Source organism: Nymphaea colorata, chromosome 1 (assembly GCF_008831285.2).
Source record: "Nymphaea colorata isolate Beijing-Zhang1983 chromosome 1, ASM883128v2, whole genome shotgun sequence".
NCBI lineage: Eukaryota > Viridiplantae > Streptophyta > Magnoliopsida > Nymphaeales > Nymphaeaceae > Nymphaea > Nymphaea colorata.
Window position 1 is genome coordinate 7,538,227 of NC_045138.2, and position 72,089 is coordinate 7,610,315.

At 36.9% G+C, this 72,089-nt stretch overlaps 3 protein-coding genes, 1 long non-coding RNA gene and 1 pseudogene across 5 annotated transcripts; 1 reads left to right on the top strand and 4 right to left on the bottom strand.

Annotated features, from left to right (window-relative positions):
- Positions 1–2,055: 2,055 nt before the first annotated feature.
- Positions 2,056–15,438, bottom strand: LOC116254609 (dirigent protein 7-like; annotated as a pseudogene).
- Positions 15,439–18,309: 2,871 nt separating this feature from the next.
- LOC116254680 (protein-tyrosine-phosphatase PTP1-like) lies at positions 18,310–22,741 on the bottom strand. Its single transcript, XM_050077771.1, has 8 exons — positions 22,452–22,741; positions 21,088–21,146; positions 20,450–20,532; positions 20,235–20,315; positions 19,735–19,869; positions 18,906–19,036; positions 18,591–18,795; positions 18,310–18,336 (listed from the first exon to the last, which is right to left on the bottom strand). Exons 1-8 carry the CDS (start codon positions 22,739–22,741, stop codon positions 18,310–18,312), a joined length of 1,011 nt encoding a protein of 336 aa, XP_049933728.1.
- A 7,207-nt stretch (positions 22,742–29,948) lies between these two features.
- On the bottom strand, positions 29,949–40,438 carry LOC116256861 (protein-tyrosine-phosphatase PTP1-like). 2 transcript variants are annotated; one of them, XM_031633399.2, is made up of 9 exons: positions 40,118–40,438; positions 35,445–35,541; positions 35,221–35,303; positions 34,943–35,083; positions 34,503–34,637; positions 33,605–33,753; positions 33,355–33,496; positions 30,443–30,517; positions 29,949–30,289 (listed from the first exon to the last, which is right to left on the bottom strand). In XM_031633399.2, exons 1-8 carry the CDS (start codon positions 40,310–40,312, stop codon positions 30,446–30,448), a joined length of 1,014 nt encoding a protein of 337 aa, XP_031489259.1. In that variant the 5' UTR covers positions 40,313–40,438; the 3' UTR covers positions 29,949–30,289; positions 30,443–30,445. The 2 variants fall into 2 exon arrangements, with proteins under 2 accessions (XP_031489259.1, XP_031489252.1); XM_031633392.2 differs by having other exon boundaries at positions 29,949–30,331.
- A 1,797-nt stretch (positions 40,439–42,235) lies between these two features.
- Positions 42,236–44,361, bottom strand: LOC116267871 (uncharacterized). The gene is made up of 3 exons (XR_004175686.2): positions 43,548–44,361; positions 43,317–43,414; positions 42,236–42,705 (listed from the first exon to the last, which is right to left on the bottom strand). It is a non-coding gene; the product is annotated as an uncharacterized LOC116267871 (long non-coding RNA).
- Positions 44,362–58,572: 14,211 nt separating this feature from the next.
- Positions 58,573–59,284, top strand: LOC116245828 (dirigent protein 19-like). Its single transcript, XM_031617398.2, has one exon. The coding sequence runs from the start codon at positions 58,594–58,596 to the stop codon at positions 59,158–59,160; it is 567 nt and encodes a 188-aa protein (XP_031473258.1). The 5' UTR covers positions 58,573–58,593; the 3' UTR covers positions 59,161–59,284.
- The last annotated feature ends 12,805 nt before the right edge of the window (positions 59,285–72,089 follow it).

The following is a 72,089-nucleotide window of genomic DNA, read 5'->3' on the forward strand; positions in this document are numbered from 1 at the left end:
AACCTGGGCCTAGAACTCAGGGTCACTATCCAACACTCTGAGCTAGATATAACTAGTACAATGCTAGCCAAAAAGAAAAGGAATATATAAACATATACCCTGATGAAGCTTGCATTGATATATCCATTTCCCATCAACTTGTTATCCTTTCTTGAGTCAAGAACAACTCTTGAATCATCAACTGGAACAAGCAAATACCAGTCAATCACATCCACAGAAGGATCATCAAAAGACATAGAAAGAAAAAATCTAATGATACCCACCAAGGAAATTTACTTTCTTGCTGGTTGCAAAAATGCTATAAGCCTATAATCTTCTGACATGGTAAAACATCTGTATAACGGGTTTTTTCTGAATTGGCAATTTCAAGAGCAACCCTGCATCTCACTCTTTCTCAAACTGCTAGCCTCTCAAAGGACATCATCAGAAGAAAGTAGGTAAATTATTCACTATTGAAACCTTTACGAAAGAAATATAGGATCTCCTTCCACCATTTATCCAATCATCAAACACTTTTCCTATAGAATGTCAGTCCAAGACAGAAAAACACGCATGATCTGTATGAAAAGATAAACACATGTGGGAAGCAAAGAACTAAGATACCAATGATTGTCACAATTTTAGAACCTAAATCACATGGATGGGAGTACAAGTGCGGATTCAGGTACAGCAGTATGGTTTCAGACATTGCAAATTTGAAAATATAGATGCAGAGTATAGTTTGAGGCTAAGTCACATGGGGTACCTGGGAAATAGTGGAGTACCAGTATGGCAATGTAACCATACTTGTGTATGGGTATGGAGGCACACCTGGGTATGATTTATTCATTAACTATTTACATTTTTATCTTTTGTGCAAATTCTGCTATGATTACTTGTGATATTGTTTATGTCGTGACTTGTAAAAGATATTAAGCCACATAAATCTTCTAATAGTAGATTCATCAGCAGCTTCATTTTGCAGCATGACTATATTGCTGGACAAGTGGCATTATATATTGTTTAGCAACTTATGGTCTATCTGACACGGTTACCTCTATTTGGGTGAGATACCAGTGCCGACACAGGTACGGGTATCTGTACACTCCTAGAAATCGTTAGACTTATGTTGGGTTTGGTCAACGCACCTATGGCCATATTTGTCTTTTTTTGGACTTGGTCAAAGCTGACCAACCCCATTTTTGTCCACTAATTAATTTTTCTCATCAAATCATTGTGTAGATAAGATGAAAATGAAGAGTATACCACAGAAACTGAAGGGCCTCTTCTTGTTCTCTACACTCAAGACTTTCGGGCAAGATTCTCTGATGACTTAGTTTAATAAACATTTTATATTGTTTTGTTTGTGTTCAAAATCCTATATATATATATATATATATATGTGTGTGTCTGTGTGTGTGAGAGAGGAGGGGGGTGTACAGGGATACATCAGGACATATATATCATATTCACAAATATCATTTTCGAGTTTTAAACGGTAAGATTTTTTTCGAGTACAGTACGGTAACCTTAAAAAAAAGGAGAAAAATACAGTAAATTTTACAAAAATTTAAAAAACTAAAAATAATGAAAAAATAAAATAAGTGAGAAACTAATAGCACAAACATCAAAAGATAAGTAGATTTACAACAAATAATCCATATTAGATGAAATGATACATACCTAGACTTGTTAGATCACAAATTGAGTCTATCTATACAAACAACACATATATAAGCCTACCATATACATTTCTTGTGTTTTCATAAAAACAGGTATTGCTATGACCATCGATTATCCTGTGCTTCCTTGACCGAAGGAGAGAGAGAGAGAGAAAGAGAAGAATTAGTTTTAATTGTTTTTATTAAAATATTAATTAATACATAGTTGTATCGGTCTATATAAACCGATTCAACCTCCTGTAAGCACAATTAATTTCTACTCGACCGTATGCCGATACAATTATAAATCGGCTAAAACGAGCCATTACACGTTGAAATTACGAGCATTGGTGGGAGCACCAAGGCTCTACCAGCCATGGCTCCGGAAGACCAACAGCCCTGCCGGCCGGCTTACTCACCGGTGCACTACGACCACATCGTACTGCACGGTGGCATCGCGGGTTTTACTGTCGATCCAAAGCGTCCTGATTATGGCATAGCCGCGGGCCATCCGGAAGGCGCCGGTGCCGCCGACAACCGGTATCTCCCTCACCTTGCCAAGCACCGAGTTCCGGCCCATGATGCTGAGGGTGCTGCCATTATACCTCCCATCCGTGAACACCACGTTCATGGCCATCAACAGCGCCAGACTCTGCTGCCCCTCCGACGCGTAGATCCCCTGGCACCTTCCCACCTGCTTTGACGTCATCTGCGGCCTCTCTGTCAAAAGGTTGTCCATCATCTGGACTTGGCCGAAGCCGGTGGAAGAATTAGGGGCTCTGCACAATGGTGACGCTGGTGGGGTGTTTGCCGCTCAGCACGTCGTGCCAGTAGAAGCGGAGGCGGGTTACCTTGTCTTTGCTCGGCAGCCTTGGCCTTGGTGATGGGCGACCGGGATACGTAGCAGCGGCAACGCTGGTGGTGGTGGTGATGAAGAGAAAGAGCGTGAAGAAGAGAAAGGACTTAGCAGGGAGGCTGCTGTCCATGGTGATGCTTGAGGGAGGAGGGGAGAGGCGAGGGGTTCCAGCAGACTTGAGAGAGGGCGTCTTTGTTGTCTCCCATGGTTTTTTATAGAAGTATTTAAGAGAGAGAGAGAGAGAGAAACAGAGAGCCACATATATATATATATATATATATATAACATTCTGCTGGAGCATGTTCACCTAATAACTGACATGACATACCATCCACAAATATAATTGAAGCTTCCTTCCTCCACATTTAAAAAAATGTGTTCGACCAACTAGATCATTCTTTATTGATGATGATTATTTGTTTTGTTTCGGGTGATGAGCAAGAACAATTTTTGTTTGATTGTTTATTAAAATAATCTTGTATTCCTGACATGAAAGTTAATGGATGATTAAGAGATGTAGCCATGAAGGAACCTCAGATATTGCTGATAAGAAAAAAATATGGTGAAGAATATACAGTAAAAAAAAAAAACAAATTAAAGCATGCTAAACCAACTGTTATAGCTGAAATTTTAAATGCTAGTAGATTGGGATGGGATGTAGACTATAAGATGGTCTTGACTCACAAGCATGTGTGGGATGATCATGTAAAAAGACATCCAAATAAAAAAAAAATACATAAAGCCATCTACTTGAAAATTTTATGAGCATGCAATAGAAATATGAGATAAATCTACTGCGATGGATAACCATAGAAATGTATATTCAAAAATACCAATATCATCAGCAGAAGTTTCACTCATTACTCTATTAGATGAGAAAGTATTTCAAGCAAATAATTTTGATGACCCCATGAGTAACTCATTAGGCGACCAACCTTCATCATCAAGGGGAACATGTAAGAAAAGAAAGTCATTGAGGATGCTTCTATTTGTGATGTGATAAGTAGTCTAACTGAAGAAGTATAGCTTTTAATGATGCTACTCCATATCATTTAACAAAACAAGCCAGTGACATTGTATTAGAGTTATTCAAAAATAGTGAAATTGATTCATCTACTTGTTTGAAAGTGATCAAATTTGTGTCAAATTCACATGTGACTACATTCCTTTGTATTCTACCATAGTTGAGGACTGAGTGGTTGCGTGACAAAATTAAATGTTTGTGTATAATTTTGATTAAGCATCTATAGTGTGTAATTGAGTTAATATATTTATGTTAGTTCATTTTTTAGTATACTCTTTACGTTGGTTGAGTTAATATTTTCCTTTTCATTTTATGTGTATTAATTTATGTTACCATCAGCATGTTTTTATGTAAGTTGACTTTATGGGAATTTTTTGGTATATTCATTAAGTTTATGAATCATTTGTTATTGATTTCTTATGTGTAATACCAAAAATGGGAACTCGTGTGCAAGAAATGATTATTTTTCAAGTGGCAATAGTTATTGTACTTATTTGCACGAGACAACCGTGACATATGGTCATGCTCCATCGTAGGAGAAATGTTGGTCAATGATTTGTCTATGATTGTATATATGATCACCTACAGTACTCTTATGATCTTCTGTGAATGGAACAAGAAACTTATATATGATTCTGTGAGATATTTCGAGTTAGAAGATTACTAAATGATTCATGTCATATATCAATTGAAGAACAAATTGCAACGTTTTTGCGGACTATGTGGCATGATTCAGGAAACCAAAGAATTCAGTATGATTTTCAACATTTAGAAGAAACAGCCAACATATATTTTAATTTGGTTTTACAAGAATTACTTTTCATTGCTCATGAATATATGGGGCAATGTGATGAAGACACGCTTTTACTCATACTTTAAGGTATTTAAACATGCAAAGTTTAATTTGTTAACTAATGTTTTTTTACAATTAATATTTTCTAATGATAGGATGGTTTGGACGCAATTGATGGAACAAACATTCCTATATACTTGTGAAGAGAGAATCAATGTCGTTGGATAAACAGAAAAGGTTTTCTATTGTATAATGTCCTTGCTATTGTAGGCTTCGATATGCACTTCCATTATGTCCTTGGTGGTTGGGAAGGAACACAACATATGCTAAAGTGTTATATATTGCATTTGATGATGAACATAATTCTTTACAAGTACCTCAAGGTGAGGTTTGAATCTTAAATAAGTTATATGATTTATAATTTCTTATATGATAGTAATTTTGAAGTTTTAAAATTATTTTTGAAAGTTGACAACGTGTATAGTGATTGTGGTTTTGTTTATAAATTGTTATTGACATTTTTATAAATATATTATAGTGAAATGGCAATTTATTCCGATGTTTGTTTATTATCAATGTCAAGCTTATTTTTATATTTTTTTCTGTATTATCAATAATATTCACATAAAGTGTTGTTGAAATGCAAGGACCAAGGTGAACAGGCAATGGACTAGCATTGTTTTATGATTGTTGGTGGTTGTTTTGATTACATGTGAATCATCATCATTTTCAAGTGATGAACTTCATTGAAGAATATGACAGTTTTCTCTTTAGTCATATAACTATAGTGATATACATTTGGTTGTTTCTAGAAACTTGTATCCAAACATTTTTGTATGGTTTGTATCTAACAAATTGAAAGTTTACTCTTCAGTTATATATTTTTGTTATTTTTAATTAGATGATGTTTTCTTTTATAATATATAGATTTTATGTCATTTACATGTGGAGAGAGAGAGAGAAAGAAAGAGAGAGAAAAGACAAAAAAAAAATATTTTGTTGGTTAGTATATTTTAGGTTGTTTGTATTTGTAGAGACAGAAAGAGAGAGAGAGTACTTTTTGTTAGCTTTGATGTTTTTTTTACATATTTTATTAGTTTTTTATTATATATTGATTTTAAGTCTCTCATGTGTATAGAGAGAAAAAGCAAGAGAGAGTTTGTCTTTTTAATACGTTTTCCAAAATATTTTCCTTTGTCATATGTGATTTTTTTATTGAGAAAAAAATACTTTTATGAGTCCATATATTTTTCATTTGTTTTATCATGTATATATATATATATATAGAAAAATGCAAATCATGTGTGGAACTTGTCCGTCTAATTATTTAAACAAACAGTGGGCAAGACAAGTTGAAAAAGTTTTGTCATTATAAACAAACATGGAACCGAATTACAGCTTATCAATATGGACAATGAGTCTTCGTTCTTAGGACACTTGTTCTAAGGGCAAGTGTCTTAAGAATAGTTGTTTTTTCAATGAAACGGTCTTTAAGGGAACATGCGTGGAACCATAAATTATATTTATATTTTTAAAATTTTTTAATTTGTTCTTTGAAAAATATTATTTTATAAATCTTGAAGATACTATGTGGCCTTTTAAAAAAAAGAATTTCTAGCTCTATCCTTAGAAGCAAAAAGAACTATGAAGGTGCCGATTATTTGTCATGGTTCGGCTCAATAGTAATGATATTGTTTTCCGAGACGTGCAGCTGGATATTAGGAAAATGAAGTTGGATAATTTATTTGATGTATCTTTATTGATGATCCATGGAAGGTCTCGCCCATACCAAGGTTGAGTGTATGCTGGTTGTTGCCATGATGTATATTTTTGGCTTCCCATTTAGTGTTTTGCTTCCCAGTTGTAACCCCTAACAACCTGTAAGGACATTTGAAATACCTCTCTTTCTTGGGGGATGTGATAACCAAGCTCTTAATTCAAATATTGGGGGATGCTATATCAATGATGTTGAGAAATGTTGAGCTTGGGATTAGAGGTACCATTATGGACCCCACATTTTCTCTCTCTCTCTTGCTCACATGTTTACAATAATATAATATGCTCTCTCTCTTGGTACATCAATCGGCAATAACATAATAAGCATATTTCTCTCATTCTTACAAAAGCAAATCTTTCTTGGGGTCTACTTTTTACCTATTAAAAAAAATAATAAAGGCTATAATTTAAATTTAACAACTAAATAAAGTAACATTAAGACAGGTTTCTGTTGTCTAACCGAACCGATTGGGACTTGTCCCAAGGGCATAGTTCAAAAGAACGGGTGGGTGGCTCATGTGTGGTGCATAAGGAGTTTGATCCACTAAGGGCCATCTTGTGAGGATTTTGGCCGAATTCACCCGTCTCTTCTATGGAAAAAAAGAGATTGATTGATTCCTTTTATATTTATCGTAACTAATCCAAGTGGCATCCATCTTACATATTTAGGTAAATTGTGGCCTATAAATACATGTGTGAAGATGTACAAAGATGATGTTAAGGGCATAATTGGCATGATGGTTGAACTGTTCAAATGTTTTCAAGAACCTGCCTCAATCTTTAAGCAGATTTATGAAATACACATAAAGTGATCCAGCTATCCAACGACTCCTAAGTGACTATCTACTAATGGAATGAAAAAGGTAGCCTACTTTTTCAAAACCAATATAGAAGAATTGTATGATAACTTGGATATAGGGATGACAACGGATCATATTTGAATCGGATACACTTTCTCATATCCACTTTTCCAGTTATCTATACATTCATATTTGAATTCATATTTCAATTCTGTTGCATAAAATTTTTTATCATATCTGACTCAGATATGTAAATTCATTATCTGAAACTGAATCTGATTTTTAGATTAAAATCTGAAAATCTGAATTCCATTGACATTTGAGTATATGATATTTATTTAAAACTATATCTGACTCTGAATCTACTTAAATCCTAGTATGATTGAATGACATTTCTTATATTCAAATATGATCTGAATTTTTAATTGGATGTCCATTTTTTCTCATTTTTATTTTTCACGTTGTTCTAATCGAAGGTCGTCCTTTTTCATATCTTTTTTTTGTATACGGTTTGTTCAGATGTCGAATCTAAATATGATTGATTGATAGCTTATATGAGTTAAAAGTGTAAGGATCATTTGGTGGGCCGGCATATGTCTATGAGGAATTTCAGACATTCTGGCTGTCTTAATGTAAATATCCGCTTAAGTGATTGCATTTTGGGATATTACGTGATTTTATATGGTATGAGGTAATTTTGTAATGTATATATACCTGTACGCAATTACGGACTCTTTGATGGGTTGAATCCGTAATTGCCCATAATATAAAATTGTAGTGGTCCTTGGGGTCGTGCGAATGGTTGTCAGAAATGTTGGTTTCTAGGGTGGTCTCTTCCCCATCTAAGAGTCACCGCACGTGCATCGCAAAGACCCTGGAAGATCCTACCGCGATCTACCGTCCAGTTCTTCAGATGGATTCAGGTACGCTTCCGATACAGTTAAAGTTTTATTTCAATGATTTAGCATGGACATGATATTGTTTAGGGCATATTCGTTTTTGTTTATGCATGAGGGAAATCTCCCAACAATTGGTATCAGAGCCCTATGTTCATTGTTGAATCATTGAACTTTTTGGATGAATTTGTGCGTTTGCCCTTTGGTCGGGTCGGCCATGGCTGCCGTTGGCCAAAATCTCTCTGTCGACTTCTCCCCTGCCCCTTTTCCTTGCCCCTCTACCTCCGGTGATGATTGAGGCAGAGTCACCTACGACCTTGGCGACGACTTAAGGGAGAGTGGCACCGTCGACCTCTCTCGTTGGGCGATGGAAGTCGTTGGGCTTTCGTTGCAGCCGCGCAGAGGGAAGAGGAACAGGAAAGGGCGGCGGCCGACGGGTTTGAAAGGCAACGGCTGACTGGTTTGAGGGGTGACGGTTTCTGGCCGTCTTGGCAGGCGTCGGCCGGCCGTTAGGCGATGGCCGAATCCCGACAGTCCTGGTGTGACCCGCCGGCGGCCACCCACGTTGTTGGGTGGCCTGCCGGTGGCTTCCTCACCGCCGTTGCAGCCGCCCAAAGGAACAAAAGGGGGCAGATTTGGGGACGGGAAGGATATGGCCGATTCCAGCCATTTTTGGGCTGGCGACGGCCGACCGTCAAGACGGGCGACGGCCGGCCGTCCTGGCGCGACCCGCCGGCGGCCACCCACGCTGTTGGGTGGCCTATCGGTGGCGTTCCACCATTCGCCTGCCGTTTCGGCAGGCCAATGGTGGAGCAGTGGCGTGCGAACCGTCGAGTGCGGCAAGAGGGTCGGACTCGGGTCAGGTCATGGCAGACCCGACCTGGATCCATAAGGATTTAAAAAATATATATATATCTTTTGCAGCCCGCTTGCGTTTCAGATTTTCCAGATCTGGGTCGGGTCATTTCGGACTCGACCCGTACCCATACGGTTTAAGATTTTTTGCGGTAAGGACATCGGATCCGAGTCGGGTCCTATCGGACCAGACCCGTATCCATCCGGTTTAAACTTTCGCAGTAAATACTTTGGATCTGGATCGGGTCATGTGGGATCCGAACCGTATCCATTCGGTTTACATTTTGGATTTTGGATCCCGGTCGGGTCAAGTTGGATCCGACCCGTATCCATACGGTACCGGTTCGACTCCATTCATAACCGGTTCTCACCTTTCTGAACTAATTCAGACCATTTTCAGACCGGTTCATTTTGTTTTGTAACTGATTCAGACCCTTTTCAGACCTGTTCATTCAGTTTTAGAGCCGATTCGGACCCTTTTCAGACCGGTTCAGTTGTTTTTTGTCCGGTTCAATTGATTTTCAGACCGGTTCAATTGATTTTCAGACAGGTTCAATGGTTTTTGAACCGGTTCAATGGTTTTTTAGACTGATTCAAAGCTTTTCAGACCGGTTCATTCAGTTTTGGAACTGATTTTAGCCATTTTTCTATCGGTTCATCTAATTTTGGAACCGTTTTTAGTCATTTTTCAACTAGTTCAGTGGGTTTCAGAACCGAGAAAGTCTTTTTTTAACCGGTTCGTCCAATTTTTTTTACTGGTTCAGCCCTATTTAGGGCCTTGTGGGTGTTTTAGTCGCGGTTTAAGACCGATACAGGTCATTTTAAGTCTGATTCAGTGGTTCTTGACTTGCTTAAGCACAATTATAGTACCGGTTTATAAAATTTTGGACTCTTTGGGTCTATTTCATTGAATCATTTGGTTTTGGATTCTATGTATGGCAATTTTTTATGTAATTTGGTTTATGCATCATGTTTTTGCGTGTTGTTAATTTGTGGGTGTACTTTAGACGAATGTTTAGACTATGAATTTGATCTTTGGCCATGTCTATTGTTTTAAGTGAGTAGATTTCTACTTTATGTCGTCAAAGTGACCTCTGTTGTACGAATTTGCCTGTTTTAAACATTAAATGATAGTATGCTTAATCCATGCGGGCAATGATCAACCCAAAAGAGGATTGTTGTTTGGTCAGGTTTAAGTATACAGGGCAATGAATATGTGATAATTTTTTATGTTTCCATGTGAATAGTTAGTCAATCCAAAGATGAGCTCGTTATTTGACATGCATAATTATTTATATTCATTGTTGACCAAGAATACAACTTGCAATTAATATTTCAATCCAAAGAATGGATATTAATGTTGCATTGATACCTTGTGATGGGTTTTGGGCCATTGTGTTTAAATTCATTTATATTTGTTATTTCATCTTTCTACATGTATTTATTGTGAGCATGCTTTGGTTTGTTCTTTATACAGTGAGTTCTGCTTCTATGATATTTGTAAATTTGAGTATTATTCCTGAGTTAAATGATTCGATTTTCATAAGTAAGAAAAAAAAGACTGTTAAGAAAGTTGCAGTTGACCAGTCATCCATTAAGATACAGAAGAAGCATAAGGAATGTCAATCAGGCTGCTCTTGGTTTACAATCCTTCATGTCATATCGCTGAAGCACCTTATTAATGTAAGTCTTTTGTGATAATCCAAAAATACCTCGAGAACGATCTCGAAATATTTGGATCCCCAATACAAAAGATGCACAACCAAGATCCTTCGTGTCAAACTTTGTTGACAAAATTCTTAGTTTTATGCAATATGCTCACATCATTACTTGTCAGCAATATATCATTGACATATAAAACCAAAAAAATAATTTTGCCCTCACTGAACTTTTGGTATACACATTCATCAACCATATTAGTCTTGAAACCAAATGACACTATAACTTGATGAAATTTGTAATACCATTGACTGGAAAGCTTACTTTAGTTCATATATGGATTTCCTTAGTGACACATTTACTTGATTTTCTTGAGGTTGTTGAGTTTGTTATTTAGTAGGGAGATCGACATCATTTGCCTTTTTCTGAATATGTTGATGGAACAATGTCAGGAATGAATACTTGACTATTGCTTACAACATCCTCCGCATGAGTGGACTCAAATCCCTCTTCAAATGCAATGTTTATAACCTGATTACCTTCCCAAACTCAATATCCTCAAAGAAATGGGCATTTCCCGTTTCAAAGAAAGACTTACCGATTGGATCATAATCAATGACATAGATCTGATATGGATGTATAGCATGAGAATTACATGTAATGTGATTACAACATGTCTATTCTCAACTGGTCCAACTTTAAAACCTTATGGAGATCAAAACACAAACACATAAATATAGAATAGAACTAAAGAACTTTAAACTTTATTCTGCAGAAAACTGAATACGTGTCCATACATTAGAGCAAACAAAATACAAACTCCCACTAAACCAGCACATCATCCAAGGATAACACCCACATACGAACAACATGTTCGTGAAAGACCTTATGTGTTAAACCATTGGCAAGCGGATCCGCAAATCATAGAGTTTGTCCCAATATGCTCTAAAGACACCTGACCATTCTGTATCCCCTCTTTAACAGCCCAAAAACTTAATGTCGATGTGCTTCGACTTTGACAAACTGTGACTGTTGTAAGAGTACATGACTGCTGAATTATTGTCACACAACAACCTTAGTGGTCTTTCTATACCATACATAATGCGCAGCCTCGTGACAAAATTCTGCAATCACAAAACCTGATTGGATGCCATTATCTTAGCACCCAGCAAAGTCAGAATCTGAATACCCAATGATCTCCCACTGGTCTGACTTCTTGTATGTGAACATAAAACCCTTTTGTTCTTTGTAAGTACTTCAAAAACTCTTTTGGCTGCTATCCAATTATCCATACCAGGATCACTTAAGTATCTGCCTAACATTTCAACGATAAATGCAATATCCGGACGAGTACAAACCTGAGCATACATAAGGCTTCCCACAACAGACGAATAGGAAATCCTTTCTATTTCCTTATATTCGATTTCACTGTTAGGGCACTGTTTGAGACTAAACTTGTCTCCTTTAGCAACTGGAGTATCTCCTGGTTTACAATCCTTCATGCCATATCGCTGAAGCACCTTATTAATGTAGGCCTTTTGTGATAATCCAAAAATACCTCGAGAACGATCTCGAAATATTTGGATCCCCAATACAAAAGATGCACAACCAAGATCCTTCGTGTCAAACTTTGTTGACAAAATTCTTAGTTTCATGCAATATGCCCACATCATTACTTGTCAGCAATATATCATTGACATATAAAACCAGAAAAATAATTTTGCCCTCACTGAACTTTTGGTATACACATTCATCAACCATATTAGTCTTGAACTCAAATGACACTATAACTTGATGAAATTTGTAATACAATTGACTGGAAAGCTTACTTTAGTCCATATATGGATTTCCTTAGTGACACCTCTACTTGATTTTCTTGAGGTTGTTGAGTTTGTTATTCAGTAGGGAGATCGACATCATTTGCCTTCTTCTGAATATGTTGATGGAACAATGTCAGGAATGAATACTTGACTATTGCTTACAACATCTGTATGAGTGGACTCGAATCCCTCTTCAAAGGCAATTTTTATAACCTGATCACCTGCCCAAACTCAATATCATCAAAGAAATGTGCATTTCCCGTTTCAAAGAAAGACTTGCCGATTAATGTAGAAACAGCTTCAATTTATTTCCTTCAAATGAACAATAATAACCAAATTTGTCCAGTAAAGAAATAAAAATCAAATTCCGTCTAAAAGACGGTACTACATAAGTTTCTGTCAAATTCAAAAAACAACCAGTCTTTAACAATAACCCAAAAAATCTGCTATGGCTTCAATCTTCGCCTTCATGTCATCGCCCTCATAGATGAATCTTTCAGCATCAATTGGCGTCTGACAATTTAGGCAGCCCTGCATAGAAATACTTATGTGAGTAGTAGCAACCGAATCTACACACAAGTGCCTTTGTACTGAAATTAAATTAACCTCAGAACAAACCCAAAGTAAGAATCGTACCTTTCTTTTCACGCTATGCGTGATACTTAGTACAATCTTTTTTCATATGACCTTCATCCTTGCAAAAAAAGCAGCTTGATTTGCCTTCCTTATGCTTCTTTTGTTTCTTGATGGATGTGTGATCAACTGCAACTTCCTTAATAGCCTTTCTTTTCTTACTTTTGCGTAGTAGCCAAGTGAGCACTTTTTATCCTATCATGCTTCAATCTCTCATCTTCTTCCACACAGTGCGAAATGAGTTCATTAAGAGTCCATTTCTCCTTCTGACAGTTATAACTAACTTTAAACTGTCCAAACTATGGTGAAAGAGAAAGAAGAACCATATGTACTATAAAGTCTTCAGGTAACCTCAGACCTAGTGCCTGTAATTTTGAAGCAAGTTGAGACATTTCCATAATGTGCTCCTGTATGTTCCCCTTACCTTTATACTTCAGCGTCACAAGTTTACTCAAAAGAGTGCTTGTTTTAGCCTTTTCATTTTTAGCAAAACGTTTTTCAATCTCTTCAAGGAACGCCTTGGCACTAGCCTTTTCAGTAATAGAGCCCCGAAAATTTTCTGGGATTGATCTCTTCATGATCATTAGACACATGCGATTTGAACGTTCCCACCATTCAAAGTACCGCTTATCCTCATGGGAACTTTGATCTGTTGGATGAAGTGGGCACGACTCCCTAAATGCAAGGTCAAGATCCATACAACCCAGAACAATCATGACAGTTTCTTTTCAGTCCTTAAAATTCGAACCATTTAACTCAGGAACAGTACTCAAATTTGCAGATATCATATAAGCAGGACTCACTGTACAAAAAACAACAAAAAATATCAAACATGCTCACAATCAATACATGTACAAAGACGAAATAACAAATATAAATGAATTTAAATATAATGGCCTAAGTCCCATCACAAGGTACCGGTGCAACATTAATATCCAATATTTGGATTGAAATACTAACTGCAAGTGCTATTCTTGGTCAACAATGAATATAGATAATTAACCCAGACAAACAACGAGCCTATCTTTGGATTGACTCGCTATTCACATGGAAACATGAACAATTATCACATATTCATTGCTCTGTATACTTAAACTTGACCAAGCAACAATCCTCCTTTGGGTTGATCATTGCCCGCATGGATCAAGTATACTATCATCTAATGTTCAAAACAAGCAAATTCGTACAACAGAGGTCACTTTGGTGACATAAAGTACAAACATACTCATCTCGAACAACAGACATGGCCAAGGTTAAAAATTCACATTCCAAACATTCATCTAAAATACACACACAAATTAACAACATGCAAAACATAATGCTTAAACCAAATTATCATATAAGTATGTCCTACATTAAATCCAAAACCAAAATGATTCAATGAAATTGGCTCAAAAGAGTCCAAAATTTATAAATCGGTACCATAATCGTGCTTAAGAGGGTCAAGAACTACTAAATCGGCCTTAAAATGGCCCGTATCGTTCTTAAACCACAATTAGAACACCCATATGCCCCTACATAGGGCTGAACCAGTCTAAAAATTGGATGTACCGGTCAAAAAATAGACCGTATCGGTTCTAAAACCCACTGAACCGGTTAAAATTGGCTAAAAATGGTTCCAGAACTCAATGAACCGGTCTGAAAAGCCCTGAATCGGTCTAAATATCAAGTGAACCGGTCTGAAAATGCCCGAATCGGATCGAAAATCAACTTAATCGGTTCTGAAATGCTAGAATCGGTTCCAAAACTGAATGAACCGGTTCTGAAAAGCCTTGAATCGGTCCGAAAATGGTTCGAATCGGTTCTGAAATGAATGAACCGGTCCCAAAATGGTCCGAATCGGATCTGAAAGGTCCGAACCGGTCTGAAAACCAACTGAACGGGTCCAGAAAAGATCTGAATCGGTCCCAACATGTCCGAACCGGTTCTGAATCGAGCTGAATCGGTCTGAAACTGAATGAACCGGTTCGATTCTTTTCAGAACCGGTTTGACAATAATGAACCGTTTCTTTAAAAGTTAAACCCCATGGATACGGGTCGAGTCCAACAGGACCCGACCCAGTCTGAAAAATTAAACGCAACGCGCGTGGGCGGTCGACAAATTTTTTTTTTTTGTTTAAATCACGATGGATCCGGATCGGGTCTGTCAAGACCCGACCCGGTCCAACCCACTGCCTCCCGCTCGACGGCTCGCAGGCAGCGAGACCGCCGCTTGCCCTGCCAAGCACCGAACGGCAGGCGAACGGTGACATCACCTCCGGCGCGCCTCCGGGGGGCTTGGGTGGGCGCCGGCAGATGGTACGGCGCCGTCCGGCGACGATGAACTCTCCGGCGGTGGAGTTGTGGAGGTGGGAGCCGGAATCGGGCAAAGCCCTTCCTCCCCCTCCTCTGCCCTCCTCTGCCTGTACCGTCAAGGATCGACAGCGGACATGCCTCACGGCAGGCGGACGGCCGGTAGTCGACCGAACCGGCGGTCGCCCCTCCCGCCCTTTTGGCCATAACTGTCGGCCCCGGCCGTTGCCCCTCCCTGCGGTCGTTCCTCCTTCTCGTCGCCTTCCCTACTATCCCCCTTTCCTTCTTGTTCTTTTGTTTTCGCTGCAACAGAGACGCGGAGAGCGCCGACAGGCAACCCAACGGCGTGGGTGGCCGCAGGCAGGACACGCCCCAACGGCCAGAGGCCCGCCATCGCCCAACGGCGACTGACGCCCGCCGATCCTTTCGTCCCCTTCTCCGATCCTCCTGATGGCTGCAACAGAAGCCCGACGGCTTCCGTCGCACGCCCTCAACCCAAAATTTTTTTATTTTTTTATTTTTTGAAAAACTTGCAGCCGAAGAACCAAATGGGGAACATCTGAACGGGAAGAACGCACAAAATCACCAAAAATAAACGATTCAACAATGAGCATAAGCTCTGATACCAATTGTTGGGATTTCTCCCCATAACGCATATACAAAATCAAATGTATATACCCTAAAACAGGATCATGTTCATGCTAAATCATTGAAATAAACGAAATCTTAAACTGAAGCGGAAGCGTACCTGAATCCATGTGAAGAACTGAATGGTAGATCGCGGTAGGATCTTCCAGGGTCTTTGCGGCGCGCTTGAGGTCTCTCTCAGATGGAGAAGAGGAAAACCCTAGAAACCAATGTTTCAGGCAACTGTTCGCACGACCCCAGGGACCACTACCATTATATAATGAGGACAATTACGGATTCAACCCATCAAAGAGTCCGTAATTGCGTACTGGTATCTATACATTTCAAAATTACCCCATACCATCTAAAATGACGTAATATCCCAAAATACAATCACTTAAGCAGATATTCACGTTAAGATAGCCATAATGTCTGAAATTCCTCATAGACATATGTCGGCCCACCAAATGATCTTACATTACATCCCTATAAAACCTAGATAGATGATATAGAGAAGAATCTGAGTTAGACATTCAAAACACTATCCACAGAATGAATATGAAAATGGGCGACGTAGATTATGAGCACTGATGCCACGTAACCAAAGATGCTGTAATAACCCCCTCCAAAACAGACCCTGATGCCCTGATATGATGCATCCAAACCTGCCCTACAGCTTTGGTTCTTACCAGAGAAGCTTATGAACCAAGATAACTAGTGGTACAAGGCCAAACTTATGAGAGCTCTCTAAAGTTCTCAATCTCCACAATATAGGACTATTGTTAGTCCTCCCAAATAATGTGTTACAGGTACAGCTGCATCATATTTCAAAAAAACATGTGCCCAGGTGCGGCATTATATATATATGTGTGTATCTGTGTGTGTATGTATGTGTGTATCCAGAGTCTGTTGCCATCACTCATTGAGAGTTAGACCAAAGCACCTTGTTTGCACCCACACCAAGTGCACATCCAACTGGGTTATGGTAGTTTACTTGAAGCACCCATATGACATAGGTGACCACCACTTGTAGTTGTGACCTAGACCTGTCAAAATAAAATCTTGCACATCCAAAAGATTCCTCCATGGTTTTTCTGGCAGAGAACAAAGAAAAGAAGGAAGACTTGCCCTCCATAAATTTTGGAAGCTCGTCAACAGTAAGCTAACGACTTCATCAAAATTTCAAATATTTATGGTCTCTTCAAAAGATATTTACCCTATCATCTGATCCTTCAAGCAGCTATCAATCAATCAGGGGGTTTTTTCATAAAAAATGTTGTAACAAAGAATCAATTCAACCTTCAAAAGCTACAATGGATGCCAATCCTTATTCATCTGCAGTGGACACATCTCGGCATGTCATTCTTCATTTTGGAACCACAAACGTGTTTCAAGCATCACCACAAATATCGTTCTCTGAAAAAGCTCGGCAAGTTTTTTTCTAAGGTATCTATCCACGAAGTTCTTCTTCTTAGAACAATCTTGGCAAAATCTCGGTAATTTTCAAAAAATTTCAAAAGCAATAAAAAATCAAAAATTATTAAAATCTCTGGAAAAGAACATGATAAAATCGCAGCATTTTCATTTTTGGTGATTTTTCTTCTTTTTTGGTTTTATTTGATTTTCTCGTAAATATCGCTAGATTTGCGAAAATATCACGATATCTCTGACTCTAAGTTTTCAAGTAGTAAACTATCAACTTTACGTTTTTGTGTAAACCATGATTGTGCAGAACAACATGCAAAAGCAGGTACAACAGAAAAATTATTCTAACACTAACAACAATGAATGAAGTAAAAATGAATTTGGACAAACATCTGGATTTTATCCGTCTCATTCTCTTCCCCAAAAATAAATGGTGATGTAAGAGTATCGCCAATGGGATGAGTAGTCCATTTATATGCCAAAAAACAGACTTTGTTGTTGTAAGCAATGAAAATTATTAAATTCCATCCAAACATACTATAGACAAAAGTGCAAAAAATTTCCACATCAAAAAACAAAGAAGAAATGCTAGGAAAATCAGGTTAGTAAAAGAAAGTTTCACCAAATGCACGAAGAAAAGACAAAACGATAGATGATGGTTATCTTAATCTAGGTGAAGTAACAATCAGTTAGAGCTACAGAAACTCTCTTCACACGTGGAACACATTTAGCCTAGGAACTCACTAAAATATTTTCCATGTTTTCGAAGCCAAACAGATATTAATAACAAAGCCGATAAAAACAAATTTTACTATTGAACACATATACCATGCTGTTAACAGGTTGCTGTTTTACCCCATGAAAAAGGTATGCAGCATACACTTGTGATATTTAAAAAAAAAAATCTTAAATAAAAAGCCCAAAATCGGCATAAATACTGTTCAAGTGTACTCTTCATAATAGACCACAGACCACAGAAATGAATCATCTAATCGAGAAATTGCACTGGAGCACCTAAAACGCTGGCGGCATGCTTAACACATGTAAGTCAGACGGGAACTGGGGAATAAAAACCTGTCCTTGGGAGGGGGACAACAGCTGGAAACAACTGTCAATACCTCGTAGGCTAAGTAGCAAAAGGAGGAATCCACCCGAGGAGGGGCTCTCATCTGATTAGCTAATTGGTGAGGCAATAGTTTACCAAGGCCATGATCTATAGCTTGTCCGAGAGGATATAAACCTGTATGCAGGTGGCAAATTCAACCAATTTGGCAAAACTAGAAGCAGGTACAGGTCAACAAGATTTATTGATGTGCGCCTCACGATTACTAATCTAGTGATGATGTGAAAAATTAATTTAATAGACATTCAATTCATTTGAGTTTCTTTGGGTGGATGTATCCTTTTGCAAACAAGAAACCCCAGTTGACTTCGTGCAGAAATGAATAATTTAGTGGATCAGACACATTAAGAAGACAATATTAAGTTACTAACCAGGATGAAACTCAAGTATGCACCTCTCACAAACAACTCGGAGAACACACTGAGAAAAGAATAGTTCACGTAAGCTTTTACCTTTGTCTGGACCATTCCAATTCGCTGTGATCTGAACCCAATGATTGTTTTGTCAAGATCAACGGCTGACATGTAACCAGTCAGTTGGATTGTGTGAAGGATGGTACAAAATGCACGGTCCTTCCTATACTAGCACAGGGTAAATAAGTCAAATGAAAAAAGGCTTAGTGTATGCAAGTAACTGATAGCACCTAGATAAAAACCAGCATCTTCCAGTTATGACGCAAATTAAACCTGCAATGCACAACCAAAGGACCCAGCTCTCCAGGAAGATGATAACGAACAGCTCGAGTATCAACAGGCTCTCCATGATTAGGCCAATGAGGATACTGCAAATACAGTACAGGAAGCGGCGCAGCATTTGACTGCAAAGAATGGAACAAAAGAAAGAAACAGGCTACATGTCCTTACCAAACAAGTTATCTTACACATCAACAAATTCACAGTGCAGAATTTTGCATGAGCATATGCGGAGGCCTGATGTGTTTACTTTGCATTAGTTATTCAAATCGAAAATAAAATCAGATTCATAGTAAAGGAATGAGATACCAAACAAGCTGTCCACATGACTACCGAGAAAAAAATAATAGTTAGACAAGTACTAAATAAATGAATAGTTAACTCAAAAAACAAGACAATGAAAAATAATTGTAGGACACTTAAAACTTGAACAATCTTTGACGGGAAACAGTAATATAGGAAAGAGACAGAAGTCTCTCACCTTTCATTATATAAATAGCAAATCTTTAGTGCTACTCAAAGAGTGACATATTCCTTTTCAGAAAACACTCACTAATATAAGATCATCTCACACTCACACAACAAACAAATGTATGCAGAACACTAGATAAAGACTATCACCAATCCTGACTTTCTTGGTCTATTACCCTTCTCTGAATAAATGTGATTTAGTAAGAAGTGATGAGAGAGAGACAAAGAAGTCAGTTGTTAGAATTGTGAAACATCGGGTCTAATTTAACCATATATATAAAATGGAGAAGCTGCACCCAGTGCCTACACTCATTTGAAATAACTCGCTCCCCTTGTTCCCCTTGCCTCTCACCTCTTGATTATTGACCTCCATGTAGCGCAACACTAAGGAAGTAACACATATCTTCATATGCTTTGTGGTGACACAAATCTTCCCAAATTGCCTAGAACCTTCCTCAGGATGGAAATAGTCACCACACTTCACCACCTGCAAAACAAAAGTAGTTAAAACAACAAAAGATCAACCATCCAGACTCTCAATAACAAAACCACAAGTATCTTAATCACCCCTAAAAGGAACATTTATTTTTCACATTCTTAGAAGGAACATTTTCTCTCTCTACATATGAAGGTTGATCAGGATAATATTTTCACATCCAAGGTAAATTGTAGCTTAAGTTTCTAGACACTTTCCGCGATGGTCATGATGCATTAAGCATTAAAAAAAAAAATCTACAATATCAATGAAACTGAAACCAACTCTTATCGGTTATTAGGACACAAAATGAAGTACCTTGTAATTATCAACCAGTCAGTGAGCATAACAACCACAGGGGCATGGCACTGGATTACCATTTCCCAGAAATCCTCAACAGTTTCTGGTAAAGGACCTTGTGTAGCTATAAAGCAAGAAAGGTTCCCACCAGATGCAGGCTGCATGGCAAGTCATAGAAGTCAAAAGAAATAGGCAGATCAAAAGTCATATTGCATTGAGAGGAACAATATACTCTGAGCTAGATTTAACTGGTACAATGCTAGCCAAAGAGAAGAAATATATAAACATATACCCTGATGAAGCTTGCATTGATATATCCATTTCCCATCAACTTGTTATCGTTACTTGAGTCAAGAACAACTCTTGAATCATCAACTGGAACAAGCAAATGCCAGTCAATCAAAAGACATAGAAAGACAAAATCTAATGATACCCAGCCAAGGAAATTTGCTTTCTTGCTGGTTGCAAAAATGCTATAAGCCTATAATCTTCTCATGTTAAAACGTCTATATAACGGTTTTTTTCTGAATTGGCAATTTCAAGAGCAACCTTGCATGTCCTCTGCATCGCACTCTTTCTCAACCTGCTAGCCTATAAACGGACATCATCAGAAGAAAGTAGGTAAATTATTCACTATTGAAACCTTTACGAAAGAAATATAGGATCTCCTTCCAGCCATTTATCCAATCATCAAACACTTTTCCTACAGAATGTCAGTCCAAGACAGAAAAACATGCATGATCTGTATGAAAAGATAAACACATGTGAGAAGCAAAGAACTAAGATACCAATGGTTGTCACAATTTTAGAACCTAAATCACATGGATGGGAGTACAAGTGCGGATTCAGGTACAGCAGTATGGCTTCAGACATCGCAAATTTGACAATATGGATGCAGAGTATAGTTTGAGGCTAAGTCACATGGGGTACCTGGGAAACAGTGGACTACCAGTATGGCAATGTAACCATACATGGGTATGGGGACACACCTGGGTATGATTTATTCATTAACTATTTGCATTTTTATCTTTTGTGCAAATTATGCTATGTTCTTGTATTCCTGAGCTACATATGAACTATGAAAATAGCATAATTTGAGATACAAACGTAATTTTGTTTATGTCGTGACTTGTAAAAGACATTAAGCCACATAAATCTTCTAATAGTAGCTTCATCAGCATCTTCAGCAGCTTCATTTTGCAGATGACTATATTGCTGGTTCAAGTGGTATTATATATTGTTTAGCAACTTATGGTCAATCTGACACGGTTACCTCCATTTGGGTGAGGTACCAGTGGCTACACATGTATGGGTATCTGTACACTCCTAGAAATCGTCAGACCTATGTTGGGTTTGGTCTACACACCCATGGCCATATTTGTCTTTTTTTGGACTTGGTCAAAACTGTCCAACCCCATTCTTGTCTACTAAATAATTTTTTTTATCAAATAATTGTGTACATAAGATGAAAATGAAGAGTATACCACAGAAACTGAAGGGCTCTTCTTGTTCTCTGTAGTCAAGACTTTCCGGCAAGATTCTCCGATGACTTAGTTTAATAAAACATTATATATTGTTTTGTTTGTATTCAAAATCTTATATATATATATATATATATATATGTGTGTGTGTGTGTGAGAGGAAAGGGGTGTACAGGGATACATGAGGACATATATATCATAGTCACAAATAATATTTTTGAGTTTTAAGCGGTAAGGTTTTTTTTCAAGTATAATACGCAATCTTGAAAAAAAGAAAAAAAATATGGTAAATTTTAAAAACTTTTAAAAAATTAAAAATGATGAAAAAATAAAAGCGAGAAACTAATAACACAATTATCAAAAGATAAGTAGATTTACAACAAATAATCCATATTAAATGAAATGATACATACGTAGACTTGTTAGGTCACAAATTGAGTCTATCTATACAAACAACACATATATAAGCCTACCATATAGATTTCTTGCGTTTTCATAAAAACAGGTATTGCTACGACCATCGATTATCCTGTGCTTCCTTGACCGAAGGAGAGAGAGAGAAAGGGAAGAATTAGTTTTGATTGTTTTTATTAAAATATTAATTAATACATAGTTGTATCGGTCTATATAAACCGATTCAACCTCCTGTAAGCACAATTAATTTCTGGTCGACCGTATGCCGATACGATTATAATTTATAAATCGGCTAAAACGAGCCATTACACGTTGAAATTACTAGCATTGGTGGGAGCACCAAGGTTCTAACAGCCATGGCTCCGGAAGACCAACAGCCCTGCCGGCCGGCTTACTCACCGGTGCACTACGACCACATCGTACTGCACGGTGGCATCGCGGGTTTTGCTGTCGACCCAAAGCGTCCTGATTATGGCATAGCCGCGGGCCATCCGGAAGGCGCCGGTGCCGCTGATAACCGGTATCTCCCTCACCTTGCCAAGCACCGGGTTCCGGCCCATGATGCTGAGGGTGCTGCCGTTATACCTCCCATCCGTGAACACTACGTTCATGGCCATCAACAGCGCCAGAACCTGCTGCCCCTCCAACGCGTAGATCCCCTGGCACCTTCCCACCTGCTTTGACGTCATCTGCGGCCCCTCTGTCAAAAGGTTGTCCATCATCTGGACTTGGCCGAAGCCGGTGGAAGAATTAAGGGCGGAGGGGCTCTGCACAATGGTGACGCTGGTGGGGTGTTTGCCGCTCAGCACGTCGTGCCAGTAGAAGCGGAGGCGGGTCACCTTGTCTTTGCTCGGCAGCCTTGGCCTTGGTGATGGGCGACCGGGATACTTAGCAGCGGCAACGCTGGTGGTGGTGGTGATGAAGAGGAAGAGCGTGAAGAAGAGAAAGGACTTAGCAGGGAGGCTGCTGTCCATGGTGATGCTTGAGGGAGGAGGGGAGAGGAGAGGGGTTCCACCAGACTTGAGAGAGAGGGCGTCTTTGGTGTCTCCCATGGTTTTTATAGAAATATTTAAGAGAGAGAGAGAAACAGAGAGCCATATATATATATATATATATGGCTCTCTGTTTCCTGCTGCAGGATGTTCACCTAATGCCTGACATGACATACCATTCACAAATATAATTGAAGCTTCCTTCCTCCACATTTAAGAAAATGTGTTCGACCAACTAGATCGTTCTTTATTGATGATGATTACTTGTTTTGTTTTGGGGTAATGCACTTATTTTTTTCTAATACATGCATTGTTAAATTTATATAGTGATGGTAGACAGCAAAAGTATAATTGAAAAAGACAAAGACAGACTAGTGTGGGATGATGAGCAAGAACAATTTTTGTTTGATTGTTTATTAAAATAATCTCATATTCCTGACATGAAAGTTAATGGATGATTAAGAGATGTAGCTATGAAGCAACCTGAGATATTGATGATAAGAAAAAATATGGTGAAGAATATACAGTAAAAAAAATTAAAACAAATTAAACTGTGCTAAACCAACTGTTATAGGAGAAATTTTAATGCTAGTAGATTTGGAGGGGATGTAGACTATAAGATGGTCTTGACTCACAAGCATGTGTGGGATGAGCATGTAAAAAGACATCCAAATAAAAAAAATACATAAGGCTATCTACTTGAAAATTTTATGAGCATTCAATAAAAATATGAGATAAATCTATTGCGATGGATAACCATAGAAATGTATATTCAAATATACCAATATCATCAGCGGAAGTTTCACTCATTACTCTATTAGATGAGAAAGTATTTTAAGCAAATAATTTTGATGACCCCATGAGTAACTCATTAGGCGACCAACCTTCATCATCAAGGGGAACACGTAATAAAAGAAAGTCATCCAGGATGCTTCTATTTGTGATGTGATAAGTAGTCTAACTGAAGAAGTATGCTTTTAATGATGCTACTCCATATCATTTAACAAAACAAGCCAGTGACATTGTATTAGAGTTATTCAAAAATAGTGAAATTGATTCATCTACTTGTTTGAAAGTGATAGATTTGTGTCAAATTCACATCATGTGACTACACACCTTTGTTTTCTACCATAGTTGAAGACTGAGTGGTTGCATGAAAAAATTAAATGTCTGTGTACAATTTTGATTAAGCATCTATAGTGAGTAATTGAGTTAATATATTTATGCTAGTTCATTTTTTAGTATACTTCTTTACGTTGGTTGAGTTAATATGTTTTATTAATTTAGGTTATCATTAGCATGTTTTATGTAAGTTGACTTTATGGTAATTTTTTTATTCATTAAGTTTATGGATCATTTGTTATTGATTTCTTATGTGTAATACAAAAAATGGGAACTCGTGTGCAAGAAATGATTATTTTTCAAGTGGCAATAGTTGTTGTACTTATTTGCATGAGACAACCATGACATATGGTCATGCTCCATCGTAGGAGAAATGTTGGTCAACTATTTGTCTATGATTGTATTTATGATCACCCACGGTACTCTTATGATCTTCTGTGAATGGAACAAGAAACCTATATAAGATTCTGTGAGATATTTCGAGTTAGAAGATTACTAAATGATTCACGTCATATATCAATTGAAGAACAAATTGCAATGTTTTTGCTGACTATGGGGCATGATTCAGGAAATCAAAGAATTTAGTATGATTTTCAACATTTAGAAGACACAGTCAACATATATTTTAATTTGGTTTTACAAGAATTATGTTTCATTGCTCATGAATATATGGGGCAATGTGATGAAGGCACGCTTTTACTCATACTTTAAGGTATTTAAACATGCAAAGTTTAATTTGTTAACTAATGTTTTTTTACAATTAATATTTCTAATGATAGGATGGTTTGGAAGCAATAGATGGAACCAACATTCCTATGTACTTGTGAAGAGAGAATCAATGTCGTTGGATAAACAAAAAAAGGTTTTCAATAGTATAATGTCCTTGCTATTGTAGGCTTCGATATGCACTTTCATTATGTTCTTGGTGGTTGGGAAGGAACACAACATATGCTAAAGTGTTATATGGTGCATTTGATGATGAACATTATCCTTTACAATTACCTCAAGGTGAGTTTTGAATCTTAAATAAGTTATATGATTTATAATTGGTTATATGATTTATAATTTCTTATATGATAGTAATTTTGAAGTTTTAAAATTATTTTTGAAAGTTGGCAACGTGTATAGTGATTGTGGTTTTGTTTATGAATTGTTATTGACATTTTTATAAATATATTATAGTGAAATGGCAATTTATTCCGATGTTAGTTTATTGTCAATGTCAAGCTTATTTTTATATGTTTTTTCTTATTAGTGTATACTGTATTATCAATAATATTCACATAAATTGTTGTTGAAATGCAAGGACCAAGGTGAACAGGCAATGGACTAGCATTATTTTATGATTGTTGGTGGTTGTTTTGATTACATGTGAATCATCATCATTTTCAAGTGATGAACTTCATTGAAGAATATGACAGTTTTCTCTTTAGTCATATAACTATCGTGATATACATTTGGTTGTTTCTAGAAACTTGTATCTAAACATTTTTGTATGGTTTGTATCTAACAAATTGAAAGTTTACTCTTCAGTTATGTCTTTTTGTTATTTTTAATTAGATGATGTTTTCTTTTATAATATATAGATTTTATGTCATTTACAAGTGGAGAGAGAGAGAAAGAAAGAGAGAGAAAAGAAAAATGAGAAAAGACAAAAAAAATATTTTGTTGGTTAGTATATTTTAGGTTGTTTGCATTTGTAGAGATAGAAAGAGAGAGAGAGTACTTTTTGTTAGCTTTGATGTTTTTTTTACATATTTTATTAGTTTTTTATTATATATTGATTTTAAGTCTCTCATGTGTATAGAGAGAAAAAGCAAGACAGTGTTTGTCTTTTCAATATGTTTTCCAAAATATTTTCCTTTGTCTTTATATATATATATACGTATATATATATATATATAAAGATAGAAAAATGCAAAACATGTGTGGAACTTGTCCGTCTAATTATTTAAACAAACAGTGGGCAAGACAAGTTGAAAAAGTTTTGTCATTGTTATAAACAAACATTGAACAGAATTACACCTTATCAATATGGACAATGACTCTTCGTTCTTAGGACACTTGTTCTAAGGGCAAGTGTCTTAAAGAATAGTTGTTTTTTCAATCAAACGGTCTTTAAGGGAACATGCGTGGAACCATAAATTATATTGATATTTTTAAAAAATTTTAATTTGTTCTTTGAAAAATATTATTTTATAAATCTTGAAGATACTATGTGGCCTTTAAAAAAAATAATTTCTAGCTCTATCCTTCGAAGGAAAAAGAACTATGAAGGTGCCGATTATTTGTCATGGTTTGGTTCAATAGTAATGATATTGTTTTCCGAGACGTGCAGCTGGATATTAGGAAAATGAAGTTGGATAATTTATTTGATGTATCTTTATTGATGATCCATGGAAGGGCTCGCCCATACCAAGGGTTGAGTGTATGCTGGTTGTTGCCATGATGTATAATTTTGGCTTCCTTTTTAGTGTTTTGCTTGCCCAGTTGTAACCCCTAACAACCTGTAGGACATTTGAAATACCTCTCTTTCTTGGGGGATGTGATAACCAAACTCGCAATTCAAAACTTGGGGGATGCTATATTGATGATATTGAGAAATGTTGAGCTTGGGATTAGAGGTACCATTTTGAAAGTGGATTGGCTCTCCCTCTTCCCCATATTTCCTCTCTCTCTCTCTCTTGCTCACATGTTCACCATAATATAATATGCTCTCTCTCTCTTGGTACGTCAATAGGCAATAACATAATAAGCATATTTCTCTCATTCTTACACAAACAAATCTTTCTTAGGGTCTACTTTTGACCTATTAAAATAAACTAATAAAGGCTATAATTTAAATTTAACAAGTAAATAAAGTAACATTAACACAGGTTTCTATTGCTAACCGATTGGCTCTACATGCAAGGAGGTTGTCTCGTCGCCCAATATCGATGCAGTTCTGAACCCTTAGGGCAACTGAAAAAGGTTGTCTGGGGAGGGAGAGAGAAAAAGAGAAAAAAAGAAAAGGAAAGAAAGAAAGAAACAGAGACCTTCGTCCCTCATTTGGATGGCGGGATAACCTTCCCCTCACCCTAATAAATGCAAGTTATTTATTTTGATGATTTTAACAAATGCATATCAATTGCATTCGCTCCTCTGTCTACTCTATTGGATCAATCCCCTTTAAGCATCCAACCTCTATTAGCAACCTGTTCTTGTGTGAGTCCAAAGGTACTGATGCTTATAATAAACAAGAAGATGGCATTTCACAAATGCCCCGCCGAGACATGGCAAATAAAAATATACATTCCATAAATGCCCCTGCCTTATTTCCATGACAAAAATTCTATTTCACGTATCTCTCTAGCTTATTTTTGCACACCCACAATTATTTCAGAAAATTTTCTTGGGTCTTTATTTCTACGGATGCATATCATATGCAGCAACTCCTCTCTCTAATCTCCTCCATACAGGGGTGGAGGTAGGGGGTGATGGGCCATTGCCCCACCTCAGATTTTTAAAATTGTAACAAATTTAGTTTAACCTATATAAAAATTTTGAAGAATTATATTTTGACTTCTGTTAAAATTTTGAAGCTATAGTTCAGCGCCTTCAATGAAAAATTTCTGGTTCTGCCCCTGCCTCCACCTTCTTGACTTATTCGACCTCTAGTAGCGACCTACTCCTAGGCAACACTTCCTACTCTACTCTCCTTCATATTCGTATGGATATGTACGATTCCGATAAACAAATTGAAATGTTTGTACACCAGTTAGTGATGACATACATGTAAGTTAATGGGGTAGTTTGAGAAATTGAATATTTTGTGTGTGTTTCATCCGATTCAAAGGTTTGGGTAGATTCATAGACACCTAGTTCTAGCATTTAATGAATCTACTCCAAACTTTGATATAGATTCATGAAAAACTTACTTATTTTTCTAACAACCAAATTACCCCAAAAGGAATCACTGTTTAAAATTTGTCTTCAATATAACATCATGACTCTGTACCATTATACCATTGTATCTATAGTAATTGCATTGCGTCAAATTTTATACGATGGTGTTGGCTATTGGAGACTTGATTAGTCAATAGCAACTACATATCTGTAACGTTAAGCAAACCTTGTCTAAGAATCTATTGACCGTACTTGAACTATAGTAATTGCTCATTGTTAGTATTATTATCATGGAACACCACACTCACAGACTGTTGGAACTACCAAACGACTCCAAAAGGAATCACTGTTTAGCACTCACGTTCAATATCGACACTGTATTAACATTATACCATTGTATCAACTACACTGTTGTGCTCCAGTAATTCCATGACGTCAAATTCTAGAAGATGCTATTAGCTATTGGAGATTTGACTAGTCAATAGTAACTTCGTACGTGTAACTTTAAGCAAGCCTTGTCTAAAACATCTATTGGTCGTACTACTGCATGCAATTGCACAATGTTAGTATTAATATACTATAGTAATTGTACAACACCGGCGTTTAGGTAGAAATTGGTGGTTGTTATTATTATGATGTAATACGATATTTAGAAAACCAGTGTTGGACTTCTTTTATAATAAACTGCCTGCAGTTGGTCATCAATTCACCTGTCTCTATCTTACGATATTTAGGTAAATTGCAGTCTATGCATATGTCAATATAGTAGAAAAATGATGTTAAGGACATAAATGGCATGATGGTTGAAAGAACCTACCTCAAAAATACTCACAAAGTGATCCAACTACCCAACGACCCCTAAGTGACTATCTACTAATGGAATGAAAAAAGTTTCCTAGTTTTTCAAAACCAATATAAAAAATTTGTATGATAACTTGGATATAAAGATGTCAACGGATCAGATTCGAACGGGATACACTTTCTCATATTCGCTTTTCCATATATCTATACAGTCAGATTTGAACTCATATTTGAATTTTTCAGTTGCACAAAATTGTTTATCATATCTGAATCAGATATCTAAATTCATTATCTAAACGGAATCAGATACATTCAAATCTGATCCGAATTTTTAATCGGATGTCCAATTTTTCTCATATCTTATTTTTTATATAGTTCTAATCGGAGGTCAAGTTCTTTTTCATTTTTTTTATACGGTTTTTTGAGATGTGGAATCCAAATCTGATTGGTTGACACCTAATATGAGTTAAAAGTTCTCGAAGAACAACCTCTGGTCTTTAGCTGTCACCAGGAACGGTTCAGCTTTTACCACGCAGTGTGTGAATTCCACATCCATTTGGCACAACGATTGCACACTATGTGATCAGTAAAGCAATTCCAATGGCATCCACGGCTACCATCTCATTTTTTCTGACGATCATGAAAACGTCAAACACTTGCGTCCAACTTCTTGAGTGCAAGGAATCAGTCACCCAGTCGGAACTTGACTGACTGGTCGTCGAAGGATCAACAAGGAGACTTCCCTAATTCTTAACAATATAAATAAGAATTGGGTCGGCTACCAAAGAGAATAAATTAATTTTTTTTCATTTGATGTCCCCTAAGCAACAAGCTCGTCTTGAGCCAAACATAACGAACTTCCTCTCCATACATGAATGCTCACAGGGCATAATTGTGCAGGTCTTATAATGTTCCCGAGAGGATGGAGGTAGCAGCAGGACAGTCCATACCTACCAAGACCTCTCCAAGCAACTAATTCACTTCTCAATGAATTTCAAGAAATTGAAATGCATTATGTGAAATCAACCACCATATGACAACATCACGAGGTACAAACGCCTTTGGACATGGAGACAAATCTTTTGGGCCCAACCTATTAAAGAAAAAAAAAATTGGGGGATTTTTTCATTTTTCAGAAGTTGAGATATGTTAACAAGCCTTGCCCTTGCATGACAGGACACCGCGAGCAAGCTCAGCACCTCATTTCCATATCATACAAACGAAATACCCAGCAAGAATTTCTCTGGTTTGCTACTGTGTTTATACGCAGCTTTCATGGATGTAAAACATATTGTTAGGGATACAAAACGATTCGATCATGAAGGTGTTACAGCTTCAGTGTCGCGTGATGACCCCCCAAGGTCTTCGGCATGAACAGGAAGAAAATGCCTGTGGTGAAAGCTAAAAGTATCCTCCATTTTCTGTTTCTAATGGTATCTACAGGTCAAATGAAACCACTGTCAGTCTTCAGCTGCTTTTCTGCATCTCACAAATCAAAAATAACGTGAGCATCACTTCATCCTTGTGGTACATGACCGAATGAAATCCCCCTAGAGTAGAAAGCAAAACCAGCCACCGTTTTAGGCTTACCAGTTATAATATGGTCTGTGCGAGCAGGTCTTCTAATTCATCAATGATAGCTGCATAACAAAAGAAAAATTGATCCTGACAACAAAAAGTAAGACAACCAGTATCAGCAAAATCAATGCCCAAGAGTAAAGCAAGCTTCCAAAAGAGTCAAGCTACGGAAGAATAACATAATTCTTTTCAAAATAAAAAATATAAGATACAGCAATATCCTTCTTTCCATTCAATATTACATCCCTATAAAACCTAGATAGAGGATATACGGACTGAGTTAGAAATTCAGAACACCATCCACAGAATGCATATGCAAATGGGCGACGTAGATTATGAGCACTGACACCACATAACCAAAGATGCTGTAATAACCCCCTATAAAAACAGACCCATCTGCCTGATATGATGCATCCAGACCAGCCCTACAGCTTTGGTCCTTACCAAGAAGGTTATGAACCAAGATGACTAGTGGTACAAGACCAAACTTATAAGAGCTCTCTAAAGTTCTCGATCTCAATAATATAGGATTATTGTTAGTCCTCCCAAATAATGTGCTACAAGTACAGCTGCATCATATTTCAAAAAAACTTGCATGCAGGTGCGGCATTATATGTATATGTATGTGTGTGTGTGTGTGTGTAGATATATATATAGAGAGAGAGAGAGTCTGTTTGCCATCACTCATTCACAGTTGCACCAAAGCACCTGGTTTGCACCCACACCAAGTGCACACCCAACTGTGTTATGGTAGTTGAAGCACCCATATGACATAGATGACCACTCGTAGTTTTAACCTTAGACCTGTCAAAATAAAATCTTGCACATCCAAAAGATTCCTCCATGGTTTTTCTCGCACAGAACAGAGAAGGTTATGAACCAAGATAGCTAGTGGTACAAGACCAAACTTATAAGAACTCTCTAAAGTTCTCAATCTCAATAATATAGGACTATTGTTAGTCCTCCCAAATAATGTGTTACAGGTACAGCTGCATCATATTTAAAAAAAACTTGTGTGCAGGTGCGACATTATGTGTGTGTGTGTGTGTGTGTGTGTGTGTGTGTATATAGAGTATGTTTGCCATCACTCGTTGACAGTTACACCAGAAAGCACCTGGTTTGCACCCACATCAAGTGCACATCCAATTGGGGTATGGTAGTTTACTCGAAGCACCCATATGACATAGATGACCACTTGTGACCTAGACCTGTAAAAATTAAAATTTTGCCCATCCAAAAGATTCCTCCATGGTTTTTCTTGCAGAGAACAAAGAAAAGAAGGAAGACTTGCCCTCCATAAATTTTGGAAGCACGTCAACAGTAAGCTAACGACTTCATCAAAATTTCAAATATTTATGGTCTATTCAAAAGATATTTACCCTATCATCTAATCCTTCAGGCGGCTATCAATCAATCAGGGGGTTTTTTCATAAAAATTGTTGTAAAGAATCAATTCAACCTTCAAAAGCTACAATGGATGCCAATCCCTATTCATCTGCGGCGGACACTTCTCAGCATGTCATTCTTCATTTTGCAACCACAAACGTGTTTCAAGCATTGCCACAAATATCGTTCTTAGAAAAATCTCTGCAAGTTTTTTCTCGGGTATTTATCGACAAAGTTGTTGTTCTTCGAACAATCTCGACAAAATCTCAGTAACCTTTAAAAATTTTTAAAAACAATAAAAACAACAAAAAACCTTAAAAATCAAAAAAATAAAAAATTATTAAAACCTCAGGAAAAGAACATGATAAAATTTCAGGATTTTCATTTTTGGTGATTTTTTCCTTTTTTCGTTTTATTTGATTTTCTTGTAAGTATCGCTAGATTTTAGAAAATATCACGATATCTCTGATACTACGTTTTCAAGTAATAAACTATCAACTTTACATTTTTGTCTAAACCATGATTGTGCAGCGCATGAGCGGTTACAATAGAAAAAAGGCTCTAACACTAACAACATTGGAAGAAGTAAAAATGAATTTGGACAATCCGTCTCATTCTTAATCCAAAATAAATGGTGATGTAAGAGTATCGCCAATGAGATGAGTAGTCCATTTACATGCCTAAAAAACAGAGTTTGTCGTTGTAAGCAGTGAAAAATATTAAATTCCATCCAAACATACTGTCAAAAAACAAAAAAAAAATTCTAGGAAAAGCAAGTAGGTAAAAGAAAGTTTCACCAAATGCACAAAGAAAAGACAGAACGATAGATGATGGTTATTTTAATCTAGGTGAAGTAACAATCTGATGAGAGTTAGAGCTACAGAAACTCTCTTCACACGTGGAACACATTTAGCCTAAGGACTCACTAAAATATTTTCCATGTTTTAGAAGCCAAACAGATATTCATAACAAAGCCCATAAAAGCAAATTTTTACTATTGAACACATATTTACCATGCTGTTAACAGGTTACTGTTTTACCCCATGAAAAAGGTATGCAGCATACACTTGTAATATTTCAAAAAAAAAACAAAAAAAATCTTAAATAAAAAAGCCCAAAATCGGTATAAATATTGTTCAAGTGTACTCTTCAAAATAGACCACAGCAATGAACCATCTAATCCAGAAATTGCACTGAAGCACCTACTTGGACTAGTTATAAACCTGTATGCAGGTGAAAAATTCAACCAATTGGGCAAACTGGAAGCAGATTGATGTGCGCCTAACGATTACTAATCTAGTGATGAAGTAAAAAAATAATTTAATGGACACTCAATTCATTTGAGTGTCTTTGTGTGGATGTATCCTTTTGCAAACAAGAAGCCCCAGTTGACTTCTTGCAGAAATGAATAATTTAGTGGATCAGACACATTAACAAGACAATATTAAGTTACTAACCAGGATGAAACTCAAGTATGCACCTCTCACAAACAACTCGGAGAACACACTGAGAAAAGAATAGTTCACGTAAGCTTTTACCTTTGTCTGGACCATTCCAATTCGCTGTGATCTGAGCCCAATGATTGTTTTATCAAGATCAACGGCTGACATGTCACCAGTTAGTATTCTTTGGACTGTGTGAAGGATGGTACAGAATGCACCGGTCCTTCCTATACCAGCACTGGGTAAACAAGTCAAATGAAAAAAGGTTTAGGTTTGTATGCAAGTAACCGATAGCACCTATGAAAGATAAAAACCAGCATCTTCCAGTTACGACGCAAAATTAAACCTGCAATGCACAACCAAAGGGCCCAGTTCTGCTGGAAGATGATAAAGCCTCTTCAGAATATCACGAACAGCTCGAGTATCAACAGGCACTCCATGATCAGGCCAATCAGGATACTGCAAATGTAGTACAGGCAGCGGCGCAGCATTTGACTGCAAAGAATGGAACAAAAGAAAGAAACAGGCTACATGTCATTAGCGAACAAGTTATCTTACACATCAACGAATTCACAGTGCAGAATTTGTATGAGCATATGTGGAAGCCAGATGTGTCCACTTTGCATAAGTTATTCAAATAGAAAAGAAAATCAAATTTAAAGTAAAGGAAAGAGATACCAGGCAAGTTGTCCACAAGACTACCAAGAAAAAAATAATAGTTAGACAAGTACTAAATAAATGAAAAGTTAACTCAAAAAACATGACAATGAAAAATAATTGCAAAACACTTAAAAAATTGAACAATCTTTGACGGGAAAAGGAACATGAGTCTTTTTGCTTTCAATGACAAGAGGAAAACAGTAATATAGGAAAGAGACAGAAGTCTCTCACCTTTCATTATATAAATAGCAAGTCTTTAGGGCTACTCAAAGAGTGACAAATTCCTTTTCAGAAAACACTCACTAGTCACTAGTATAAGATCCTCTCACACTAACACAACAAACAAATGCATGTAGAACACTAGATAAAGACTACCACCAATCCTGACTTTCTTGGTCTATCACCCTTCTCTGAATAAATGTGAAATTAATAAGGAGAAGTGATGAGAGAGAGACAAAGAAGTCAGTTGTTAGAATTGTGAAACATCGGGTCTAATTTAACCATATATACAAAATGGAGCAGCTGCACCCAGTGCCTACACTCATTTGAAATAGCTCACTCCCCTTGTTCCCCTTGCCTCTCACCTCTTGATTATTGACCTCCATGTAGCGCAACACTAAGGAAGTATCACATATCTTCATATGCTTTGTGGTGACACAAATCTTCCCAAATTGCCTAGAACCTTCCTCAGGATGGAAATAGTCACCACACTTCACCACCTGCAAAACAAAAGTAGTTAAAACAACAAAAGATCAACCATCCAGACTCTCAATAACAAAACCACAAGTATCTTAATCACCCCTAAAAGGAACATTTATTTTTCACATTCTTAGAAGGAACATTTTCTCTCTCTACATATGAAGGTTGATCAGGATAATATTTTCACATCCAAGGTCAATTGTAGCTTAAGTTTCTAGACACTTTCCGCAATGGTCATGATGCATTAAGCATTAAAAAAAAAAACTACAATATCAATGAAACTCAAACCAACTCTTATCAGTTATTAGGACAGAAAATGAAGTACCTTGTAATTATCAACCAGTCGAGTGAGCATAACAACCACAGGGGCGTGGCACTGGTTTACCATTTCCCAGAAATCCTCAACAGTTTCTGGTAAAGGACCTTGTGTAGCTATAAAGCAAGAAAGGTTCCCACCAGTTGCAGGCTGCATGGCAAGTCATAGAAGTAGTCAAAAGAAATAGGCAGATCAAAAGTCATATTGCATTGAGAGGAACAATATACTCTGAGCTAGATGTAACTGGTACAATGCTAGCCAAAGAGAAGAAATATATAAATATATACCCTGATGAAGCTTGCATTGATATATCCATTTCCCATCAACTTGTTATCCTTACTTGAGTCAAGAACAACTCTTGAATCATCAACTGGAACAAGCAAATACCAGTCAATCACATCCACAGAAGGATCATCAAAAGACATAGAAAGAAAAAATCTAATGATACCCAGCCAAGGAAATTTGCTATCTTGCTGGTTGCAAAAATGCTATAAGCCTATAATCTTCTCACATGGTAAAACATCTATATAACGGTTTTTTTCTGAATTGGCAATTTCAAGAGCAACCTTGCATCTCCTCTGCATCTCACTCTTTCTCAACCTGCTAGCCTATAAAAGGACATCATCAGAAGAAAGTAGGTAAATTATTCACTATTGAAACCTTTACGAAATAAATATAGGATCTCCTTCCACCATTTATCTAATCATCAAACACTTTTCCTATAGACTGTCAGTCCAAGACAGAAATACATGCATGATCTGTATGAAAAGATAAACACATGTGAGAAGCGAAGAACTAAGATACCAATGGTTGTCACAATTTTAGAACCTAAATCACATGGGTGGGAGTACAAGTGCGGATTCAGGTACAGCAGTATGGTTTCAGACATCGCAAATTTGAAAATATAGATGCAGAGTATAGTTTGAGGCTAAGTCACATGGGGTACCTGGGAAACAGTGGACTACCAGTATGGCAATGTAACCATACATGGGTATGGGTATGGTGACACACCTGGGTATGATTTATTCATTAACTATTCACATTTTTATCTTTTGTGCAAATTCTGCTATGTTCTTATATTTCTGAGCTACATATGAACTACGAAAATAGCATAATTTGAGATACAAACATAATTTTGTTTATGTCGTGACTTGTAAAAGATATTAAGCCACATAAATCTTCTAATAGTAGCTTCATCAGCAGCTTCATTTTGTATGATGATTATATTGCTGGGCCAAGTGCTATTATATATTGTTTAGCAACTTATGGTCTACCTCACACGGGTATGTCTATTTGGGTGAGGTACCAGTGCCGACACAGGTACGGGTATCAGTATAGGTACACCCCTAGAAATGGTCAGACCTGTGTCCGCAATGATGTAAAAGGCGTATCGTAATGTGTATCGGTCGGGCCGACCTATACACTGTATCGTCACGTAGCGTAGCATATAGTAAATTAATGTTTTAATTCATAAAAATTTAAAAAAAATAGAAAAATTAGAAAATAATGGTAAAATAAGGAAAAGCAAAGAAAGTTTAGGAAAAAATGTCTTCTATTACTCTATATAAAAAAACTCATCACATCATTCATAAGCCATATATATTAACAACACATTTAGAAATTACAAATAAGAAATTCATAATAACATAATAAGCGTCCATCACAACTTTAATGTTTAAACTTTAAAGTGTTTTAGATTACATTACAAGTTCACAACATATAATATATCATGATTATCATCACTCAAGATCTAATTGTCCCCATGGGGCCATGAGTAAACCTTCTTCTCCACCAGCGAGTTCTCCCCTAAATCAATGATTTATCACATAAATGGGCTTTTTTTTTAGGAAAACTAGTAAAACTCCCCCCTCTCACAACTTTTAGACATGTTTAGAAAGATGAAGCGAGAGATTCTTTTGTAAAAAAAAAAATACAAAATTTCATTTTATCCCCGCTATCGTATGATACAGGAGCGTATCGGCTGTATCGTAAGATATGACCCTCGTATCACATGATACGTGCAATACGCATACGAGTGTATCGTGTAGGCATATGGTATATGTATAAAAACCTATATGATACGAATCGCATGATACGGGCCCGTATCGTGCGATACGGATGACACTGGTCTGAATGACAAGTGGAAAACTTGCTCTAGAGGCAAAAAATAATCTTACCTGAAAAACCTGGGGGAAGGTAGGTTTTTCAGGCCCTTCATGAAAACCAGGTTTTAGCAAAACACAGTTTCAATGTCATCCAAACATTCTTAAAATAGTGTTTTGGGGCAAAAACAGGATTTCTCCCAAAACCTAGTTTTAGGTTGTCAGCCAAACACCCCCTAGATGTTAATGACTCTAAAAGCAGAATGAAATCAAAATTAGATCAAAGTTGATCCAAACTTGCGTACTTTTTAGATCAAAGCTGATCCAAACTATTTAATGTTACTTAATTTGGTAACCCCTTTGGGTATGGGTACGATAACACGGGTATGTGCATCTTATTGAAGTACCCATGTGACTTAGATATATACATGTGTGTGTGTGTGCGCGCACATGTTCTCGTACCTAAATTTTTCGAAGGTGCTCTTCACCCATACCTATGTGAGATAGTTTACGGCCGTCAATGAGATGTGGAAAAATTTGTAAAGCATAGTAAGCATCATATGCTACTAAGAATCTTATAGTTTATATGAAGTCATGTAGCAACTTAGAAGTGAATTGCAAGAAAGCACATAAGGGTTTCTAATTATGCGTACTACAACTATTTGACTTGGATCTTGTACCTTATCAAGATCATTGTGCCGTTTTTTTTTCTCTTCTTTTTTTTCCTTGCTTATCGATGTTAGAGTTAATTTAGTTAGATGCCAAATTTCTTCCATTGGTCAAAAAGAATTCCTAAAATAAGATCAATATTCAAATTTTTAAAATTCACCATTCTTGATGTCAGCAAATAATCAGTCAGCTACAACATTTCATATAGATGTGAAACACATGCAATGGAACTGAGTTAGGCATGAAAGTCATTGGCATTTCAAATGCAAGTGAAGGACCATCATGAGGGCCTACTTAAGATAAGCAAACTCCCATTTGGGTGCTTACAATTTTCTGAAATTACATGTAAACTAGGGGGAAATTTTGAGGAATCTACGCGCTCAACAAAACTCCATTGTAATTGTTTTTCATTCCCAAATATTTACTTTTCTCCTTTTCCATCCCAGTCCAAGCTCCAATATTCAAATAATAAGTTCAACAAAGCTATAGAATTACTACTCTAAAGAGTCTAAAGTCTAAACATTGTTTTCTTGAGTCATGTTCAAACTTTGAAACCAAAACTAGAAATCAATAAGTTTCATGCAACAAACTGAGTATCTTTATCATTTTAAAAGCTGTTATACATGAAGAGCAGCAGCACCCCAATACAAAGAGCAGACAACAAAGACAATAATCTCTAGGAAAGGGACGAAACCTTAACCTATGAAATAACTTAAGATAGTAAAGTACAGATTTGCCCTCACTTACTGAGTTACAATAGTAAATAAGATTGAAGCAAGTTATAGTAAAGAGAACCGAAATAGTCTTTGGCTAACAAAAGCATAAAAGTGGATCACAGGCCAGATGCAATGTTTTTTCTTTCTTTCCATCTACTGAGAGAAACCATCTTGTTCGAGGGATCCCAGTAGGGGCTGCAGGGTAACATGTTGACCAAGGATTGCTTCAGCCATAGCAGTGTAAAGCTCCTTGGGCTTCCTCACTGAGCTTCCTCCTTGTATGCTGAAGAAAGTTTTACGATTGACCTTGCTGCGTCATTACTGTTATTATGTTAACAGCTCAACCTAACTGTTAGAGATAACTCTAAAAGCTATAATAAGTAGCACAAGATTTTACCAGTGAGAATAGCATAATCTTCACTTATCTTCCCTATAAGCTCTTTATGGATATCCCTTACTTCATAAAGAAATTCAAATATAATGTCGTCAAGGGAAAAAAAAGAGATTGTCACAACTCATAATTAAACCTTCACATAATTTATTTTGCTCGGTAGTGGAAACATAAGTCCTAATTAAAAAGAATCAAATTATGCCAACAACATCTGCATAATTTCATTTTTTAGCAGCTCCCGGTAGCCAAAGCAAAACTTACTTCCAAGCCCATCTATATTACAGTAAAACAAACATGAAAAAGGAACTAGAAAAATGTGCTGATATAAATGAATATATGGTGAAGACACCACATGAAACATATATGTGAAACTATTGTTCCTGATAATATACAGACGTGTGTAAAGTTTAGAAGTTTGGTAAGGACGCACCAAGCGATCTCAAAGGTCAAAAGAAAAGAATTGTTCCAAAACCTACATAGATGCAAATAATATAATCACTTTCTTTACTCTAATTAGGTATAGTCAACATTACAACAGGAATTATGGAACGATTTAATATATTTCATTGCGTGGCATTGAGCGAAAGTTGAAAAGCATGGAAGATGGGTACATATTTCTTCTTTAGATGGCACGATTGCCTGGAGAACGAATCTTCTACTAGAAACTTAAGGCCAGTTGACAATTTGGACCTTAAAATACTCGTAGTAAGCCCCCACCTCAATAAACCGTGCACTTTCAAGATCCTGGACTCTCATAAACAAGCACAAAACCGGAATACGGTGTTAGGGGCTTATGTTCGAAAAGAATAATTTCTACAGAACGCCTAACCACTATTGTCATCTATCCTTACCACAGGAAACTCATTTCTTGAACCAGCTTATCTTATACCAGTTATAAGACCCTCTTACCATAAACAAAACTCAGTTTCCAGCCTCTTCTCATTCCACGAACTAACATTACCTCCAGAAAAGTGAAAAGTAAAAATAGAAATAAAAGCAAAATATGCAGTTAACATAAGTATGAATCCAACAACCTAATTCTCCTATTTAATACCATTATATCGCTACATTAATCAACAGTGCAGACACAGAAACTGTTCATCCTTCATCCATTATTACCGGTCATTGATCGAATGAAAAAAAAAAACACGTACAGACATCAATTCATCCGGAGAAAAATAAAAAGGCGAAAAGAAGAAAGTTTTAGAAGGCAAAAAACCTCAGAAACGGGCACACGATCAATAAAGAAAACCCTAAGAGAGTGCTCCCTAACAGGGAAGAAGAACAGTGAGTTTCGGTTGATGACCTGAAGGGCGTCAAACTCCTGATGGAGCCTTTCCTGTGAACGGACCTTGCTCCTGAGAAGCTGAAGGGCTTGGGAGCAGTATCGGACCTGCTCGGAGTTGAGGCGGAATTCCGGCGTGTCGCCGTACGCCTGCAGCAAGATGGAGTCCCTTGTTACGCAAGCAGAGGAGGAATTCCTAGCCGTAGAGGCAGCCATGGCCGACCGCCGGGTGCGGACGGTGTTCCCCGTCTTCGCCGGAAATTCTTCCGCCCGATTAGAGAGAGCCTCCGCCGTCCGATTCAAAGAACTGTGGCAAGCATGCCATCATTTGAAACAGGGAGGTCTTTAAGGGACTGCGGGTGGCTACTCGTTCACACCAAGGTTAATCCAAAAATCAAGCCCCAGTTGCATTTTCTGCCATTTGTCCAGAAAAAAAGGAGACAAGCGATGCTTAAATACCATATGAATGTAATGCTCTCACAATACCTGAAAATGCAAAGAATAAAATATATTAACCAAGAAAATGTAAAAATTAATATGTATATACAGGAAATGCATATATTAGCGCTCATCAAGTGTCACTGAAAAAATTTAACGGAAAAAACTATATCAACATTGATCTTCAATAGCGTTCCCCAAGTGTCACTGAAATCATTTAGTGGGGAAAACAATGCATCACAACAAATGAAAGTAAAGTCAGTGATTCCCTTTAGTAGCATTGTTTGCATATGCCACAGACCTTCTATGGCAAAGACAACGCGTGTCAGTACTGAAAGCCTTTTAGTGACACGCAAAATATATCATTATATATTTTTATTGGCTGCCAAAGGATGTCATTGAAGTAGTTTTCATTGGTGCTTCTATACCGCTTTGTATGGTTGGTATAAAAAAAAATTGAGTGAACAGTTTGTTCTCACATTTTGGAAGAACGAAAAATAAAATTATGCTCTTTCTTGAACTATCTCCAACTATGGTACCAAGTGTGGAGCGGGGAATTTTTTTTCTAGAAAGAGCCATTATATAATTTCTAAAATTATTGCATGGTTCAAATTAATAGTAAATTTTTTATTTTTCTAAAACTCAGGGGGCATAAAATGCAATAATTGTAAAAGTGTTTAGGCGCACGCATCAGTGGTTCTAGTGACTATCAGTTGTAGAGGTTTTATATTCACCTTCTTATATATGGAATGGGTTCATCAACCAATAAATTTGAGATTGATTGTGCCAAGAAAACCTGAATTGGAAACAACTCAGGTGTTTTCCCTTATGTTTGAAAGGAGTAGTTTTCCATTAAAAGGATGAGCTGAGAAAAACTTATGCATGATCCATTGCTTCACAATGCTTTCTAAGAGGTTGTCTCTCCTTATATTCAAAAGCCCCTTTGTTTAAGCTCAACTATTGCACAGAAATATTTGTATTTTGGTGGCTTTTTGTTTAATATAGTTTTTGTTTAATGTTTCAATGCTGAATGTACGTGTTGAAATGTGGTAACTCTTCTATATTTGATAGGCTTCTCTGCAAGGCAAATTTTTTTGTAAGGTCATTTATATAATTTTTGTGGGTTTGCCCTGATTCCCATATTTAAGAGGGGCAATTCCTTGTATTCTTTGATCTTTTGTGTGATAATGAGAAAAACTTTGACCAGTTGTGGATAAAGGGGAGTTGTGGATAAAGGGGAATCTTGTCTTTAAAGGGCCGTTTGATGCACAGGGAAGAATTTAATGTGGTAAATTTTTTTGAAAAAAAAAAAACATGATGAAATTTAACCCTCTTTCGATTTGAGGTCATGTTTGATTCACTGGAAGAATTTAACCTGTTAATTTTAACTCTGTTTGATGCACAATGAAGAATTTAACCATGTTTGATGCACATGATAGATGATTTAGGAGACTTTTTTTTGTATGACAACATTGGTAAATTTAAAAGTTTTTTGTGACAATTCTTGCACATGTTATGTACATGTTTAGGAAGTTGCTGATTTTGATCCTTGGAACGTGTGTACAAGATATTTGCTGGTTATAAGTGCCATTGAGACATAACAACAAACGTTTTCCCTTGGCCTAAAAAAGGAACGGTGTAGTAGATTTATACCCAATCAAGCACATTTAAAAGCCACGGTCTGGAAATTTCCAAGAGTCGTATATCATAATTTAATTCCATTAAAGATCATGTCGGAAATTATAGCTAGAATCACCATATCCACTATGCTAGACTGTTACACTCAAAATGGCTACTCACATAAGGAAAGATCTGACAATAAGAACGCCAACAAACAATAGGGTAAGGCCGAACCCAAATGTATCCCACATTGCCAGATCCTCGACACAAGGACAAAAAACACATCTCCCAATTCTTATGCCATAGTGCATTGATATTGCATAATATTATTACATACATGCAGGAAAACGCAGCAACAAGTATCTTCCACGGCAAGAGAACAAAAGCTTGTGGTGAACGCTAATGTTCTTCTCATGCCACTAGAACTTTACAGATGGTATATGATTTCTTTCCTATTCTACACTACATCTGTTCAGTTCATTAACTGCTTGCTGCAAAGAATGGCTGATATCACCAAGTCCCCAAGCCAATGATATATGTGGCCGATGATTCTGCATAAATCAACTTGGAAGTCAAGTTTATGACTAATATGTGGAAATACAAAATTGCAGTTGCAGAATGGTATGAGAAAGCAGACAAATTTTCTCTATAATGGGAACAAATTTTAGAATGAATACCTTCGTTCAAGGGCTTGCTCATCTTATTCTAATAAACCAATAATTCAGGTTTATGCTTCAGAAAGCTACATCAAGATACTCTGTCTTTTGACAAGTGGTTACACCACCCAATGAATCTAAGTGAACCGGTTCAAATGTTTTTTCAATGTAGTAGGATTAAGTTCAATCAAGATGACTGATTTCATTTTATCTATTACTAATTTATTCAGAAGTAATGTCCTTGGTGACAGATTTATTCAGAAGTAATGTCGAGCAACGGCGAAGCATGTCTTGTTACCTATTACTAATTCATCTGACCTTCGTGACTGATTTATTCAGAAGTAATGTCGAGCATTTTCTCTATTATGCAGGAAAACAGAATATACAAATGATCTTAAATCAGCCAAGTCCTATGAGATTGAAGCAAAATGAAGACAGAACACAGAGATTTTCCTCATAACAGAAACAAGCAAAAGGATAGTTGACAGGCGGAGCAAGAGAGAAACCTGTGGCGTGAGTGGGATTTTTGGGCGTTTTTGAAAGGGACACAACGACAGCACGAGAGATACCTGTGGCGATGGTGAACCGGCTGTTTAATGCTCAACTGCGAGGGAGGAGGAGACCGTGAGGGGAAAATGGGCGAGAGAGGGAAAAATCGAGAGCAAGAGAGAAAGACATCAGCAAGAGCAACAGCGAAACACAGAAAAAAACTTTGGGCGTTTACAGGAAACCCTTACATGTGGCGATTACGAACGATAGACCAGTGGAGGAGCAACGACTGTGGCGTTGGCGAACTGGCGGTGTGGCGATGGCGATGGTGGGAGCTCTGGCCCTTTCTCTCTACTGCATCCCTTTTCTCTGCCGGTGAGGACGACGGCGACAGCGGAGCGGCGACGGTGCGACAGTGAGAAGGCGACAGGGTCGAGCGAGGATGAGCTGCGGGCGGAGGGAGGAAATGAGGGGGAAGGGGGAGATGTCGAGCGCGGGGGGAGAGGGTGTCGAGTGGGTGGAATTCACCCCGTTTGATGCAATTTTTGTCGGGCAGGTGAAAAAAACGGTATTTCAACCGGGCAATCAAACGCTCCTTAAGGTAGTGTTTGATGCTGGAAATTTGAAATTGAAAATATATTTTTGAAAATGTATTTCATAAAAAAATGGAATGAGAAAAAATTTTCTAGATTGTCATCATGTGTGTGTGATGAATGAGAAATAACTTTTCAGAAATTTATTACTTAGTTTGATGAAATAGAAATATATTTCTAGATTTAGGAGAAGAAGGGAGCAAGAAAGGAAGAAGTGAGGGGGATGCAGAGGTAAAAGGGAAGGAGGGAGGAGGAAGAGAGGCAGAAGAAAAAGAGAAGAAGGGAGGTGGAAAAACGGAGCGAGGGAGGAAGAAGGGAGGCGGAGGAAGGAGGGAAGAGGAAGAAGAGAGGCAGAGGAAGAAGGGAATGAGGGAGGAGGAATTGAGGAAGAAGGGAGGCGGAGAAAGAAGGGAACGAGGGAGGACGAAGAAGGGAGCGAGGGAGGAGGAGGAAAAAGGGAAGGAGGGAGGAAGAAGGGAAGGAGGGAGGAGATAGATTGGAGGTAGAGAAAGAAGGGAGGCGGAGAGCGAGGGAGGAAGCGTAAGGGTCAAAAAAAAATTTTTCCGGCTCTCAGTTGGAAAAATTTTTCTAGAAATATATTTCAGTTTTCAGCTCCGATAGTCCAAAATTTTTTTCTAGAGCATCAAACGTGCCCTTAAGGAAACCCATTGAACGTTGAAAGGATTATTGCCATTCTCCTTAGTTTCCTCAATAATCTTGATTCCTGTATGTAAAGTTCACCAAACATTCATATTCATCATGTATTATATATATCCTTGTAAAGCAAAGAGAAAGAAAATAGAGGAAATCAAAGGGACTGCTGCTCTGGTGTTCTTAGTGGATGTAGGTTTATGAACCAAACCACTTAAAATCTGTGTTTCAATTCTTCCTTCTCCACTTCTCTCCCACTTCAACATAAGCATTTCTTGTAAATCCTTCCTTTAATAAATTAATGGAGGCATAACCTCCAGCAGCATTGTTGTGGGGAACGCATAGTAATATAAAACGGTGATATTGCTGAAAATCACAAGTGTTCACAATTCCTAACATGTCATGATTTAATGAGTGATTGGTAGAAGCCAGACCAATAGATCGGAGACAAAAACCAGACCTCTTAAATATGATATTTAAGGTGTTTTTTTTTTCTTTTGAAATTTAAGCTTACCAATATGATCTTAAGGATAGGTTGATGCAAAATATATATTAAGTTGATCATTTTTTGGGTTTTAATAAACCACCAAAAACGAATGGCACCCATAACATCAATATTTTTTAAATAGAGAAATCAACATTTTTCAAAAAAACAACTTGATTCAAAGCATGTTTTATATCAAAATAGTTTTTATAAATATATAGGATGTTTATGTTTCATCTAAAATAATTTTTTAGCAAAAATTCGAAGGGTCAATTTCTCTGATTTAACTATAACCCCTTTTCATTTAAGTTGACCTTGTGTGCTTAATACTAAAGGAAATTCTATTACAACCCTATTAAACTTATTGTTTTTTTGATATACTTTAATTCCAGGTATCATAGATTTCCTATTGATACAAAGGAAAAAATTGTGACTTAAGTTGAAAACTTTTGCACATAAATCCAGGCAGAGCCAGAAAATTTTGGTTAAGAGGTATTAAGAAGGACCTTCAAGATCTTATTGAAATAAATGAGAAAAATGATCCTGAAGTATTAATTTAAAAATAAGCATTTTCGGGTCAGTGTGGGCAATTTCCCATGCAATGTCCACATCTGCTTCCTCCCCAGCATAAAACTGACTGGATGCATAACTTTTAGAAACTTTGTACACTTGATGTCTCTCAAGCAAAAATACACTTCTGCTATGAGGAAAAACGATAATGAAACATCTATGTTGTACTGTAATATAAACACCATTTACATAAACGAAATTGAAAAAGAAAAAGAAAATAAAGAGCTCATTACATCCATCTGTAATAGAATGAACAAATGAAAAAGCTTTTGCACATGCCCGTTCTATTTTTGTATGATACAATTTAGACGTTTGAGAAAGATTTATGTTCCTAAAAACATTTACATCCGTGAATGTGAAGTTTTTTCTAATGAAATTTTTCTTTGTTAGAATGATCTATAGAACTTTTAGACAAAAGTTTAATGCATTTTTGCTTGATATGTATCCTGATATAAACATCCTTGTGCTTTTTGGGGATTTCTACACCATGAAGGGCCCAGCAGACGTGGTCGTTCCCCTAATGCATGTTCTTGTAAAGATTTTATCAAATTTTTTAATAATGGCCGTCCGAAAATTATAAATGGTCCAATATGTTCATACACTTGGTCTAATAACAGATTGGAAGAAGAAAATATTAGATGCTGACTTGACTGGCGATTGTTAATAACAGAAGTGCATTTTTTTCGAAAAAAAACGTGGAAAATTAAATGGCCGTTTAAAACTTGAAAAACGAGTTTTAAAAAAAAAAAGTTAAAAACGACGGTTTTTCAGTGTTTTAATGTTAAACAGTTTTATTTTTTCATTTTTTATTTTTTATTTGTTGCAAATCTACTTTTCTTTTGATGTTTGTGTTATTAGTTTCTCACTTACCCCCATTTTTAGTTTTTTTTTTATAATTTTCAAAAATTTACTGTATTTTCCCTTTTTTTATTTTCTTAAGCTCATCTCACCATTTAAAACTTCGAGACGTTATTTGTAACTATGCATTCACGGATGTAAATGTTAATACTATGTGGTGGCATAATGTGAACATGAAGTTTTCATTAAGAGTAATCTTCGCAAAGACAATATCTGATCACCGTGCCCTTCTCTTACATATTAATGAGAGGTTTTGTGGCCGTGGTGGTAAATCTCAATTTAGATTTTTGAGCTGCTGGATGATGGGGGATGACCATGAACAGATGATTAAAGATTGTTGGGCAGCTTGGGCCAGTGGTTGTAGCATGATGAGAGTTATAAAAAAGTTGGAATATGTTCCCCGCTCTCTCTCATGGTGGAACTCTTAACATTTTTTTTGTAAATCCCATACAATCTGCTTTGAAACAGCAATTGACCACCTACCAATCTGTAATACCATATACCAATCTGTAATACAGTTTTGAGGATCCCCATGAGTGACTGGTAGATGTCAGACCACCTAGGTAAGAGATAAAAATAGACCTCTTAAATTCAGTGTTAAAAATTGTTTTAAACAATATATGAACCTTCTAATGTGTTTATAAACTTTAATTTTACATAAATCAGACTTTAGTTCAAATCATTTATTTTTAATTGATCTTTGCACTGTCAAAATTTTCTCATTATAAGAGCTGCTCATTTTTATTATTAAAAAACATTATTTACGCAAAAATATGACCTACTTAGTTAATGTATGTTTCTTGCCAAATCACTTTTATGATCATATTTATCAGATTAGGTTGCACTATATATTAATAATTAATTTTAATAAGTTTGGTTTTTGTCCCTTAATCGCTTAGTTTTTACCAACTTTTCTATATTATATTATATATTATATTATACTATACTACAGTGTATATACATATATAAAAAATATCATAGAAGCCGAACGGAGGAGATTGGGAGAGGAATGATTCAGTCACAGGGCTGCTGCAACCTTCAACTTGACTCTTCCTTAGGTAGTGTTTGATGGCTGGTAATTTGAAATTGGAAATATATTTCATGGAAAAATGGAATGAGAAAACTTTTTTTGGATTCTCATTTGATGTGTGTGTGATGACTAAGAAAATAATTTTCAAAAATTTATTTCTTAGTTTTATGAAATAGAAATATATTTTCAGGTTTAGGAGAAGAAGGGAGCGAGGAAGGAAGAAGTGAGCTGGATGAAGAAGGGAAGGAGGGAGGAAGAAGGGAGTGAGGGAGGAGGAAGAAGGGAGCGAGGGAGGAAGGAGGGAGGATGGAGGAGGGAGGAGGAAGAAGGGCAGGAGGGAGGAGGAAGAAGAGAGCGAGGGAGGAAAAAAGGAAGCGGAGGAAAAAGGGAAGGAGGGAGGAGGAAAAGGGAGCGAGGGAGGAAGAAGAGAAGGAGGGAGGAGGAAGGGAGGAAGAAGAGAGGCGGAGGAAAAAGGGAAGGAGAGAGGAGGAATAAGGGAGGCGGAGGAGGGAGGGAGGAGGAAAAAGGGAGCGAAGGAGGAAGAATGAAGGCGGAGGAAAAAGGGAAGGAGTGTGGAGGAAGAAGGGAGGCAGAGGAAGAAGGGAAGAGGGAGGAGGAAGGGACGAAGAAGGGAGGCGGAGGAAAAAAGGAAGGAGGGAGGAGGAAGAAGGGAGCGAGGGAGGAGGAGGAAAAAGGGAAGGAGTGAAGGAGGAGGAGGAAAAATGGAAGGAGGGAGGAGGAAAAATGGAAGGAGGGAGGAGGTGGAGGAAGAAGGGAGGCAGAGAGCGAGGGAAGAAGCGTAATGGTCAAAATAAAATTTCGGAAAAAATTTTTCCAGCACTCAGTTGGAAAAATTTTTCTGGATATATATTTCCGTTTTCAGCTCCAACAGTCAAAAATTTGTTTCCTTGTCTGACAAAGCGGAAAAGTTTTTAAAAGTTTGAAATAAATTTTTTGTGCTACAGTAGATTTCTAGGGGTGCCCTTAAGGAAACATGTAGAAATTTGTGTGAAGAATGAAATCAGTAAAGAAAATAATGTTTTTAACCTCGTGAACAACAAAGCTAATAAGACTACTGAAAACTTTTTGTAGGGCGCTATTTATTTTTTTTATTTTATATTTTTATGGGAGCCAAATTAAAACGTTAGAAAATATTTACATGTAATTTTCTTTTTAAGATAGGAACGTGGCACACCTAGCTCACCTAACAGCTGATAAGCAGCCAGTCCTTGATGGGATTAAGTTTTGTATGTCATCCGCATGTACACAACGTGTGCATGATGGGGTAGACCCTATTACCATTATACTTATTCATTCTAACATTGCTGATAACAGCATGAGATAGTGAGTATGAGATAATGAGTATGAGATAATGAGTATAAGATAGCAACGCTTCCAGTTAGAGGTGTATATTAGTCATAATAATTTGCATATGTGGCAATCATTTGGTCAGAGCGTTATCGAATCCCAAAACCTTACTTTTTTGGATTCTTTTTTGTTCTTACATAATAACTTCACTTTTTCTATTAACCAATCGCATTTTTTATCATGATTATATTGGAGGACAAAAGAATCGTGCACGTCCGTGCCATATATGTCTGGCTTCCGTCCATGTTCAAGTTATAAAAACACCAACCTCTTGCTCCTTCTGATGGACCTAAGGGATGAGAGAGAAGCCTGGCGGTTTTATAACTTCTCTTAAAAAAAAAAAAAAAACAAAACATACATAGCTTTATGACATCTCAATTTCTTGAATGTAAGACTATTTTCATGCAAATTTTCACTTTAGAATATCCTGTTCAATCAACTAAGCCCTCCAATCAAAATCGTATGGTTGGAGATACGTTTAGTGTGAACACAGGTTACTTTTGTTTACAGGAGGAGGGGAGCCTAACTCCCAGCAACTCTTCATTGGAACTACAACGTTTATAGTGTGAACACATGTTACTATTGTAGCTGTCATTTACTAATAGAGGCATCTCAAAGATCGATATAGAAGTGTCAAATAGTTTCAAAATTACGACTATAGTAAGACGATAAAAATTACAAAATGGGGACACACAAAGTTTGAGGAAATAACAGACCACCACTCAACTTAATTTTAAAGGTTAACAAAATCGCACATTCAACGTTCGACAGAAATTCTTAATGAGTTGCCTACAACCAACAAACGTTCATTGATGATATAAATGGTAAAAAAATAAAAAATATCACAGACAACGAACATTAATTTATGACATAAAATGATTAAATATCTGTCATGAAAAACCACTTCTCCCATGGAAGACGAAAGAAGTTTTTTTAAAGAAAAATATGTTTGGCATTATATATCAAAAATTAACATTTTCCATTTACTGATGGCTATTTGAGTATTTCTCACTAAAGTTGATGATATATTTGTAATTTGCTTTTAAAGCTGATAAGATTATTTTTCATTTGCCCAAATGTTACTATGTCAGGTGCCTCTCATAATATATCTTTGGGTAAAATTTGGTGTCAAACATTAATTGAAAAAACATGTAAAATTTCTTTGTAAACTATTGATGATGTATATTTAGCATTGTTTGCGGCATTATCCAAAACAACTTGTGCAACTCTAGCATTATAACTAGCTAAAGTTTTAATGAACTTAATAAAGTTATTTTGATTCAATGAACATGAACTTTCATCATGGCCGTTAAAAGCACAAACTCGAAATGCTAACCAACTAACTGTATTTAGAGATGCCTTCAACCTCAAGCTGTTGTTTCGACATCCTTCTCGGCCAGATGGGTTTTTAGCAAGATTATATCAATGTAGTGGTAAGCTTCTTTAAGATGACAAAATTTGTTAAAAAACTCAATAGAGCAAACATAGTCCTCATTCCGAAGCACGATGGCGCCCGAAGAGTCCAAGATATCTGGTCCGTTGCCCTTTGCAAAAATCTTTATAAAATCATCACCAAATTGATGCCCGTTTCTGATAATCCTCGATAGTGAGATAGTGCATTCACTTGGGAATCTTCATATCACCATCTTCTTGTTTGAAAGTAAACATTGCAAAGGCTTTTGATAAACTGAAGTGGAGGTTCCTACGCAATGCTTTACTCAAGCTTGGGTTTGCATCTCAGTGGGTTTACAAGATTATGACATGTGCATCTATAGCCTCTGCTGCTGTCTCTATAAATGGTCAAATTGGCAATTTCAGTGCCGAGGCTGAATATAGGGCAATGGCGACTACCTCAAACGAGCTCATTTGGATCAAATCACACATCCAAGAACTTGGATTTGTTATCAAGTCTCCCATTCCAATGCAGTGTAACAATCAAGCTGCAATTCATATAGCTGCAAATTTAGTTTTTCACGAACGTACCAAACACATAGAAATTGATTGTCATTATGTATGTGAAAAGGTTAAAAAAGGAGAGATTGAAACTCCATATACTAGAAGCACAGAGCAGTTGAACGATGGGTATATTAAAGGACTTCCTACAAAGCAATTTGATGATATTAAAAGCAAGTGGGGCTGTTTGAATCTCTACGCCCCACTTGAAGGGGAGTGTTGAAAGCAATCGTTTCAGCCAGCACAGCATACTCAATGGCTCCTCTCAATCTTGCCTTCTGAAACCCATTGAACGTTCGAAGGATTACTGCCATTCTCATTAGTTTCCTCAATAATCTTAATTCCTGTATGTAAAGTTCACCAAATGTTCATATTCATCATGTATTATATATGTCCTTGTAAAGCAAAGAAAAAAACAAAGAGAAAGAAAATAGAGGAAATCAAAGGGACTGCTGCTCTGGTGTTCTTTGTGGATCTAGGTCTATGAACCAAACCACGTAAAATCTGTGTTTCAATTCTTCGTTCTCCTCTTCTCTCCCATTTCAACATAAACATTTCTTGTAAATCCTTCCTTTAATAAATTGATGGATGTTTATGTATAAATATATAGGATGCTTATGTTTCATCTAAAATAATTATTTAGCAAAAATTTGAAGGGTCAATTTCTTTGATTTAACTATAACCCCTTTTCATTTAAGTTGACCTTGTGTGCTTAATACTTTAGTGATATCGGTAGGTCAATGACGAAATTTGATTACTAATTCAGAAACGAATCCATTTAGTCAAATCTAATAAAGAAAAATGGACAAAAAAAAATTCTATTCTGATTCAAATTTGGTATATGGTTCGAGTATTTGACTTCTAATTCACGTTATAAATATGGTAATGGCGGCAGTCCATTATGTGTAAACATCGGATATTGCTCCCGTTGAATTTGGATATGGTTTAAAAAACTTATGTCTAACTTCAAACCTGATTAAGGATGTTCCGATCAAATGGAATTTGATAAATTTTGAATCCAACACATGTTTGAAACTTGAAACCTCTATTTCCTCGCTCAAAGGAAAAATTAGAAAGGTACAACCCATATTTGAAACTATAATAAAATATTGGCCCTTAATAAGAATTTCCCAAAAATGAAGTTTTTGCTATTTAGGAGTTCTGTCTGGTAGTGTGGAAGCCTCTCCTTTTTCTTCTTGTTCTTGGGGTCTAGAGCTGTTTGTGGACCTGGTTGGGGAATGAGACAACCATCAGTTATAATGTCACTCATCCATCATTGTAGTCCTCTTGTCCACGAGAATTGGATTGACGACCGAATTTTAACCAATCTACCAGTTCAACCAACTAAGCTACGTCCCTCAAAGAAATCCTTTTTTTTTTGTGTATGTGAAAAGAAGAAAGCATTGTATGGGCCATGTAGAACTCTGGCTAAAATATCAAGTAAAAAATATGACGCGTAAAAAAAAGTAATATGACATAACCACAGACTAAAAATTTGAAGATGTACTTTCTTTCAATTTTTCTATTGCTGAATTGGTTAAGGGTTTTTAAAATATATATTATAATCCTTCCCAAGATTGAAGCTAAATTTCCCCAATCACCATGGTATAAAAGTAAAGTGATCATTATCTATTAGTTGTCCTTTAGCCTTTTTTTTTAATTAACAAAACTACTTGTTATATTAAGTTCATACTAGGCCTTTTGTTCAACTCAACTTAGCCATAAAGGAAATTGTATTACAACCCTATTAAACTTATTATTCTTTTGATATCCTTTAGTTCCAGGTATCATAGATTTCCTATTGATACAAAGGAAAAAATTGTGACTTAAGTTGAAAACATTTGCACATAAATCCAGGCACAGGCACAGCCAGAAAATTTTGGTTAAGAGGTATTAAGAAGGACCTTCAAGATCTTATTGAATATAAATGAGAAAAATGATCCTGAAGTATTAATTTAAAAAGAAGCATTTTCGAGTCAGTGTGGGCAATTTCCCATGCAATGTCCACATCTGCTTCCTCCCCTGCATAAAACTGACTGGATGCATAACTTTTAGAAACTTTGTACACTTGATGTCTCTCAAGCAAAAATACACTTCTGCTATGAGGAAAAACGATAATGAAACATCTATGTTGTACTGTAATATAAACACCATTTACATAAACGAAATTGAAAAAGAAAAAGAAAATAAAGAGCTCATTACATCCATCTGTAATAGAATGAACAAATGAAAAAGCTTTTGCACATGCCCGTTCTATTTTTGTATGATACAATTTAGACGTTTGAGAAAGATTTATGTTCCTAAAAACATTTACATCCGTGAATGTGAAGTTTTTTCTAATGGATTTTTCTTTGTTAGAATCATCTATAAAACTTTTAGACAAAAGTTTAACGCATTTTTGCTTGATACGTAGCCTGATATAAACATCCTTGTGCTTTAATTAGGGATTTCTACACCATGAAGGGCCAGCAGACGTGGTCGTTCCCCTAATGCATGTTCTTGTAAAGATTTTATCAAATTTTTTAATAATGGCCGTCCGAAAATTATAAATGGTCCAATATGTTCATACACTTGGTCTAATAACAGATTGGAAGAAGAAAATATTAGATGCCGACTTGACTGGCGATTGTTAATAACAGAAGTGCATTTTTTTCGAAAAAAAAAACGTGGAAAATTAAATGGCCGTTTAAAACTTGAAAAACGAGTTTTTTTAAAAAAAAGTTAAAAACGACGGTTTTTCAGTGTTTTAATGTTAAACAGTTTTATTTTTTCATTTTTTATTTTTTATTTGTTGCAAATCTACTTTTCTTTTGATGTTTGTGTTATTAGTTTCTCACTTACCCCCATTTTAGTTTTTTTTATAATTTTCAAAAATTTACTGTATTTTTCCTTTATTTTATTTTATTAAGCTCATCATATTATACCTAAGAAAAACCTCACCATTTAAAACTTCGAGACGTTATTTGTGACTATGCATTCACAGATGTAAATGTTAATACTATGTGGTGGCATAATGTGAACATGAAGTTTTCATTAAGAGTAATCTTCGCAAAGACAATATCTGATCACCGTGCCCTTCTCTTACATATTAATGAGAGGTTTTCTGGCGGTGGTGGTAAATCTCTATTTAGATTTTTGAGCTGCTGGATGATGACGGATGAGCATGAACAGATGATTAAAAAAGTTGGAATATGTTCCCCGCTCTCTCTCATGGTGGAACTCTTAACATTTTTTTTGTAAATCCCATACAATCTGCTTTTTTTCAAGCTACACAGAATCGCTAGGTTTGTAGGACACCAATCATGAGCGTGCTTAAGGAAGGTGCTGGACAACATATGCTTGCATGAGGAAGATGACAAGAATACAACATTTTTTAAAAGTTAGGTGAAAAATCAGTTTAAAAAAAAAAAAGAAAAAAGAAAAAACTATGTTGGTAATTCATGGCAGGAAGTTGGATGTCCCTTGGCAAATTTCTGCAGGATGTAGGGATTATTTTGTTGAATTATTTTCAGGCAAGCAAAGTTTTCTGTGCAAAGGGAGGATTTTTGAGGGCCCAAGAGTCACTGATGAAGATAATAGAGCCCTTATGCCTCTTGTGCAACCACAAGAGGTGAGGAAAGCCCTTTTTAGTATGGCCAATGGAAAAGCTCCATGCCCGGATGGATTTGAGGCATATTTTTATTAAAATTATACTGCACATATTGGGTTGAGATATCTCCAAAGCAGTTATGGATTGTTTTTATGTCGGGTAAATTGATGCAAAAGCAGAATATTAGACAAGGGACCCGATGTCTCCCTTATCATTTTTTGGAGGCCATGGAAATATTATCCAGACTTATCAAACTCAGAACTAATAAGAATGACATCCAAGTTCCTCTTATTCCTCGCGTTGGGCATTGTCCAGGCCTCCTCTCTTTGGCTGATGGTGTTCTTTTATTTTGTAAAGCAGAAAGAAGGTCTGTCACAAATATAATGCTTGTTCTTGAGGCCATGGGAAGAACATCAGTGCTCAAAATAAATGCTGCAAATTCTCCCCTCATTGTTCTTAATGGTGACAGAACTATTCTGGATTCGTTATTCTAATTAGCAGGGCTGTTCACTGCAATCTCTACCCCTTAAGTATCTTGAACTTCCTTTATTTCAAGGAAATCTTAAAGTGGAATGTTGTGAGGACCCCGTACACAAGGTTGATAGGAAGCTTGCAGGTTGGAGAGTTCCACTTCTCTCTTATGCAGGTCGTAAGTGCTTACTCGAGCATGTCATTTCCCCCATGGCCTCAAGAACAAGCATTATACAAATTATCTTATGGTGCGAGCAAAATGAAATCAGGAAACTTCATATGGTGGCCTGGAAAACTATCTGTATGCCTAAAATTGAAGGTGGCGTGGGCCTGCTATGGCCTCATTTTTCTGGCCTAATCTGGAAGGAGCTGTAAAATGGATAATCAATGAAGGTATTTGTTAGCCTAATTAGCATGCTGCTCCTATAAACTATTTGAAGTTCAAAATCAATTGTAGCCACTCATTAGTAGCACTACTATTGTTGCAGTAGATTGGATGCAGTAAATGCATCGGTTCCTTCCTTCCCCGTCACATTCAAATTGAAGAGAGAAGAAGCACCAACAAAAAAAGTCTAAAGTAAGTGACAAACAAAGAATCAACAAATCCAAATGCGTTAAAAATTGCAGAAATTGAAATTTCCAAATCAAAATAAAATGATTTTTGATGATCAAAACAACATGAATCTAAACATCCAAAAAGTCAGACAAAACGAGTTACTGAGTGAAACTAAAATGGGATTTCTTGTTATCAGAACAAGAGGAACAGAGAGAGAGGGAGAGATCTTTATTCAACATTTCAAAGCCAATCAAAGGTTGGGCTGGTGTACAATCCAGTACCTCACTAGGAAGCCAAAACAAAACCATGGGTCTAGCAAGAGTCCAACGTATGGAACCAAGACAAAACTTCGGGTCAAACACCAAACCAACTAGAACAGGACGAAAGTGAAACAAGTATAAAACCGAATGATTGCAGTTGATAATATCGCTGTGATATGTAAAGAATATGAAACTCACCCAATAACCATATCCTTCTTCCCCATCAACTTGCATGACAAGGAGAATGCCCTCACCACCCCCCAAAGTCCATGAAAAGGACCCCATAGAGGTATATCTCTATTGCTCTATAGAGAACAGACGGAAGCCGAAGACCCAGGTTGAAATGACAAAAAATCCAAGGGTGCCCTAAGGGCCCGTTTGATGGGCGGGTGAAATTTAACGTGGTAAATTTTTCTGGAAACTGTGCTGATTATGGAACTTATGAGTCATGATATTAGCTGAAAGCCTGAAACATAAATCAGACTTCTCAAAAACAGAAATGAGACTTCCCACGTCAAAGATTTTAGAAAGCTTTCCATTACCAAATTAAATGTTCATCGTCATCATCAAATGGCATGTCTATTTCATAGGAAAACTGAAAAATTACGAACTGACTGTAATGAGTTACAAACATACTGTAAATAGACAAATAAACATATTGAAATAAAAAAATTTACAACTTACAAACAGAGTTACAGACCATATAATGAAACAAAATTTATATAAGCATTATGACATTAATATCAGTAATGAAATGGCAAACAATTTAAAGTCACTGCTTATGTACTTGATCAAGAAATCAAGAAAGACCTCCTTCGACGCTGGTGGACAATGACTATATTAACCAAGGCTCACCTCCTTCGAGAATTGGCAGCAGCTTGTGGAAGATCCTCAATGGGAGAAGAAGCGGAAGGCAAAATCTCCCGTGAAATTACAATGTAAACACCCAAATCAGTCGTCGAAGATCCTCAATGGGAGAAGAAGCGGAAGGCAAAATCCTATGTGAAATTTCAATGTAAACGCCCAAATCATATGCCAAACAACAAAGACTATGCTGGTAACTGTGGCAGAAGCGAGAGAGATAGAGACACTCACCAGGCAGTAATAGGGGCAACTGTGGCAGAGAAGCGACGGCGCAGAGAGGCAACTGTGGCAGACAGTCTCTGTGGCAGAGGGGAAGGAGCGACAACTCAGGGCATCAGAGAAAGGGAGAAGGGGAGGGAATCAGAGAGAGAAAGGAAAAAAGCCTACCGGCGATGGAGCGGAGACGCGACGGCGCAGCTGCGACGGTGAGAACTGGTTCTACTCTGGTGCGAGTGCGACAGTGAGAAGGCACGAGGTCGAGAGCTGCGGAGGGAGGTCGAGCGGAGTGCAAGTAGATTCCCCAAAACATATATTTCGAGCGGGTGAAATTTCACCCGCTTGAAAGTCCGAGCTCGGAGCTCGGACTTTCGAGAGGGTGGAATTCCACTCGCTCCCTTTTGGGTTAAACGGGTGGAATTCCACCCCGTTTGATGGGTTTTCAATCGGGCGGGTGAAATTTCACCCGCCCATACAAATTCTTCCTCCCCCATCAACTTTCACCCGCCCATCAAACGGGCCCTAAAGGATGACTAAATTACGTGAGGTTTACGAATCCTGGAAGACTACCTTGTAGACATAAGAAGGGCAGTCGTCCTCCTGACATTGTTAGATGTATCTTTGGTCAGAAGTGCCGTGGCTCATAGACATGCCTTCAATTCATCTTCAATAATTTGAGGCTCTGGGTTCGTAGAACAACTTCCATAAACTTTAGGAACTCTTTTATAGGGCGATGTAGGGAAAACCCGATCCCTTCGGCAACACAAGAGAGATATTGTGCCACCATAGACCCAAACAAGGAGGGTGGAGGAAGCCAAGACAATGGGAACTCCGGAACCCTGGCACTTGGAAGCACTGGCAGGGAGCAAATGGAGCGGATGATGGAGTAGAAGGAAAAAATTGATAATGACTTGTTTGCCCTGAAGGAGGGGCGGAGCGAGGATCTTTTCAAGGGTGGGTCAAACAGTTTGACAAACTTCAATATGTTATATATATAATATATTATATATATAATATATAAAATATAATATATATACTTGCACACTTTATATAGCATTTGCAAAACCACTGCATAGTAAAAGTGAACATATGTCGCATTCAATTGCCCACATCATGAACGTGAAGCATGACCTGTTCTACAACATATTTTAATAATTGGTTGTGTCATTAGCACAAAGCGTGATCTGTCCTAAACAAATAAGGTGATATATTTCGATTATAGTGACGTAAGCAATCTAAAATGTAGCAAACAAATATATCTATAAATTTTAAAACCAAACAAATAAGTGTTACCTAAAACAAGCAAATTTGTATTTTTTGCCTTTATTTTTATTAAAAATAGTCACATATCATCATTCATTCACATTGTCATAAAAAGTATATAATTCACTCAAAGATGAGAGCTCGCTCCTTAAATAAAAGTTATATGTACAACCATTAAGTCCCAATAGTGACATTTCATTAGAAATAAAAAAATTCAATAGTTGAACATATTAGCGATTATATATGTTATATGTTTATTATTTGCACCACCATAGTGGCCTCGGTAGAGATAGGAATTTTTTATGAGTAAGACAGAATTATAGTTACAAAAATCTGACGGAGACTGAAATATAATTTTTCAAAATTTGTATATAAGATAGATAAATTTGTTTAAAATTTACATGTAAATTTAACAAAGAAAACTAAGGGGGGAGAGGGCCTCTGCGGGCCCCACCCCAGCTCCGCCCTTGATAGTGGCCTTAGCTAGCTCTTTCCTATAAATAAGGTGCCTGTGAATGTGTTTTCTTCACTCACCTCCCCCATACGATAAGCCTAGAGGCTGTCAAGTATGTCTGCCACAACCTTCTTCACAACTACCCAATTCTTGCTCTTCTTCTTCTCCCTCACCACCATCACACTTGGTGATGCCAACATCCAAGGGGAAGTACTGAATCCTCCAGCCCAAGGAACTGAGAAGGTGAGCCATATTCACTTTTATTTCCATGATAGCCTGGATGGGCGGTACTCTATCCGCATTGCCGCTGCGCCGCCGTTTTACAAGTCGGCGACCCCATTTGGTCTTGCCGCTGTTGTTGATTCCCCGTTGACGGAAGGGCCTGATCCAGGATCCAAGTTGGTTGGAAGAGCACAAGGGCTGTATGTCATAGCTTCAAAGGAAGAAGTTGGCTTGCTAATGGATTTGACATACCAGCTCTACGAAGGAAAGTACAATGGGAGCAGCATCAGTGTGCTTGGGCGGAATGCAGTGCGTAATCCATTGAGGGAGATGCCGGTTGTGGGGGGAACTGGCCTTTTCCGGCTAGCCCGCGGTTACGTACAAGCTAAGAACTACCTTTACAACCTCACAAGTGGGCTTGCAATTGTGGAATATGATGCATTTGTGATGCATTATTAGTGAGATGGTTGGCTTTTATGGTGTTATTGTGCGCTTTGAGTTCGAAACTTCCATGCATGTTAGTACTGTTCGTTGCAAGATGTCATGTTAAGTACTCAAAAGTAGTAGCGACCCTATTTTCTTACAGCGTGGTTCTTGAGGCTAGTAAAAGCCATTTGTTTTATGTGCTTCCTGGTTTCAGTATGCTGTTGTGATTAAGCTTGATAGTGAGAAAATAAAGCAATTTGGAATTCAAACTTGGTGACTAAACACGATTAGTTCAACGTAAATGCACCTGTGCCAATTTAAACTTATAATTGGATCTAAAGTATAACAACAATGAAGATCCAAAGTATAACAACAATGAAACATTGTGCACAGGCATATACAATAATAAAAATGCCCCTATTTTAAGTGAGAAGAAACATTTTAAAGGGACAAAAAAGAGTTATGAAAAAATTAAATTAAAAAGAATATTTCTTCGTAAAAAAAAATCTAAAGTACCCCAACCCCCCTTCATTTTCCCTTTGTTATATTCTTGTGACGTGCACACTGCTCGATCTGTCTGCAAAAGCATAAAAATAAGTAGAGGGACATATATATATATATATGCTCCGACAGATGCTTTTGGAAGAGGTTTAAAATTCAATGGTTAAAATTGTTAGAAATGTTTTTTCAAGGAGATAAATAATTGATCAAAGTTTGATGTTATGAACTTAAATAGTTTTGAAGGACGAATACAGTCCAATGCAGGTTCTTCCTGATTAACTACATAGATAACATTATGCAGGCGTAGATTGAAGAAGAAAATTAAGAATATACTGCTATGTCACCTAGACTTGCCTGCTCATGCAACAATGAGAACCGTGTGTCCCTGGCCGCACCTGATTGTGCACCATTGCGTGTAAAAAGGAATTGTGGTAACAAGAAAAAGGAAAGGAAAAGGAAAAAAAATGTACCTATCCGCATCTTTTTCCTCTTTCTTCAGCAACAACCAGCCACCGACAGAATCCAACGTCCGGTGGAACCACGACAGCAGCCCCAGAAATTTTGAAGACTGCACCACCTACACCTCTTATTCATGTAGTATAGATCAAAAGATGCTTAACATCAATTAAGGACATATCAAAAGAGATTTCGCCAATATGCGGGAGTCCATAAACAGCTATCAAGGCTAAGCTCAATTCGGCCTTTCGCCCGGGCCAATGCCCTTCCCTTTCGCTCACCTGGAAGCAAATTTAGGTTCGGTGGAAGCAAATTTAGGTTCAGTCGGGGTAGCTCTTATGGGTGGACCCAAGTCCATTCCACACTGAAATCCTGCAGACCTATTCAGGCAATTGCCCCCTCCGGCCCACATGTGGCTGTACCACTACTGAACCTCACTTCACCAACAACTTCCAAACAAGGGTTTCTGGTTAAATTTGTTTCTTTTTTTATTATACAGCATATTTGTGTTGGAAGCTAATTAAGCATTTGCATCCAGCAAAAGGCAGTTTTACCATCATTTGATTCAGTGTAAATGAGCTTCCAATTATGAGCAGTACTTACGTCAATGGTTCAAAATATGTGAACCTCTGGCCCCAACTTTTTGAATGTCATCTATAGTAGAATAATTTATACATGTTTATCTTTGTATATTTTTTTTCTTCATTCTTATTATAATCAAAATATATGAACCTCTGGCCCCAAGGGGCATATCGTAGCTAGTCGGGCTGACAGATCATTGAGACTTTAATTTCCATAAAAGTACCTCATCCACACGGGAAATAGTTGCAATGTGACATCCTAGTTGACAAGTGTATCGTATGTCCACCTATGCCCCTAAGAAGTCCTAAACTCTGCGACAAAGGAAAGGAGGGGAAAGCTTCAGCCCTTCTTCGGGTGGCTTCTGTTCACTGAATAATACAAGAACCTCTGAGAAATCAGATTCAGTAAAAGTAACATTTTATTTAAATCTGGTCGATTGATGTACAATGCATAATATTGGCTGACGTGGACTGATATTAACGACACGAGAGAGAGGACATTGAAGATACAATACATGTTAGACGATACGAAAAATTATTAATAGCAATTGGTAACCAATAGAGTAGTTACATTACCTGCTCCTCTAGTCACAGCACTAGTAATGTTTCTATTAAATGTTAAATAGGGTCCTGCACTGCACACTCCTTTACAAGGGAGGAAGTGGTTGGGCATTGTGGGTAACGCTGTCTTCTTAGTTGTGTCAGATTTTTTTCTAATCTGGCAGATTGGTAAAGAAAGTTAATATATTACAAGTTGCCTTGATTCCGATCATGATATTATGTCAGGGTGTAGAGCTGATAATCACCACATGTCTTGTGTTCAAATTGTCTTGAGTGAATTTATAAAAGAAACTGGGCTCCCTTCCAATACTCAACAGTCTTGCTTTATTCCTTTTAATGTTCAATCTGGTAAAATTCAAGAAATAGTTGATATTTTGAGCTGGGTCCTGCTAATCTTCCTGTTCCATGTCTTGAAATTCCCTTGTTCACAAGAAACATTCCTAGTCCATAAATTGCTCCGATACCATGATAAAGTACAAGAGAGAGGGAAAGAAAATTGGTTGTTTTGTTGACAAAGATTACAAAGGACATATTAAATACAAGTTGTTACAATATAAAACAGTAATCGATGGAAATCCATTCCCAAATTACTCGTGTTTGATATATTACAACGTGAGTATGGACATTTTTTATATATTCAATGATCAAGCACTGGACATGAGTAAAACCACGTGTTTCTCGAACATGGTGTTCTTAAAACATACATGGGAAACATGTGTTTCAAAAATATGATATTCTTTTCAAAGAATCCTTTTAGGTATGATGCGGCGGGATCCCATCCTATTTTTATATTGTATTTATTGCACCTATTAAATTACTACAGTATGTGTAACCTGCCCCCTATGACATTTGAAACAGGGATTGACCACCTATCCCTTCCTATTTTTGTATTATTTTTATTGCCCCTATTTTTATATTGACATTTGAAACAGCAATTAACCACCTACCAATCTGTAATACCGTATACCAATCTGTAATACCGTTTTGAGGATCCCCATGAGTGATTGGTAGATGTTAGACCACCTAGTTAAGAGATAAAAACAGACCTCTTAAATTCAGTGTTAAAAATTGTTTTAAACAATATATGAACCTTCTAATGTGTTTATAAACTTTAATTTTACATAAATCGGACTTTAGTTCAAATAATTTATTTTTAATTGATCTTTGCACTGTCAAAATTTTCTCATTATAAGAGCTGCTCATTTTTATTATTAAAAAACATTATTTACGCAAAAATATGACCTACTTAGATGTATGTTTCTTGACAAATCACTTTTATGATCATATTTATCAGATTAGGTTGCAATATATATTAATAATTAATTTTGATAGGTTTGGTTTTTGTCTCTTAATCGCTTAGTTTTTACCAATTTTCTATATTATATTATATTATATTATACTATACTACAGTGTATATACATATATAAAAAATATCATAGAAGCCGAACAGAGGAGATTGGGAGAGGACTGATTCAGTCACAGGGCTGCTGCAACCTTCAACTTGATGGCTGGAAATTTGAAACTGGAAATATATTTCCTGGAAAAATGGAATGAGAAATTTTTTTTTGAATTCTCATTTTGATGTGTGTGTGATGACTAAGAAATAAATTTTCAGAAATTTATTTCTCAGTTTGATGAAATAGAAATATATTTCCAGGTTTAGGAGAAGAAGGGAGCGAGGAAGGAAGAAGTGAGGTGGAGGAAGAAGGGAAGGAGAGCGGGAGAAGGGAGGGAGGGAGGAGGAAGAAGGGAGCGAGGGAGGAAGAAGGGAAGGAGGGAGGAGGAAGAAGGGAGCGAGGGAGGAAAAAGGGAGCGAAGGAGGAAGAAGGGAAGGAGGGAGGAGGAAGGGAGGAAGAAGAGAGACGGAGGAAAAAGGGAAGGAGGGAGGAGGAAGAAGGGAGGCGGAGGAGGGAGGGAGGAGGAAAAAGGGAGCGAGGGAGGAAGAAGGGAGGCGGAGGAGGGAGGGAGGAGGAAAAAGGGAGCGAGGGAGGAAGAGGAAAAAGGGAAGGAGTGTGGAGGAAGAAGGGACGCAAAGGAAGAAGGGAAGGAGGGAGGCAGGGGAAGGAGGGAGGAGGAATGGAGGAAGAAGGGAGGCGGAGGAAAAAGGGAAGGAGGAAGGAGGAAGGAGGAAGAAGGGAGCGAGGGAGGAGGAAGAAGGGAGGAGGAGGAAAAAGGGAAGGAGGGAAGGAGGAGGAAGAAGGGAGGAGGAGGAAAAATGGAAGGAGGGAGGAGGAAGAAGGGAGGCGGAGAGCAAGGGAGGAAGCGTAACGGTCAAAAAAAAATTTCCAGACAAATTTTTCCAGCACTCAGTTGGAAAATTTTTTCTGGATATATATTTCTGTTTTCAGCTCCAACAGTCAAAAATTTGTTTCCTTGTCTGACAAAGAGGGAAAGTTTTTAAAAGTTTGAAATAAATTTTTTGTGCTACAGTAGATTTCTAGGGCATCAAACGTGCCCTTAAGGAAACATGTAGAAATTTGTGTGAAGAATGAAATCAGTAAAGAAAATGATGTTTTTAACCTCGTGAACAACAAAGCTAATAAGACTACTGAAAACTTTTTGTAGGGCGCTATTTATTTTTTTTATTTTATATTTTTATGGGAGCCAAATTAAAACGTTAGAAAATATTTACATGTAATTTTCTTTTTAAGATAGGAACGTGGCACACCTAGCTCACCTAACAGCTGATAAGCAGCCAGTCCTTGATGGGATTAAGTTTTGTATGTCATCCGCATGTACACAACGTGTGCATGATGGGGTAGACCCTATTACCATTATACTTATTCATTCTAACATTGCTGATAACAGCATGAGATAGTGAGTATGAGATAATGAGTATGAGATAATGAGTATAAGATAGCAACGCTTCCAGTTAGAGGTGTATATTAGTCATAATAATTTGCATATGTGGCAATCATTTGGTCAGAGCGTTATCGAATCCCAAAACCTTACTTTTTTGGATTCTTTTTTGTTCTTACATAATAACTTCACTTTTTCTATTAACCAATCGCATTTTTTATCATGATTATATTGGAGGACAAAAGAATCGTGCACGTCCGTGCCATATATGTCTGGCTTCCGTCCATGTTCAAGTTATAAAAACACCAACCTCTTGCTCCTTCTGATGGACCTAAGGGATGAGAGAGAAGCCTGGCGGTTTTATAACTTCTCTTAAAAAAAAAAAAAAAACAAAACATACATAGCTTTATGACATCTCAATTTCTTGAATGTAAGACTATTTTCATGCAAATTTTCACTTTAGAATATCCTGTTCAATCAACTAAGCCCTCCAATCAAAATCGTATGGTTGGAGATACGTTTAGTGTGAACACAGGTTACTTTTGTTTACAGGAGGAGGGGAGCCTAACTCCCAGCAACTCTTCATTGGAACTACAACGTTTATAGTGTGAACACATGTTACTATTGTAGCTGTCATTTACTAATAGAGGCATCTCAAAGATCGATATAGAAGTGTCAAATAGTTTCAAAATTACGACTATAGTAAGACGATAAAAATTACAAAATGGGGACACACAAAGTTTGAGGAAATAACAGACCACCACTCAACTTAATTTTAAAGGTTAACAAAATCGCACATTCAACGTTCGACAGAAATTCTTAATGAGTTGCCTACAACCAACAAACGTTCATTGATGATATAAATGGTAAAAAAATAAAAAATATCACAGACAACGAACATTAATTTATGACATAAAATGATTAAATATCTGTCATGAAAAACCACTTCTCCCATGGAAGACGAAAGAAGTTTTTTTAAAGAAAAATATGTTTGGCATTATATATCAAAAATTAACATTTTCCATTTACTGATGGCTATTTGAGTATTTCTCACTAAAGTTGATGATATATTTGTAATTTGCTTTTAAAGCTGATAAGATTATTTTTCATTTGCCCAAATGTTACTATGTCAGGTGCCTCTCATAATATATCTTTGGGTAAAATTTGGTGTCAAACATTAATTGAAAAAACATGTAAAATTTCTTTGTAAACTATTGATGATGTATATTTAGCATTGTTTGCGGCATTATCCAAAACAACTTGTGCAACTCTAGCATTATAACTAGCTAAAGTTTTAATGAACTTAATAAAGTTATTTTGATTCAATGAACATGAACTTTCATCATGGCCGTTAAAAGCACAAACTCGAAATGCTAACCAACTAACTGTATTTAGAGATGCCTTCAACCTCAAGCTGTTGTTTCGACATCCTTCTCGGCCAGATGGGTTTTTAGCAAGATTATATCAATGTAGTGGTAAGCTTCTTTAAGATGACAAAATTTGTTAAAAAACTCAATAGAGCAAACATAGTCCTCATTCCGAAGCACGATGGCGCCCGAAGAGTCCAAGATATCTGGTCCGTTGCCCTTTGCAAAAATCTTTATAAAATCATCACCAAATTGATGCCCGTTTCTGATAATCCTCGATAGTGAGATAGTGCATTCACTTGGGAATCTTCATATCACCATCTTCTTGTTTGAAAGTAAACATTGCAAAGGCTTTTGATAAACTGAAGTGGAGGTTCCTACGCAATGCTTTACTCAAGCTTGGGTTTGCATCTCAGTGGGTTTACAAGATTATGACATGTGCATCTATAGCCTCTGCTGCTGTCTCTATAAATGGTCAAATTGGCAATTTCAGTGCCGAGGCTGAATATAGGGCAATGGCGACTACCTCAAACGAGCTCATTTGGATCAAATCACACATCCAAGAACTTGGATTTGTTATCAAGTCTCCCATTCCAATGCAGTGTAACAATCAAGCTGCAATTCATATAGCTGCAAATTTAGTTTTTCACGAACGTACCAAACACATAGAAATTGATTGTCATTATGTATGTGAAAAGGTTAAAAAAGGAGAGATTGAAACTCCATATACTAGAAGCACAGAGCAGTTGAACGATGGGTATATTAAAGGACTTCCTACAAAGCAATTTGATGATATTAAAAGCAAGTGGGGCTGTTTGAATCTCTACGCCCCACTTGAAGGGGAGTGTTGAAAGCAATCGTTTCAGCCAGCACAGCATACTCAATGGCTCCTCTCAATCTTGCCTTCTGAAACCCATTGAACGTTCGAAGGATTACTGCCATTCTCATTAGTTTCCTCAATAATCTTAATTCCTGTATGTAAAGTTCACCAAATGTTCATATTCATCATGTATTATATATGTCCTTGTAAAGCAAAGAAAAAAACAAAGAGAAAGAAAATAGAGGAAATCAAAGGGACTGCTGCTCTGGTGTTCTTTGTGGATCTAGGTCTATGAACCAAACCACGTAAAATCTGTGTTTCAATTCTTCGTTCTCCTCTTCTCTCCCATTTCAACATAAACATTTCTTGTAAATCCTTCCTTTAATAAATTGATGGATGTTTATGTATAAATATATAGGATGCTTATGTTTCATCTAAAATAATTATTTAGCAAAAATTTGAAGGGTCAATTTCTTTGATTTAACTATAACCCCTTTTCATTTAAGTTGACCTTGTGTGCTTAATACTTTAGTGATATCGGTAGGTCAATGACGAAATTTGATTACTAATTCAGAAACGAATCCATTTAGTCAAATCTAATAAAGAAAAATGGACAAAAAAAAATTCTATTCTGATTCAAATTTGGTATATGGTTCGAGTATTTGACTTCTAATTCACGTTATAAATATGGTAATGGCGGCAGTCCATTATGTGTAAACATCGGATATTGCTCCCGTTGAATTTGGATATGGTTTAAAAAACTTATGTCTAACTTCAAACCTGATTAAGGATGTTCCGATCAAATGGAATTTGATAAATTTTGAATCCAACACATGTTTGAAACTTGAAACCTCTATTTCCTCGCTCAAAGGAAAAATTAGAAAGGTACAACCCATATTTGAAACTATAATAAAATATTGGCCCTTAATAAGAATTTCCCAAAAATGAAGTTTTTGCTATTTAGGAGTTCTGTCTGGTAGTGTGGAAGCCTCTCCTTTTTCTTCTTGTTCTTGGGGTCTAGAGCTGTTTGTGGACCTGGTTGGGGAATGAGACAACCATCAGTTATAATGTCACTCATCCATCATTGTAGTCCTCTTGTCCACGAGAATTGGATTGACGACCGAATTTTAACCAATCTACCAGTTCAACCAACTAAGCTACGTCCCTCAAAGAAATCCTTTTTTTTTGTGTATGTGAAAAGAAGAAAGCATTGTATGGGCCATGTAGAACTCTGGCTAAAATATCAAGTAAAAAATATGACGCGTAAAAAAAAGTAATATGACATAACCACAGACTAAAAATTTGAAGATGTACTTTCTTTCAATTTTTCTATTGCTGAATTGGTTAAGGGTTTTTAAAATATATATTATAATCCTTCCCAAGATTGAAGCTAAATTTCCCCAATCACCATGGTATAAAAGTAAAGTGATCATTATCTATTAGTTGTCCTTTAGCCTTTTTTTTTAATTAACAAAACTACTTGTTATATTAAGTTCATACTAGGCCTTTTGTTCAACTCAACTTAGCCATAAAGGAAATTGTATTACAACCCTATTAAACTTATTATTCTTTTGATATCCTTTAGTTCCAGGTATCATAGATTTCCTATTGATACAAAGGAAAAAATTGTGACTTAAGTTGAAAACATTTGCACATAAATCCAGGCACAGGCACAGCCAGAAAATTTTGGTTAAGAGGTATTAAGAAGGACCTTCAAGATCTTATTGAATATAAATGAGAAAAATGATCCTGAAGTATTAATTTAAAAAGAAGCATTTTCGAGTCAGTGTGGGCAATTTCCCATGCAATGTCCACATCTGCTTCCTCCCCTGCATAAAACTGACTGGATGCATAACTTTTAGAAACTTTGTACACTTGATGTCTCTCAAGCAAAAATACACTTCTGCTATGAGGAAAAACGATAATGAAACATCTATGTTGTACTGTAATATAAACACCATTTACATAAACGAAATTGAAAAAGAAAAAGAAAATAAAGAGCTCATTACATCCATCTGTAATAGAATGAACAAATGAAAAAGCTTTTGCACATGCCCGTTCTATTTTTGTATGATACAATTTAGACGTTTGAGAAAGATTTATGTTCCTAAAAACATTTACATCCGTGAATGTGAAGTTTTTTCTAATGGATTTTTCTTTGTTAGAATCATCTATAAAACTTTTAGACAAAAGTTTAACGCATTTTTGCTTGATACGTAGCCTGATATAAACATCCTTGTGCTTTAATTAGGGATTTCTACACCATGAAGGGCCAGCAGACGTGGTCGTTCCCCTAATGCATGTTCTTGTAAAGATTTTATCAAATTTTTTAATAATGGCCGTCCGAAAATTATAAATGGTCCAATATGTTCATACACTTGGTCTAATAACAGATTGGAAGAAGAAAATATTAGATGCCGACTTGACTGGCGATTGTTAATAACAGAAGTGCATTTTTTTCGAAAAAAAAAACGTGGAAAATTAAATGGCCGTTTAAAACTTGAAAAACGAGTTTTTTTAAAAAAAAGTTAAAAACGACGGTTTTTCAGTGTTTTAATGTTAAACAGTTTTATTTTTTCATTTTTTATTTTTTATTTGTTGCAAATCTACTTTTCTTTTGATGTTTGTGTTATTAGTTTCTCACTTACCCCCATTTTAGTTTTTTTTATAATTTTCAAAAATTTACTGTATTTTTCCTTTATTTTATTTTATTAAGCTCATCATATTATACCTAAGAAAAACCTCACCATTTAAAACTTCGAGACGTTATTTGTGACTATGCATTCACAGATGTAAATGTTAATACTATGTGGTGGCATAATGTGAACATGAAGTTTTCATTAAGAGTAATCTTCGCAAAGACAATATCTGATCACCGTGCCCTTCTCTTACATATTAATGAGAGGTTTTCTGGCGGTGGTGGTAAATCTCTATTTAGATTTTTGAGCTGCTGGATGATGACGGATGAGCATGAACAGATGATTAAAAAAGTTGGAATATGTTCCCCGCTCTCTCTCATGGTGGAACTCTTAACATTTTTTTTGTAAATCCCATACAATCTGCTTTTTTTCAAGCTACACAGAATCGCTAGGTTTGTAGGACACCAATCATGAGCGTGCTTAAGGAAGGTGCTGGACAACATATGCTTGCATGAGGAAGATGACAAGAATACAACATTTTTTAAAAGTTAGGTGAAAAATCAGTTTAAAAAAAAAAAAGAAAAAAGAAAAAACTATGTTGGTAATTCATGGCAGGAAGTTGGATGTCCCTTGGCAAATTTCTGCAGGATGTAGGGATTATTTTGTTGAATTATTTTCAGGCAAGCAAAGTTTTCTGTGCAAAGGGAGGATTTTTGAGGGCCCAAGAGTCACTGATGAAGATAATAGAGCCCTTATGCCTCTTGTGCAACCACAAGAGGTGAGGAAAGCCCTTTTTAGTATGGCCAATGGAAAAGCTCCATGCCCGGATGGATTTGAGGCATATTTTTATTAAAATTATACTGCACATATTGGGTTGAGATATCTCCAAAGCAGTTATGGATTGTTTTTATGTCGGGTAAATTGATGCAAAAGCAGAATATTAGACAAGGGACCCGATGTCTCCCTTATCATTTTTTGGAGGCCATGGAAATATTATCCAGACTTATCAAACTCAGAACTAATAAGAATGACATCCAAGTTCCTCTTATTCCTCGCGTTGGGCATTGTCCAGGCCTCCTCTCTTTGGCTGATGGTGTTCTTTTATTTTGTAAAGCAGAAAGAAGGTCTGTCACAAATATAATGCTTGTTCTTGAGGCCATGGGAAGAACATCAGTGCTCAAAATAAATGCTGCAAATTCTCCCCTCATTGTTCTTAATGGTGACAGAACTATTCTGGATTCGTTATTCTAATTAGCAGGGCTGTTCACTGCAATCTCTACCCCTTAAGTATCTTGAACTTCCTTTATTTCAAGGAAATCTTAAAGTGGAATGTTGTGAGGACCCCGTACACAAGGTTGATAGGAAGCTTGCAGGTTGGAGAGTTCCACTTCTCTCTTATGCAGGTCGTAAGTGCTTACTCGAGCATGTCATTTCCCCCATGGCCTCAAGAACAAGCATTATACAAATTATCTTATGGTGCGAGCAAAATGAAATCAGGAAACTTCATATGGTGGCCTGGAAAACTATCTGTATGCCTAAAATTGAAGGTGGCGTGGGCCTGCTATGGCCTCATTTTTCTGGCCTAATCTGGAAGGAGCTGTAAAATGGATAATCAATGAAGGTATTTGTTAGCCTAATTAGCATGCTGCTCCTATAAACTATTTGAAGTTCAAAATCAATTGTAGCCACTCATTAGTAGCACTACTATTGTTGCAGTAGATTGGATGCAGTAAATGCATCGGTTCCTTCCTTCCCCGTCACATTCAAATTGAAGAGAGAAGAAGCACCAACAAAAAAAGTCTAAAGTAAGTGACAAACAAAGAATCAACAAATCCAAATGCGTTAAAAATTGCAGAAATTGAAATTTCCAAATCAAAATAAAATGATTTTTGATGATCAAAACAACATGAATCTAAACATCCAAAAAGTCAGACAAAACGAGTTACTGAGTGAAACTAAAATGGGATTTCTTGTTATCAGAACAAGAGGAACAGAGAGAGAGGGAGAGATCTTTATTCAACATTTCAAAGCCAATCAAAGGTTGGGCTGGTGTACAATCCAGTACCTCACTAGGAAGCCAAAACAAAACCATGGGTCTAGCAAGAGTCCAACGTATGGAACCAAGACAAAACTTCGGGTCAAACACCAAACCAACTAGAACAGGACGAAAGTGAAACAAGTATAAAACCGAATGATTGCAGTTGATAATATCGCTGTGATATGTAAAGAATATGAAACTCACCCAATAACCATATCCTTCTTCCCCATCAACTTGCATGACAAGGAGAATGCCCTCACCACCCCCCAAAGTCCATGAAAAGGACCCCATAGAGGTATATCTCTATTGCTCTATAGAGAACAGACGGAAGCCGAAGACCCAGGTTGAAATGACAAAAAATCCAAGGGTGCCCTAAGGGCCCGTTTGATGGGCGGGTGAAATTTAACGTGGTAAATTTTTCTGGAAACTGTGCTGATTATGGAACTTATGAGTCATGATATTAGCTGAAAGCCTGAAACATAAATCAGACTTCTCAAAAACAGAAATGAGACTTCCCACGTCAAAGATTTTAGAAAGCTTTCCATTACCAAATTAAATGTTCATCGTCATCATCAAATGGCATGTCTATTTCATAGGAAAACTGAAAAATTACGAACTGACTGTAATGAGTTACAAACATACTGTAAATAGACAAATAAACATATTGAAATAAAAAAATTTACAACTTACAAACAGAGTTACAGACCATATAATGAAACAAAATTTATATAAGCATTATGACATTAATATCAGTAATGAAATGGCAAACAATTTAAAGTCACTGCTTATGTACTTGATCAAGAAATCAAGAAAGACCTCCTTCGACGCTGGTGGACAATGACTATATTAACCAAGGCTCACCTCCTTCGAGAATTGGCAGCAGCTTGTGGAAGATCCTCAATGGGAGAAGAAGCGGAAGGCAAAATCTCCCGTGAAATTACAATGTAAACACCCAAATCAGTCGTCGAAGATCCTCAATGGGAGAAGAAGCGGAAGGCAAAATCCTATGTGAAATTTCAATGTAAACGCCCAAATCATATGCCCAAACAACAAAGACTATGCTGGTAACTGTGGCAGAAGCGAGAGAGATAGAGACACTCACCAGGCAGTAATAGGGGCAACTGTGGCAGAGAAGCGACGGCGCAGAGAGGCAACTGTGGCAGACAGTCTCTGTGGCAGAGGGGAAGGAGCGACAACTCA

Excerpts from the sequence above, each read along its gene's own strand:
- LOC116254680 (XM_050077771.1), bottom strand. The coding sequence starts at position 22,741 with ATGACGTCAAAGCAGGTGGGAAGGTGCCAGGGGATCTACGCGTTGGAG. Across the intron at positions 21,147-22,451 it reads GATGTGGTCGTAGTGCACCG|GTGTGTCCCCATACCCATGT; the intron begins GTGAGTAAGCCG and ends AATCATACCCAG. Across the intron at positions 20,533-21,087 it reads GGTAGTCCACTGTTTCCCAG|TTGATGATTCAAGAGTTGTT; the intron begins GTACCCCATGTG and ends TGCTTGTTCCAG.
- LOC116256861 (XM_031633399.2), bottom strand. The coding sequence starts at position 40,312 with ATGGCTGCCTCTACGGCTAGGAATTCCTCCTCTGCTTGCGTAACAAGG. Across the intron at positions 35,542-40,117 it reads AGGAGTTTGACGCCCTTCAG|GCTAGCAGGTTGAGAAAGAG; the intron begins GTCATCAACCGA and ends GTCCTTTTATAG. Across the intron at positions 35,084-35,220 it reads TCAATGCAAGCTTCATCAGG|CCTGCAACTGGTGGGAACCT; the intron begins GTATATATTTAT and ends CTTGCCATGCAG.
- LOC116245828 (XM_031617398.2), top strand. The coding sequence starts at position 58,594 with ATGTCTGCCACAACCTTCTTCACAACTACCCAATTCTTGCTCTTCTTC.